A 72089-nucleotide genomic window follows, 5' to 3' on the forward strand; every position below is an offset into this window, starting at 1 on the left:
GTATTCGAACATTACGGGTTCGTTTCTCCTACTCATCTGTATTAACTTCTATTTCTTTACATGTAGAGCTAGCTGCCATCATCACACATAACGGAAATTCTGTCTGTCATCTTGCGTCGACTCACAGTCACTCAACCACGACACGTACCTGTACACCACATTGTCATGAGCAAACAGCTACAGATTGCTGCCCATCCGGTCCGCCAGATCGTTTAAGTAGACAGAAAGTGACGGCGGTCCTACCACACTCCGGATGATATCCCCGTCTCTGATGAACGCCCGCGGTCAGAGAACTACGTAATGGATTCTGTCACTATAAGGCTTCGAGCCACTCACGTCTCTGGGAACGTATTCCGTATGCCCGTACCTTCGTTAACAGTCTGCAGCGGGGCAGCGTGTCGAACGCTTTTCGGAAAGCTAGGAACATCGAATCCGCCTCTTGCCCTTCGTCCATTGTTCGCAGGATGTCACGTGAGAAGATGGCACGCTGAGTTTCGCAGGAGCGAAGCACTTTAAAATCGTACTGATTCGTGGACACATGCTTTTCCATCTCAAGCAAATTTATTATATTCGAACTTGGAATATGTCAAGAATTGTGCAGAAAACCGATGCTAGAATATTGATATGTAATTTTGCAGGACCGTTCTTTTACCCTTGTCATGTACGGGAAACACATGCTCTGTTTTCCTTCGCTGGGCGAGAGATTCGCGATAAATGCAGGCTAAGTAAGGAATCATTACCGTAGGGTACTCTGTGCAACCGGACTGGCAATCCGTCCGGACTTGGCAACTTATTTGCTTTCAACTCTTCCAGACACTTTGCCACGCCGCGGATGCGCATTAGTACGTACTCCAAGACGGTCAAACAGCGGTATGTTTGTACGATTCTCCTGCCTGAACGATATCCTAGATGCGAATTTTAAAACTCGGGTTTTCCTTATGCTATCTTCTATAGCCCCACCAAACTGGTCAACGAGTGACTGGATAGAAGCGTTAGACCCGCTTAGCGAGTTTACTTATGAACAGGTTTTTCTCGGTTTCTCGATAAGATCTTTTGCTAAGGTATGACGGTGGTAGTTGGCGTATGCTTCGGGAATCGATCTTTTTACAGCCGCAAGAATTTCTACTAACTATTGTCCCTCTGTTCTATGAGAGGGTAAATGTTGTCGGTATTTAAGTATTTGAAATACACGGTTAGTTAATTTCTTTGCTCACTTGTAACTAGTTTTAATGCAGAAACACGTTCCCTTTAATGATGCAGATCGGTCTATAGCGTGTAATTTAAGGACCGATGTCATCAGCACCTCGTGCATAATTAAGTCTGGTTTCTTATGTGTTATACATTTCTAAACAGGCGTGAATACAAAACTCCTGCATCACGTCAGCAGTAATAAAAGCTTCCGGGTGAGGTTTGTGTAACTCAGGATATTTTTCTGCAGTGACGATCCCTGGGAACGTTCGCAACAATGCACAGTCGGTGTAAGCGGAGTGTGTCGTTGATTAGCAATACTACGATTTCAGCAGAGGCTGTAACAGCGGCGTTGCGAAATCGTGCGCTTACTGAAACCAAGAAGAAGCTGTCGATGTTGCTCACTGAAGTGATACAACTTATCTCACAGCATAAGAGCCGCTCTTAAAAACTCGTTTCCGGCTTGGGAGTTTTTCAGGAAGTCTTAGCTCCACCTTTTGGGGCGCGGGACACATCAGTGCTGATAGGTACGACCCAAGAGGCTTGCTGTCAGCCTGTTATTCTTCTTACAACAGGAGTTATAAACAGGGTGGTCCATTGATAGTGACCGTGCCAAATATCTCACGAAATGAGCGACAAACGACAAAACTACAAAGAACGAAACTTTTCTAGCTTGAAGGCGGAAACCAGATGGCGCTATGGTTGGCCCGCTAGATGGCGCTGCCATAGGTCAAACGGATATCAACTTCGTTTATTTAAAATAGGAACCCCCACTTTTTATTACATATTCGTGTAGTACGTAAATAAATATGAATGTTTTAGTTGGACAACTTTTTTCGCTGTGTGATAGATGGCGCTGTAATAGTCACAAACATATAGCTCACAATTGTAGATAAACAGTTGGTAACAGGTAGGTTGTTTAAATTAAAATACAGAACGTAGGTACGTTTGAACATTTTATTTCTGTTGATCAAATGTGATACACGTACCTTTGTGAACCTATCAATTCTGAGAACGCATGTTATTACAGTGTGATTACCTGTAAACACCAAATTAATGCAATAAGTGCTCAAAATTATGTCCGTCAACCTCAATGCATTTGGCAATACGTGTAACGACATTCCTCTCAACAGCGAGTAGTTCGCCTTCCGTAATGTTCGCACATGCATTGACAATGCGCTAACGCATGTTGTCAGGCGTTGTCGGTGGATCACGATAGCAAACATCCTTCAACTTTCCCCACAGAAAGAAATTCCGTTGCCCAATAGTGCATATTATGCCGGTTTACGTTACCGCTGTTGGTGAATGACGCTTCGTCGCTAAATAGAACGCGTGCAAAAAATCTGTCACGTCCCGTAATTCGTAATTTCTCTTGTGCTTAGTGGCAGAGCTGCGCACGACGTTCAAAGTCGTCGCCATGCAATTCCTGGTGCACAGAAATATGGTACGGGTGCAATCGATGTTGATGTAGCATTCTCAACAGCGACGTTTTTGAGATTCCCGATTCTTGAGCAATTTGTCTGCTACTGATGTGCAGATTAGCCGCGACAGCAGCTAAAACACCTACTTGGATATCGTCATTTATTGCAGGTCGTGGTTGACGTGTCACATGTGGCTGAACACTTACCGTTTCCCTAAATAACCTAACTATCCGGCGAACGGTCCGGACACTTGGATGATGTCCAGGATACCGAGCAGTAAACGTAGCACACGCCCGTTGGGCATTTTGATCACAATAGCCATACATCAACCCGATATAGGCCATTTCCGCAATTGGTAAACGGTCAATTTTAACATGGGTAATGTATCACGAAGCAAATACCGTCCGCACTGGCGGAATGTTACGTGATATCACGTACGTATACCTTTGTGGCTATTACAGCACCATCTATCACAAAGCGAAAAAAGTGGTCCAACTGAAGCATTGTAAGTAGGCTGTTTAGATTTTTATATTGGTAATGCCACGTAGCGCTCTGTATGAAAATCACTGGCTGTGCTGTGTGCAGTCTGTGGCTAGTTTGCATTGTTGTCTGCCATTGTAGAGGGGCAGCTGGATGTTAACAGCGCGTAGCGTTGCGCAGTTGGAGGTGAGCCGCCAGCAGTGGTGGATGTGGGGAGAGAGATGGCGGAGTTTTGAAATTGAACTGCTATATATATGATTATTAAGATAAATACATTGTTTGCTCTCTATTAAAATCTTTCATTTGCTAACTACCCCTATCAGTAGTTAGTGACTTCCGTAGTTTGAATCTTTTATTAAGCTGGCAGTAGTGGCGCTCGCTGTATTGCAGTAGGCTCGCTGTATTGCAGTAGTTCGAGTAACGAAGATTTTTGTGAGGTAAGTGATTTGTGAAAGGTATAGGTTGATGTTAGTCAGGGCCATTCTTTTGTAGGGATTTTTCAAAGTCAGATTGCGTTGCGCTAAAAAATATTGTGTGTTAGTTTAAGCACAGTCGTGTATAAATGTTCTAAGGGGACGTTTCAGCATTCATATTTCTTTACGTACTACACGAATATGTAATAAAAGTTGAGGGTTCCTATTTTAAAAAACGCAGTTGATATCCGTTTGACCTATGGCAGTGCCATCTAGCGGGCCAACGATAGCGCCACCCGGTTTCCCTCTTCAAGCTAGCAAAGTTTCGTTCTTTGTAGTTTTGTCGTTTGACGCTTATCACGTGAGATATTTGGCCCGGTCACGATCAATGGACCACTCTGTATTTGCAGTCGTCACAACGTAGATGCTTCTCTTTGACTATGTGTATAGAAAGTTACTATTGGTAAACTAAAGGTTTGTTTTCGGATGCAGATGAAAGTTCCAGACACCTATTGGTAACTGGATTTCGTATGATAAACTTTTAAGTCAGTTTTGTACATTGCAGCACTTGTTGGTAACTCGTGACTCAGTTGGAAAACTTCGTTGTTTGAATTTGTGTGACCTGCTTACTAAATTTGTGACTGTATATATGTAATGTATTCGATTATCATCGAATTGTGTCAGACGTTTAATGGCATAAAGTGGGAATTGAGACACTGTATGTCTACTCGTATATGGTCAGCGATGTAATCAGCAAGGTGACTGTGCATCAGACTATGTATTCAACGCGATAACAAATTTCTGGCAATCTTTTGGACTGTTAATGAAAGGTTGAGTTTTCATTACAGGAATTATATCAAGACGTGAATGAGAATATTAGATACAAATACGGTATTCAGTCTTAGATTAATAGTACGAGACAGAGAAGACGAACCGAGTACAGCGAAGAAAGCTGCACAGCGGTGCAAATTTTTATTTTTACCACAGAACACTATCGTTCCTAACACATTGCCAATACAAAACAATTTATCTCGTCATCAGCAAAAATGTGGAGTCGAACAACGCCATAGAGCATTTCAGTTCTAAGTGTACTACGCGAGGTGACGTCACAAGAAGTCAATAATATTCTGTCACAGGTCAAAACTGTGTATTTAGTAGTATCGCAAATTGCTCTTTAATCTTTTCAAGTTGTCACACTGCCATTAGCCGTTTCCCCTGGTCGATGACATACGGATAATCCATGTGACCATTCTTGCACCGCGATACTGCCGTTTTCTTACATCTGTCAAGTGGTAGCCATTACAGCTGGATAGCGCCATGTCGAGTTGAACCGAAGTGTTTTCAGCTCCAGTCAAATAGGTGGGGAGAACATTTGCCGCACAGTTATCGGGGCTGCAATAGCAGTGGTGAGCACTGTGCCAGGTAAATGTTCTTTATTGCCACTTTACTGGGCGTTTTCTCACTGCAAAACTCAAGTATTATGTCGCGTGTGTAGATGTTGTGCCTGCACGGTGGCGAACGTTTCACTCGGACATAGGGTCGACACTGTGTTCTTTGGGAGTACTCTGGGAGACAGAGCAGGGTGGGGTGTAGGGGCCGGCCATCGGCAGTGCCGCGAGTGCCCAGCCAGGCCCTCCAGACGCCGCGGAGACGTCCGTGGCTCGACTCGCTGACCTGCGAGCCCACGTCCCCTGGAACACGCTGCCAGCGGTTCTGTCAAGTCGCGGCACCGCTCTGACTCGGCGGCGCTGTGATGAGTGGTGCCACGTTAACACACGTCTCTAGGGCAGTTGGACGACTGTGGCGTTATGCTAAGGCTTCGCTTTTGGAAACAGATGCAGCTCCAGTTGTAGACGTCTTTGCGTACCAGCTATAACTACTCGGGGACCTCCAAATAATATGGAGTCTATAGGTGCGTAATAAATTTTAAAGTGTGCTGACGAGAAATATGTGCAGTTTCTTCGTGCCACATAAATTAAACGGGGTTGGTGGTAAGGGGTATCGTCATCTAAATCTCTGTTTTATTTCAGTTTCCATCAACGCCGAATAATTTTGACACAATCGCTTCTGTCGTTCATTGGCTAACTCTTATGAATCTGTGTGAAAGATCTTTACCCATAACACATGGGGTGATTTCTTTCTGGTTTCCTTGGAACAAGCTGTTCCATAGCCAGTTAAGGCAATTTTTATGTTATTCTTTAGCTTATTACGCATACATTTTTATATACCACCTTATCCTGACGCTTTTTTTTTTCTTAATGTTGATCAGTTCATGTGTTCAGAATGAGATTTTCACTCTGCAGCGGAGTGTGCGCTGATATGAGACTTTCTGGCAGATTGAGATGTGTGCTGGACCAAGACTCGAACTCAGGACCTGTGCCTTTCGTGGGCATGTGCTCTACCAACTGAGCTACTCAAGCACGACTCACGCCTCAGCCTCACAGCTTTACTTCTGCCAGTACCTCGTCTCCTACCTTCCAAACTTTACAGAAGCTCTCCTGTGAACCTTGCAGAACTAGCACTCCTGAAAGAAAGGATATAACCTCTAGTGGCAGTACTGTGTGCTAGGCCAGTTGGACTCCAGACGTCATGACGAACACACTGGATAGAGCTGCAGCCTATGAAAACTCAAATTGTTTAAATGTATACTTCATGCAAAGTGAACACTTACAGCCATCCTATCCAGCAGTCCAGCACAGGCTGAGTCCTTTCAATGCCAATTTCAAGGAAGAGGTGGTGGGTGGATGACTTAGGTTAGTGGAGGTAGCCCAACTGACCTCTTTTTGCCGTCAAAATTTGAACTTCCCGCCATTTTGTTTGGGAACAGAGTGGTGGGACGGGAGGAGTTGGATAGGTTAGTGGAGGTAGCCCAGTTGCCCTGTTTCCGCCCAAAAATTTGAACTTATACCATGACATCATTGCGAATTTGCCACGTCCGTCGCCGCCATCTTGGAACCGCGATCTTGAATAAATTTGACAACAGTGAAGAGTGGGGTGATGCCCCTCTTGTCCCACTAATTAGGTATCTGAGAAGTGGCAGGTAGGAGCTTATTTTCTCAAAATTATATACACCAGAAGGCAGCCCATTGGACAACTTGTAAAACACTTGCAAAATGGTGTGTTGGACTAGCTGGCCAATATTTAGTAGAGCCTTCTCATTGGTGTACTATACTTTTGCACTGGTTTTGTGCAGAACCTAGAGGAAACAAAGAATTTTTTTTGGATGGATGGAGACAGGGAAGTAGATGTTCGATGCTTCGAGATGGGCAAAAGCAGACGTTCTGACGCTGCTGGCACTGCAGAGGCCGGACTCGCTTTTCTGGGGGTCAGCCGATCACACGGCGGGCGGCGACCAGCGGCTAGCAGCAGGCTCCGCTGTGTGACGAGCTCGACGCTCCGACACGTCGTCTGCAGTGCGAATATCTCGCAGCGGAGCCTGACTGGGAAGGAAAGCAGCATCGCGCTTTTCGGTCTTGCTTCTGAACCTGATTAGGTTCCGTCATTCAACGCTCGATCAAGAATTCGAGTGCTCCTACGTGATTGACCAGCTTTTGTCAGTTGCATGCACGGAACATCTTCCTTGCACGATCAGCGCGCGGTGTAGCTGCGCGGTTTGCTGCGCCATGTCACGGATTGCGCGGTCTCCCCCGCCGGAGGTTCGAGTTCTCCCTCTGGAATGGGCGTATGTGTTGTTCTTAGCGTAAGTTACTTTAAGTTACTTTAAGCAGTGTTTAAGTCTAGGGACCGATGACCATAGCAGTTTGGTCCCTTAGAAATTCACACATATTTGAACATTTTTCTTTTCTTGCACGATGGAGCCAGTCATTGCACAGACATATGTTTTATATTTTAGAGAATGATCTATTTCGACGATGGTCACTCCCAAACAACTTGTTTCTTACGGACGTTGCCAAAGCAATCCACCTCTGGTTCAAGTGCGCCTCGTTGTTCGTAATTCGCAGTCCCTCTAACCTCGTAATTCATTGCTCACATCAATATATAATTATTGCTTTTTTGTTTGTCTGTGTACTTACATGGAATGATTGTAACATATTGGGGTTAATTCGGTAGTTCGATAAATCCCCTTCTAATTAATTACACGCTTACTTATCTGTGGAAGAAATAACATCCAAAAGTCATTTACGAGGGCCATTCCAGTCGCATAATTCAGGCCGTTGACAGTCATTCCCATTTCCGAGTTCGTGGGGAGTGATCTGTCTCTCGGTCGTCACAGCAGCCAATAGGGTTTGGTAGTTCGGTTGGCGTCTTAAATCTGCGAAAGCTTCATCTTGACACAATTTTTGAGACCGCTCACCTATTCATTACATTAAACTGGTACAGAGCGTAAGTGGCTAGAAAACATGATTCTACCAACATACTGTCAATCACATGTGAACCTAGTGCATCTTACACAAAACGGAAAGAGAGAGGGACACAATTATCTATGAGCATTACAGCTAGTAGTAACAACTCTCTTAGCGGAGCGCACTTTTTTCTGTTGTGTGAAAAGAACCTCCCTGAGGGATTTTAAAATTGTTTTACAATTAATTCCCCTGCCCCGTTCTAAGCTCGTCATGGCTGATATGTTCTTTTCTCCAAACACAGCAATTACCGTTACGTTTGTGACACATTTGAATGGAGGTGTTTATATCACTTGGATTTCCGTGAATTTGATTGCGGGAAGCAGAGTACCTATCGCATCTAGTGTTTAAGGCAACAGTTGAAGTAGTAAGCATGGAGCACGGAACCTCACGCATACTTAGCAAGAACAAATCCGCCTGAGCATTCGCAGCCCGACATACAATGGGGAGAACGCAGTCCTCGCGACGATCGTCATGTACTCACATCACGCATTGTGGTGTCACCGCCAGACACCACACTTGCTAGGTGGTAGCCTTTAAATCGGCCGCGGTCCGCTAGTATACGTCGGACCCGCGTGTCGCCACTGTCAGTAATTGCAGACCGAGCGCCACCACACGGCAGGTCTAGAGAGATGTCCTGGCACTCGCCCCGGTTGTACAGCCGACTTTGCTAGGAATGGTTCACTGAGAATTACGCTCTCGATTGCCGAGACGATAGTCAATTGCTACGACCTAGCAAGGCGCCATTTATCCTTTGCTATGTATCTAATGAAGCCTGTACAGTAACAAGACAAATATTCTACAATTATGGATTAAAGTTAAGTATTCCAGAAGCTACGTACTTTTCTTTATAGCATTCATTACGTATCCTGTTTCAGACCTCACGCCAGCCTGCGTGAGTTTAAGCGCGTGCCTTTCGGCTTCCTCTCATTGTGTCTAGGCTGTCTTGTCAAGACACAACACGCATCTTTTCCAAAAAGCAGGCACTGATTTGATAAGTGTGAATAGCAAAACCAAGGATGCTGCGTAACATGTAAGAAGTAACATTTCGTGCCCACTATTCGAATCCTCGACTTTCTTAATTTCGTCGCAATCGTAGCGTGTGAAAAAAAAAAGAGGTGAATGATTCGCACGCTGATCTCTTACATTCGGAATGTGAGACTTAGTCCACTGCACACGCTTATATACGAGGGGTCTCAGCAAGTACGTAGAAACCAAAACCAAGATTTCTTGTCAGCGGTCAAAGGTTATCTCGTTTCGAATGGCGTACATCACTTCTGGATGAATAGTATCTTCCTCCATTCGCTCACCCATTCGATTCACTTTTAAACATACGTCAAGTTCATGGCCTACACTTAAAAATAGGTAGAAACATTAAACACAATTTTGTATCAATCTCGAGAAAATCTCATTAAAAATTATTGGTGCTGTTCGTAACAGAGAATACTTTCAGATTATGTTTGGAGATTTGGTATCACGGATTTGAATGTATTGATGTGTAAAGCAAGGTCCTGGGATCGAGCCCGACAACCGGTAGGATTTTCTTAAAATGTGGACACATTTATTCGAGTAAAAAATTTTCATTCCATATGTTTGATATTTAAAATACATAACTATATGTCCGATAACCACTTTTTAAGTTCACACAATGGATCACGTAATCAAATGTTGGACTAATAACCAAAATACGTTTTTCAATTGGTAGATGAAAATAGTGTTGTTACTTCACTTTCCACTGCGTAGGCAAAATCTGTTTGTGGACGGATGTTCTGAGCTGATCATCACCACAGAGGAAATGGAACAGAGATACTATGATTCATAGTATGAATAAATAGATAAATAATATACGAGTATCACTTTCCAAGAAATATTTATAAATCATATACGCAAACCTAACTCCTGAACTAATCTATTAACGAAAGCCATACCAAAATCCTTACAATGGTCCCTGAGAATTGCCTGAACATAGACAAACTGCAGTGGTTGACTTTTTATTATTAATAGAAAAATCGTATCAGTACGGAACTAACATTTGGCATGTGTTTATTCCATGTCTTTATGTATAAAAAAAAGGGAGTTAGATCGTCACAAAGTGGACCATTCGATTGCATGCAAAGTTACAGATTGTAAGTTGTTGTTATACCTAATAACGTGGTTACATGTTTGAGGGTCCTTGTTGCTGTTGGCAGTTTCCGCACTAACACTGCAGTCGTGCAGTTGAGCGACGGAGAATCGACCAAGTGTGTCTCCCTGTGACAGTGCATTCGCAGCAGATAGTGTTGACTGAATCCTCCACTGCATGTAATAAGTGCCTGATTTGGCTGAGGCAGCAAGGGTGCTGTGACAGCACTACAGGAATAACGGTTTCCGTTCGAATGGCTGTAGCCATGGTTACGAAAGTTAAAAAGTCAGTCAAGAAGGCTAGGAGAGTATTCTTACTAGAAAAAGTAGATAAGCAGTTGTTAGCATCGCACTTAGTAAATGAATCGACTTCATTTACTTCCGGTACGAAGGACGTGGAAGAATTATGGGCAAATTTTAAACACATTGTAAATCACGCATTGGGCAAGTATGTGCCGAAAAAGTGGGTTACGGACAGAAAAGACCCACCGTGGTTTAACAGCGCAATTCGGAGAATGCTCATGAAGCAAAGGCAGTTGCACTCGCGGTACAAGAAAGATCGGTAGAATGAGGACTGGCAAAAGTTAGTAGAGATTCGTGCTGCCGTAAAAAGAGCGATGCGCGAAGCAGTCAACCACTACCACTGAAGCATTCAACCACTACCACCGTCATACCTTAGCAAGCGATCTTGCTGAAAACCCAAGGAAATTCTGGGCTTACGTAAAATCGGTAACCGGGTGGAAGGCTTCCATCCAGTCACTCACTGATCAGTCTGGCCTGGCAAAGGAAGACAGCAAAACGAAAGCTGAAATTTTAAATTTAGCATTTGAGAAATCTTTCACGCAGGAGGATCGTACAAACATACCGCCGTTTGAGTCTCGTACAGATTCCCCTAAGGAGCACATAGTGATAGACATCACTGCGGTTGTGAAGCAGCTGAATGGGTTGAAAATAAATAAATATCCAGGTCCTGATGGGATTCCAATTCGGTTTTACAGAGAGTACTCTATTGCATTTGCTCCTTACTTAGCTTACATTTATCGCGAATCTATTGCCCAGCGTAAAGTCCCGAGCGACTGGAAGAAAGCGCAGGTGACGCCTGTAAATAAGAAGGGTAGGACGGATCCTCAAAATTACAGACCAATGTCCTTAACATCGGTTTGTTGCAAGATTCTCGAACATATTCGCAGTTGGAATATAATGAATTTCCTTGAGACGGAAGTTGCTGTCCATGCATCAGCACGGCTTTAGAAAGCATCGCTCCTGCGAAACGCAACTCGCCCTTTTTCCACATGATATCTTGCGAACCATGGATGAAGCGTATCAGATGGATGCCATATTCCTTGACTTCCGGAAGGGGTTTGACGCGGTGCCCCACTGCAACTCCTAACTAAGGTACGAGCATATGGGATTGCTTCCCAAGTATGTGAGCGGCTCGAGGACTTCTTAAGTAATAGAACCCAGTACGTTGTCCTCGATGGTGACTGTTCATCGGAGGTGAGGGTATCATCTGGAGTGCCCCAGGGAACTGTGGTAGGTCCGCTGTTTTCTATCTACATAAATTACATAAATGATCTTTTAGATAGGGTGGATAGCAATGTGCGGCTGTTTGCTGATGATGCTGTGGTGTACAGGAAGGTGTCGTTGTTGAGTGATTGTAGGAGGATACAAGATGACTTGGACAGAATTTGTGACTTGTGTAAAGAATGGCAGCTAACTCTGAATATAAATAAATGTAAATTAATGCAGACGAATAGGAAAAAGAATCCCGTAATGTTTGAATACCCCATTAGTACTGTAGCGCTTGACAGTCACTTCGATTAAATATTTGGGCGTAACATTGCAGAGCGATATGAAATGGGACAAGCATGTAATGGGAGTTGTGGCGAAGGCGGATAGTCGTCTTCGGTTCATTGATAGAATTTTGGGAATATGTGGTTCGTCTGTAAAGGATACCGCTTATAAAACACTAATACGACCTATTCTTGAGTACTGCTCGAGCGTTTGGGATTCCAATCAGGTAGAATTGAGGGAGGACATAGAAGCAATTCAGAGGCGGGCTTCTAGATTTGTTACTGGTAGGTTTGATCATCACGCAAGTGTTACGGAAATGCTTCAGGAACTCGGGTGGGAGTCTCTAGAGGAAAGGAGGCGTTCTTTTCATGAATCGCTACTGAGGAAATTTAGAGAACTAGCATTGGAGACTGACTGCAGTACAATTTTAATACGGCCAACTTATATTTCGCGGAAAGACCATAAAGATAAGAGATTAGGGCTCGTACAGAGGCATATAGGCAGTCATTTTTCCCTCGTTCTGTTTGAGAGTATGGTGCATTGCGGAGTATGTTTGTAGATGTAGATGAGTGACTATGGACAAGTCTGTACTTAGGATTCATGAGACGCCTTGAGCAAAAATATCTCTGCTGCCACCACCACCAACCCACCGAAATGAAACACAGATAATTATTTAAGGTTGACTTTCAAACTTAAAAAGAGTGGTTTTTATAAAAATACAAACACAAAAAAATTAATAAATTTTCACACTATAAATGTAAATGTAAACTTTGAAATTGTGCTTTTACTCAAATTAAACTGAAAAAATACAAAGAATTTGCATTAAATTTAGGAAGGTATCAGGACGCAATACACGGATTACTGAAATAAGGAGCTTTGTCCTTGCTCTGTCATTTGAAAACAAATTTACGATTTTTGCGTACTTGAGTTTGACTGTCAAGCCTGACTCGACAGCAAAGCCACCGACGTAATCAAGACGATCCTGTTTTGTGATTTTCTTAAATACTTATCTGTGTATTTTACAGTGGAAAAAGACCTTACTGTGGAGTGTGCTCGAGTGTATTTGAAGAGCAATGTTCAGTTTTGGCTAAAGATTCTCCACGTTGCTACCTTCTTGAATCTTGCACGGTTCTGGAAGACAGTACGATTCACTTTCATTGTTTACTTGAGAGGTGTCGCGTATGAAGTGCAGTAACTCGAGTACAAAAGCTTGTGGGAACGACGACGACGTCGCTGACCAGCGAGGGCAGCTGTGTGGACTCGCTCTGACTGTTTGGTGCGCGCAACCCTCAGTCGTGTCAACATGTTCCGTGCACACTTGCAGACAACATCGTTATAACTACATGTACGGGGCAGGTAGGTAGGTTTGCGGGATTTAAGGGACCAGACTGTGAGGGTCTTCGGTCCTTTACGGGGTGTGTACCGCGTGTATTGTGTATTAAACTGCGGTCCTAGAAACGACAGAGAGGCTTCTTCCCGCCGTAACCGTCAGTGGTCCACAACCCCACAGCAGTCCACCCCTCCCCCGCCCCACACTTAACCCAGGGTTATTGTGTGATTCGGCCCCCAGTGGACCCTGCCCCTTCTCCCCCCCCCCCCTCCCAGGAACGTCTCGTACCACAAAAGTGGAGCCCGAAATGTCTGCGTGGTAGTGTAATGTCGGTGTACACGTACGTGGAGACAGTGCTGGCGCAGCAGTCGCCGACACAGTGTAAGTGAGGGGGAATAAGGGCAACCAGCCCGCAATCGCCGAGGTAGATGGAGAACCGCCTTAAAAACCGTCCACAGGCTGGCCAGCAAACCGGACGTGACACGAATCGGCCGGGCTGATTCGTGCCGGGGACCGGCACGCCTTCCCGCTCGGGAAGCACGGCGTCAGACCGCGTGGCTAGCCGGGCAGGCGAGTACCTCCTACTCTACACCCGTCCTCCGCTGGTGGCCCGCAACGCAACACTCGAGCCGCCACGGCAGCCACTGTGACCCTCCCACACCTCCGACGTCACGGACCAGAGGAGCGCCCCCTTGACACGCCTGCAGGACCTGCAGCGCCACTTGTTCCTCTTCCTCCTCCCCGTCCTCTGCTGGTCGCCTCACCGCACAGTGCTCCGGACTCCGGGCAGGCGGCTCTGTGCAGACACCCGTCCCAGAGCGACCCGACATCTTTGTACGAGGGCCGGTGTGGAAGGTCGACGCGACAGCGCGACGCGACAGCGCGACGCGACAGGGCTGCGAGCTGGACAGTGCGGTGGACCGGACGCTGTGTACCAGTGCTCGGTTTTTGTTTTCCTTCCAGTAACTCGTACTGGTTCCATGTGGGTAATGAGACCGACTTATGTTGTTGGTGGCTCAGGCCGAAAGTGGTTCATTTGCTAAACAGAAGGTGTATATACGTTTCTTTCCCATAATTCTGTGAACATGTTTAGGTGGTTGTGTATATTTTTTTTTTAAGTCAATTGAATTGTTGTTCAGAGGTTACTATGTCTGGCCATTAACTTATGCAGACATTTAATAGCAAGGAAGTGCATTCATTTCTGGTTTCAAGTTGTGGATTATGTGGGAAAATTGCTTTGAACAGATATTAATTAGTAAACAACTGAATGCTATTTGTGAGTAAAGTTTATTGTGTTTCAAAACATATTAACGATTATTTTTAATAGTTCACTTATGCAGTTGGCCGATTTACAAGGCGCTACGGTCGCAGGTTCGAATCCTGCCTCGGGCATGGATGTGTGTGATGTCCTTAGGTTAGTTAGGTTTAAGTAGTTCTACGTTCTAGGGGACTGGTGACCTCAGAAGTTAAGTCCCATAGTGCTCATAGCCATTTTAATTTACAAGGCCTGTTGTGTTGTTTCCTTTTAAAAGTATTATCAATGTTATTAATAAAGAAGTGTGTTGTAAAAAAAAAATAAACAGTGAAGGAAGTACCTCAAAAGACTTTGGTCCACACCTTCCGTCATTCACCCTTGGGTGGTATTAACAAACCATGGAAGCCCATTTCAGTTCGCTAATATTGTTTCTTCTCCGTGGCTTTAAATTCCTACTGCAAATTTTTCTTTTGTTTCCTTTACCGCTTATTCAATATACATATTGAATAACATCGGTGATAGGTACAACCCTGTCTCACTCCCTTCTCAACCACTGCTTCCCTTTCATACCCCTCGGTTCTTTTTACTGCCATCTGGTTTCTGTGCAAATTGGAAATAGCCCTTCGCTCCCTGTCTTTTACCCCTCCCACCTTCAGAATTTAAAGGACAGTATTCCAGTCAATACTGATCCGGTCGTGTCTTCTCTATCGGCGGTTTACTACAGCCATGGTATCCTACGAGACACGTGTTAAATCCTCGAGATCTGAACTGTAGACTTGTTGAATCCTGGACTACCCTTCCTGAATTTCGAGTGGACTTGGCTTCTTCAGTTCTGACACAAATACGAATAGCTCACTGAAATCCTTATAAGACTAAAAATCCTTGTTCTGTTCTTCAGCCAGTTTATCCAAAATCAAAAGGATATCCGCACCTCATCTAATCCATTAGCTTCTTTGATATCCGAATCATATTCGTCGAACAATTTCTTCGTTTTTCTTATCGTGTTTCTTGTCCTAACTTCACTTTCTCGAACTTCGAGCAATTTTAAGAAGAGATTCAAATTTCTTCTGACATTGATTCTTGAAAAATTGGTATCCCATTTTAATTTCTTCCGAGAGACTAACTACGGAACTGTGCAACCGCGGAACACTGGCTGCGTCCGTGTCTGCTGCTTTAATTGCTGACTTACAACACTGAACCTTTCGAGAATTGTACCCCAACTCGCAATCGCAAAGGATGTTTCAAAACTACACAATTTCTCCGTTATGCCTTTAGCTTCAGAGTTCAACAAAGGCTACACATTTTAATTCCCAATAATTGACTGTGATGCTCTGACCACTGCCTCGCTATCTATGTTCGAAGTTTTGCAAACTTTTTCTCTTGCCGCCAGCCTGTCCAGTTGTAGAGAGGGATTTAACAGTCAAAATGTATTTGACGAAAAATGTGCTTAAGTATTCCATCGCTGACTACAACCACTGAAAGAATTAAATACAGCGTGTCCATAAGTTTTTACCCCACTTTGTATATTAAATATCTATGATGGTATTTCTTTGTTACAGGTCTGCTAGGGAACCCATTAGATTTCTATAGCACTGGGTCTCATTCGACACTTTTGCGAAAAGGAGCGCCTTGTGAGCTACAAAGTAAAAACGGTTTCCCCGCCACCAGAGAAAACAGTGTCTTGTGTGGCTAGAAGAAACTAAATCATCAAACACAGTGAAGCGAAACTGTGTCCAATTTCAAAAAAAAAAAAAAAAATACCTCAAGCTGCGGCAGACCACTGGTTTCGGGTGATTCTGGGCAGGTAGCTGAAACTGCTTTCACGAGGTCGCCACCGAAACCGATTAGACAAGCTTCGATCGCCGAAGAATACAGTTCATAAAGCTGTTCGCAAACGTCTTAATCTTTATGTATACGAGGTCCCAATTTTTCACGCAATATAAGCAGATGATGGCCCAAAACATGAACGATTTGCAGTGTAGATGCTGAACGGTTTGGATGAGGACAATGATTTCTTGAAGCGTGTGTGTTTTTCCGATGAAACTACATTTCACGTTTGTGACAGAGGTAACAAATGTAATGCCCGGATCTGGGGATCAGAAGATCCTCATATTGTACGAAAACAGATTTGGGACAGTGGAAACGTTATTTTGTGGTGTAGGTTGTGTGTGATCGAGTGACTGGCCCAATTTTCTTCCTCGAAATCGATATAAGTGAATATGTGAACCCCTAGACATGTTGGTGAATTATGCCGTACCCCATCCATGGGATATACAAGACACTGTCATCTATCAAGGAGACGTCGCTCCCCATCACTGGGCTCCAGGGATTCCTTAATGAAAGCCTCCCCAACAGGTGGACAGGTAGAGGGGGCCCAGTTCCGTGGCCGCCGCCGTCACCTCATCACATCACCATCCCCTTAGATTTCTTTCTTTGGGGATGTGTGTACAAAACAGCAGTTCGTGATATTGTGACAATGCAACACCGCATCAGAGAAGCCATTAGTACAATCACACCACACGTGGTGTAGAATGTGTGGCAAAAGATTGAATACTGTCTCGATATTTTGCGTGTTACCAGTGGTGCACACGGTGAAGTTATTTCAGTGTTGAAGTGAATACCTATATTAAATGTTTATGTAATGTTCGAACCTTGATGAGTAGACACCTATGTGGATACCAAATCTTTCATTTGTCGTATTCAGTGAAGAGTTACACTGTTTGTTATCAGGGTAAACGATGGATTTATCACAAAGTGTCAAAAAAAGAAGTGGAATGATAGCAATATTTTACTGTACTTCAGCCCACTAAATAGAATGTGTGTGCTGAATAAGGAATATAGTGAGTGTACAGAGAGACAGTTTTAATTGTCGCTTCCAAGACAGGGTAAATACAGGGTGGTTTTAATTAAAGTGCAATTACTGCTGGAGGTCCAGTGCGGGCTGTAATTATCGCATGACAACGAAACTTGTACATATGCTAATGCGTTAATGCGAAACTGATTTACACGGGAAAAAATATTTGTTTTTTCCTCCAGGTGCAAATCTGGTGCTGCAAACTGTTTGTATGACAGTATGACAACCACGCTCTCATCTGGCTAGCCATAACGTGAGTGAACAGTGTGGCTATGGAGACGAGAAACAGTGCGCTGTTAGTGAAAGTGGAATTTGCTGCCGCTCGCATAAAACAGTCTTGCATTGAGAGAGTATCGCTGACGGAAAGGTCTGGGGACAGGCCTGATGTCATTACATGGTACAATGAAGGTGGTAATAAAATTCGGAAACACGGCTGAGCTTGATGTGGCATCTGGAAGGAGAAGGCCTCCTATCACAGTGGAAGTTACTGATGAGGTTGCTGCTGCTGCTGCTGCTTAACTGACCACGCAGTGTGTCTGGGAAGTGCTAGTGCATGTGTAGTGTCACGAGAATCATCCATATCATGGTCAACAGTACGGAAAGTTTTGCGATACGTTTTCCCTCTAATTCTCTCCCACGACCCCAGAGACCTTGCACTTGGTGCGGAGGCTTACGTGCGTCAGGGATAAAGATAGCCGTACCGTATTTGCAGCCACAACGAAAGGGTATCTGTTGAGAGGCCAGACAAACTTGTGGTTCTTGAAGAGGGGCAGCAGCCTTTTCAGTAGTTGCAGGGGCAACAGTCACGATGATTGACTGATCTGGCCTTGTAACATCAAGCAAAACGGCCTTTCTGTGCTGGTGCTGAGAACGGCTGAAAGCAAGGGACTACAGCCATGATTTGTCCCGAGGGCATGCAGTTTTACTGCATGGTTAAATGATTGCGTCCTCTTGGGTAAAGTACTCCAGAAGTCAAACAGTCCCCCGTTCGGATCTCTGGGCGGGGACTGCTCAACAGGACGTCGTTATCAGGAGAAAGGAAACTGGCGTTCTACGAATTGGAGCGTGGAATGTCAGATCCTTTAATCAGGCATGCAAGTTAAAAAATTTAGAAGGGGAAATGGATAAGTTAGAGGCAGATGTGTTACAGTGAAAACCCGTTGTTAGTTAGAACGCGTTCTTACTAGTTGAAACTAGTGCATACTGAGCCACTTCATCAAAACGCCTTTTGCCTAGTTAAAACTAGGCTTAACTGACTTTCACTTTTTACCAGCAGTAAGTTCTAGAGGTAACCAAAGCTATCAGTATCAACTAGTTTCACCTAGTAAGAACGCTTCCTAACTTAACTAGACAGAACTAGTTTTCACTAAATTTATTCAGGGGCAAATATTAAAAGTAAGAGTAACTACTTGTTCGTCGAAATAAAAAAATAAAAACATTTTTTTATTGTGCAATGCAATATTTATTGAGAATATTGATAATATATCTAAGTCGTTAATATTAACTACAGAAATACAAAAATAACCACACACAGAAGAAACATTTTAAGGAAAATTACAGCCATTTTAACAATATTAGTTACGAAAGTGGAAACAAAATAATCATACAGTGAAAGTATATAAATTACTGATACATTTGACAAAAGTTGCCACAGTCTTAATAAAGGAGAAACGTGCCAAAAAATTTTACAATTAAATTTTGATTATTTGTTATTGCAAGGCAAACTGTCTTGACATTTTGAGTTACAAAGTTTTCCTTTTTCCCAACAAAAGCACCTTTTTTAAATACATGCCTTCTTACACACACACAGCGAACAAATTCTTGTCCTGATCCTAAGGCTGCCATCTTGGCAGCAGTTCTTAATGATACCTTTGTCTGTGGCACGTCTTCCAGCAGCAAGAATTTCTCTTTGGACACGTCGAATTCGGATCTGGAAGAGAACTTTTAATTAGTTTGTTCGAAAGGCGATTAGGTACTTAATACATATAGAATATATTACAATGTAAGTATTCAATCTTAAAATATGAATGAATTACTTGAATAGTTAGCGACGTTTTCGGAGCATTAAATCAATTAAGTAATGAATGTCTAACATTTGTCCTTAATTATTGAAATCAATTCAGAAATACATACCTGCAATACAATTTGTGGAGTACCCCATATTTCTTTCTAATCTTGTGCAAGCCCTGTTCATCTTTCTGAAGAACAACTTCAATAAGATTGGGGAGATCTGCTTTTGCGCTGTCGATAACAGGAATCGGTATAATTATATTGTCACAGATTTCTACAGTGGCGTGTATTCATTGTGAAGCCATCTTCATCCTTTTGGCCTGTTTCGTCAGGTTTTCATGAGCGTTTTCTCTAGCTGTTCGTATTTGAGATTGTCGTTTCGTAATAGCTTCAGCTTCTGGATCTTTGTGACAAGCTGGAGTTATCTGAGGCTCTGCACTCTTACTAGCTACGGCTTCTGGATGCTCTTGCTTGGCTACTGCTGTTGTTGGAGACTGTATACGTGTACTGGGCAAAGCTCCTGCATCATCTTGTCTGGCTGCAGCTGTAATCCGTCCATTGCCACTACCCATAACCGCTATCTCCTCTGAGTCGTGTGAGGGTTCCAGTTCATCAGGTGTCTCATTTACTGCGTCTACCACATTAATCTTATTTAAAGCCTCTTTAAGATCATCATCTTGTATCTCCTTAATAACATCTAGAGGCAAACTCGAAGTCATAAACCCTACTCGTGGTTCTGTGCCAAACAACTTTGTAAGGTGTGTGTTTGATACCAGAATGATATGCCCGATTTTTCATAAACTGTACAAAGCGAAGACCGTTTGACCAGTTGGTGGTAATGTTGTCTTTCATATACGAAGAAAATATTTTTTTCAACGTCTTGGTTGGCGCGTTCAACAATACCTTGCCTTTGGCTGTGCGTCTGTGGTCCGTGAACCAGTTTACACTCAGGCCAAAATACAGCCAGCTCGTTTATGACAGAATTAACATATTCTCTGCCGTTGTCAGAGTGGAAAATACAAGGAGCACCAAATGTCAAAAATATATCTGCTAAATGATGTGCTATTTCCTCTGCCCTCTTGCTTTGCAGTGCACGTAATGAAACAAATTTTGTCAAGTGGTACTGATACATCATTATATACTTAAATCCGCGACCTTCTTGAGTCTGCATGTCTTTTTTTTGTGGTTTTAGGGCGCACAACGTCAATGGTCATTAGCGCCCAGACTACGTTAGGAATGCACCGCGAGGCACAAGTTTAAAACAGCAACTAAAAGGGAAAACACGATAAAAGACAGACAGGCATAGGATTAAAAAAAAACAGCATAATCAAATGTCCTTAGAGAGGTTGGTCAAGTTGATAAAACGAAGAACGCGAGCAGCTGCTCGTGGGTCATCCGCTAAAATGGCATCTAGACTACATGGCAGGCCAAGATCAAGACGCAGTGTGTTAAGATCTGGACAGGACATTAAAATGTGTCTAACCGTCAGCAAGTGCCCACATGGGCAGAACGGCGCCGGCGCAGCCGTCAGCAGATGGCGATGGCTGAACCGGCTGTGTCCAATTCGTAACCGGGCCAAAACGACTTCCTCCCGCCAAGAAGGGCGGGAGGAGGACGTCCAAGCCACGGGAAGAGGCTTCAAGGCCTGAAGCTTGTTGGCTGTAAGTGCAGCCCAATCGGCATGCCACAGCGATTAAATGCGCCGACAAATGACCCTGCTACAATCTGACGAAGGGACACAACAAGAAGCTGTCCGAGGCTGGAGGACCGCAGCCTTGGCCGCGGCATCTGCAGCTTCGTTCCCAGGGATACCGACATGGCCAGGAACCCACATAAAGCTAACCGGAGAACCGACGTCCACCAGCTGCTGAAGAGAGCGTTGGATCCGATGCACGAAAGGGTGAACCGGATACGGATCACTGAGGGTCTGGAATGCGCTCAGGGAATCGGAGCAGATGACATAAGCAGAATGTCGGTGGCGGCAGATGTAAAGAACAGCCTTGTAGAGGGTAAACAGCTCACCTGTGAAGACCGAACAATGGCCATGGAGCCGGTATTTGAAACTTTGTGCCCCGACAATAAAAGAACACCCGACCCCGTCATTGGTCTTAGAGCCATCTGTATAAATGAATGTCATATTAATGAACTTCGAACGAAGTTCGACAAAACGGGAGTGGTAGACCGAACCAGGGGTAACCTCCTTTGGGAGCGAGCTGAGGTCAAGGTGAACGCGAACCTGAGCCTGGAGCCAAGATGGCGTGGGGCTCTCGCCCACTCGAAAGGTTGCAGGGAGTGAAATATTAAGGTGTTGAAGGAGGCGACGAAAGCGAACCCCAGGGGGTAGCAGGGCAGAGACATACAACCCGTATTGACGGTCGAGAGAGTCGTCAAAAAAGGAACGATAAGACGGGTGGTCGGGCATTGACAGTAGCCGACAGGCATACCGACAAAGCAGTATATCGCGCCGGTAGGTGAGTGGCAATTCACCAGCGTCAGCATGAAGACTCTCGACGGGACTAGTGTAAAACGCTCCGATCGCAAGACGTAAACCCCGATGTTGTATGGAGTTGAGGCGGCGTAAGATGGATGGCCGTGCAGAGGAGTATACGAAGCTCCCATAATCCAGCTTGGAGCGGACGATCGACCGATATAGACGAAGTAGGACGGTTCGATCCGCTCCCCACGACATACCACTGAGAACACGGAGGACATTTAGAGAACGGGTACAACGGGCAGCCAAATACGACACATGTGGAGACCAGCTAAGTTTCCTGACAAATGTAAGACCTAAAAATTTTGTTATCTCCACGAATGGGAGAGCAAAGGGACCGAGTCGTAAGGACGGTGGGAGAAACTCTTTGTAGCGCCAGAAGTTAATACAGACCGTCTTCTCGGCAGAAAAACGGAAGCCATTGGCGACACTCCAGGAGTAAAGACGGTCAAGAGAACGCTGAAGACAGCGCTCCAGGACACGTGTACACCGCGCGCTGCAATAGATGGTAAAATCGTCCACGAAAAGGGAGCCTGATACATCAGCTGGGAGGCAATCCATTATTGGATTGAGCGCTATGGCGAAGAGAGCGACGCTCAAAACTGAGCGCTGTGGCACCCCATTCTCCTGGCGAAAGGTGTGACAGGACAGAACCCACATGTACCCTGAACTGTCGATCCATTAAAAAGGAACGAATAAAAAGAGGGAGGCGACCGCGAAGGCCCCATGTATGCATGGAGCGGAGAATGTCCGCCCTCCAACAGGTGTCGTAGGCCTTCTCCAAATCAAAGAACACAGCCGCGGTCGGGCGCTTCCGCAAGAAGTTATTCATAATGAAGGTCGACAAGGTAACCAGATGGTCAACAGCAGAGCGGCGCCTACGAAATCCACATTGTACATTGGTGAAGTAGGCGTCGAGACTCGAGCAGCCAAACCAAACGAGAGTTAACCATTCGCTCCATCACTTTACAGACACAGCCGGTAAGCGAGATGGGTCAATAACTGGAAGGCAAGTGCTTGTCCTTCCCCGGCTTAGGAATCGGGACAATAGACTCGTGCCAGCATGCGGGAACATGTCCCTCAATCCAGATGCGATTGTAAGTACGAAGAAGGAAACCTTTACTCGCAGGAGAAAGGTTCTTCAGCACCTGAATATGAATAGAATCAGGCCCTGGAGCGGAGGACCGTGACCGGGCAAGTGCGTTTTCGAGTTCCCGCATGGTGAATGGGGCATTATAACTTTCACGATTCGAGGAGCGGAAGTTAGGTGGCCTAGCCTCCTCTGCCTGTTTGCGGGGGAGGAAGGCAGGGTGGTAATGAGCGGAGCTCGAAACCTCTGCGAAAAAGCGGCCGAAGGCATTGGAGACATCCTGAGGGGCCACAAGGACGTCATTCGCGACCATCAAGCCAGAAACTGGTGAGTGGACCTTAGTGCCAGATAGCCGGCGCAGGCTACCCCAGACAACAGAAGGAGTAAAACCGTGAAGGTGCTTGTGAAAGCAGCCCAGCTGGCTTTCTTGCTTTCTTTAATAATACGACGACGCTGTGCACGTAATCTTCTATAATTGATACAATTCGCCACTGTAGGGTGGCGTTTAAAGGTGCGTAAAGCACGTCGACGAGCACGTAAAGCGTCTCTACATGCTGCGGTCCACCAGGGGACCGGTACGCGACGTGGAGAAGAAGTAGGGTGAGGGATGGAATATTCAGCAGCAGCGAGAATGACTTCCGTGAGGTGTGCGACCTGACGATCGCAGCTTGTGAAGGTTTGATCATGAAAGGTCGCCCTGGAAGAGAAGAGCCCCCAGTCTGCTTTTGAGATGTTCCAACTAGATGAGCACGGAGAGGGGGTATGCTGCAGGAGATGGATAACACACGGGAAGTGGTCGCTCGAATATGTATCAGGAAGTGCATGCCACTCAAACCAGCGTGCAAGGTGGGTAGTACATATAGAGAGGTCTAAATGGGAATAGGTGTGAGATGTGTCTGAAAGAAAAGTAGGGGCGCCAGTATTGAGGCAGACAAGATTGAGCAGGTTGAAAAATGTCTGCTAACAAGGAGCCCCTCAGGCAGGATGCTGGAGAGCCCCAAAGGGGATGGTGGGCATTGAAGTCTCCAGTTAACAAAAATGGTGCAGGTAGCTGAGCAATAAGTTGCATCATGTCTGCCCTGGTAACGGCAGACGACGATGGAGTGTAAACGGTACAAATGGAAAATGTAAAAGTGGGGAGAGTAATTCGGATGGCAACTGCCTGCAGGCCGGTGTGCAATGTGATGGGATCGTAGTAAATATCATCCCGGACCAGCAACATAACCCCTCCATGAGCCGGAATACCTACCACAGGGGGTAGGTCAAAACGCACAGAGGTGTAGTGTGCCAAGGCAATTTGATCGCATGGGCGTAGCTTCGTTTCCTGGAGGGCTACGACGAGCGGACGGTGCAAGCGGAGCAGCAACTTTAAGTCCTCTCTGTTGGAGCGAATGCTGCGAATATTCCAGTGAATAAGTGCCATCGTAAGAAGAAAAGGAAGATGAAAGAAGGGGTCACCTCGAAGGCTGCTGAGGGCATGGCTTCGAGCGAGCACTGCCGCCGCTATCAGTAGGCGGACAGTCATCGTCCATTGGTTCTATAGGTTCATCGGCCATCTTGTTAAGATGACCGGGAGGGGGAGCTTCCTCCGCTGGTGAACGGCCACATGTTCGGCTACCAGCGGTGCGGCCAGGCGAAACGGATGACGGTCTGGGGCAGCAACCGCTGGGTGGCGCAGGAGAAGAAATGCGCCGTGGCGGAGAAGAACTGTGCTTCCTATGAGCCTTCTTGGTAGGTCGTTTGGTGGAAGTACTGGTCGATGGCTGGGAGGTCGAAGTACGTAGGAAGTCTGCACGTGACGGTTCCTTCTTGAAGGCCCGTGCATCTGACTTCTGGGTCTTCATCTTAGCAGAAGCTGATGAAGGGGCTTGTGTCTGTGGGGTGATGGGAGGAAGAGGAGACGTCGACCGCGCGATCTTAGCACTGGCCGAACGGACGACCGTGGTGCTGAAGGTCAGATCGCATGTCTGGGTTGCCACCTCCCTGGTAGTCCGAGGAGAGGCGAGGACAGTACTGTATTTACCCGCTGGGAGCAGCGTGGGCTTCCTACTGCTTGCGAGCAGACGCGGTGGACACTTTCTCTTTGACCCGAATTTCTTGGATACATTGTTCTTCCTTATACACTCCTGGAAATTGAAATAAGAACACCGTGAATTCATTGTCCCAGGAAGGGGAAACTTAGACACATTCCTGGGGTCAGATACATCACATGATCACACTGACAGAACCACAGGCACATAGACACAGGCAACAGAACATGCACAATGTCGGCACTAGTACAGTGTATATCCACCTTTCGCAGCAATGCAGGCTGCTATTCTCCCATGGAAACGATCGTAGAGATGCTGGATGTAGTCCTGTGGAACGGCTTGCCATGTCATTTCCACCTGGCGCCTCAGTTGGACCAGCGTTCGTGCTGGACGTGCAGACCGCGTGAGACGACGCTTCATCCAGTCCCAAACATGCTCAATGGGGGACAGATCCGGAGATCTTGCTGGCCAGGGTAGTTGACTTACACCTTCTAGAGCACGTTGGGTGGCACGGGATACATGCGGACGTGCATTGTCCTGTTTGAACAGCAAGTTCCCTTGCCGGTCTAGGAATGGTAGAACGATGGGTTCGATGACGGTTTTGATGTACCGCGCACTATTCAGTGTCCCCTCGACGATCACCAGTGGTGTACGGCCAGTGTAGGAGATCGCTCCCCACACCATGATGCCGGGTGTTGGCCCTGTGTGCCTCGGTCGTATGCAGTCCTGATTGTGGCGCTCACCTGCACGGCGCCAAACACGCATACGACCATCATTGGCACCAAGGCAGAAGCGACTCTCATCGCTGAAGACGACACGTCTCCATTCGTCCCTCCATTCACGCCTGTCGCGACACCACTGGAGGCGGGCTGCACGATGTTGGGGCGTGAGCGGAAGACGGCCTAACGGTGTGCGGGACCGTAGCCCAGCTTCATGGAGACGGTTGCGAATGGTCCTCGCCGATAACCCAGGAGCAAGAGTGTCCCTAATTTGCTGGGAAGTGGCGGTGCGGTCCCCTACGGCACTGCGTAGGACCCTACGGTCTTGGCGTGCATCCGTGCGTCGCTGCGGTCCGGTCCCAGGTCGACGGTCACGTGCACCTGCCGCCGACCACTGGCGACAACATCGATGTACCTCACGCCCCACGTGTTGAGCAATTCGGCGGTACGTCCACCCGGCCTCCTGCATGCCCACTATACTCCCTCGCTCAAAGTCCGTCAACTGCACATACGGTTCACGTCCGCGCTGTCGCGGCATGCTACCAGTGTTAAAGACTGCGATGGAGCTCCGTATGCCACGGCAAACTGGCTGACACTGACGGCGGCGGTGCACGAATGCTGCGCAGCTAGCGCCATTCGACGGCCAACACCGCGGTTCCTGGTGTGTCCGCTGTGCCGTGCGTGTGATCATTGCTTGTACAGCCCTCTCGCAGTGTCCGGAGCAAGTATGGTGGGTCTGACACACCTGTGTCAATGTGTTCTTTTTTCCATTTCCAGGAGTGTAGATGGGACAGTCACTGGAGGACGCTGCATGGTCACCCTGACAGTTCACACAACGAGGAGACGGAGGTGGACAGTCACCCTCATGGGCATCCCTGCCACAAGTGACATTTAGCCGCATTGGAACAAGACTGGCGAGTGTGATTAAAACGCTGACACTGGTAGCAGCGCGTAGGTGTCGGGACATAGGGGCGAACAGAAATAACCTCGTAGCCCACTTTGATGCGCGATGGCAGCTGAACACTATCAAAGGTCAAGAAACGTGTCCAGGTCGGTACAAGGTCATTGTTGACCCTTTTCATGACCCTATGGACAGCCGCACGCCCTGCTCAGCAAGGAAAGACTGAATCTCCTCGTCAGTCAATCCCTCAAGAGATCTAGTATAGACCGAACCACGAAACGAATTCAAAGTTCGGTGAGCGTCCACCCGGACAGGGAACGTGTACAGGAGTGTGGCTCGAAGCAGTTTCTGTGCCTGAAAGGCGCTCTCAGTTTCTAGTAGCAAGGTACCATTACGCAACCTTGTAGAAGACTTAACAGTAACGGCTACGGCATCTACGCCCTTCTGGATAACGAAAGGGTTGTCAGAGGAAAAATCCTTTCCGTCCTCAGATCGAAAAACGACGAGGAACTGTGGGGCAGGCGGTAGCACTTTTGTCACTGGTGGCTTGTCATGTTTCCGTTTGTGGGCAGAAGTCGAGAGAGAAAAAGAGAAATCCATTGCGGAGGAATCCCCCATGATTGCCAGCGTCTCCGATGGTGCGCACCTTCCTTATGGGGACCCTCTCAGAGGGCACTCCCGCCTTAGGTGAATGTTTACACCTCAGGTCACACCTCCCGAGAAACAGACGGAGGGACCAATCGGCATGGTCAGAAGGTATCAGCTCAGGCAATCACCCCTCCCTTGGCCTGGCCTTTACCAGGGGGTACGTGCGTGCCTTACTTGTCTACCCAGGGTGGGGAATTACGCGTTACCCCGTCACCGGCTACGCGTGCGAACGCGTGAGACGGCCTTCAGGCGCGCACAGGGAGGAAGGAAGAAGAGGAAAGGGAAGAGAGAGAGAGAGAGAGAGAGAGAGAGAGAGAGAGAGAGAGAGAGAGAGACTGTCTCGAACGCCGAGGCGGAGACCAGAGGAGGCAAGGAGGAGGAGGCAAGGAGAAGAATCCAAGGAGAAGAATCCAAGGAGAAGAATCCAAGGAGAAGAATCCAAGGAGAAGAATCCAAGGAGAAGAATCCAAGGAGAAGAATCCAAGGAGAAGAATCCAAGGAGAAGAATCCAAGGAGAAGAATCCAAGGAGAAGAAGGCAAGGAGAAGAAGGCAAGGAGAAGAAGGCAAGGAGAAGAAGGCAAGGAGAAGAAGGCAAGGAGAAGAAGGCAAGGAGAAGAAGGCAAGGAGAAGAAGGCAAGGAGAAGAAGGCAAGGAGAAGAAGGCAAGGAGAAGAAGGCAAGGAGAAGAAGGCAAGGAGAAGAAGGCAAGGAGAAGAAGGCAAGGAGAAGAAGGCAAGGAGAAGAAGGCAAGGAGAAGAAGGCAAGGAGAAGAAGGCAAGGAGAAGAAGGCAAGGAGAAGAAGGCAAGGAGAAGAAGGCAAGGAGAAGAAGGCAAGGAGAAGAAGGCAAGGAGAAGAAGGCAAGGAGAAGAAGGCAAGGAGAAGAAGGCAAGGAGAAGAAGGCAAGGAGAAGAAGGCAAGGAGAAGAAGGCAAGGAGAAGAAGGCAAGGAGAAGAAGGCAAGGAGAAGAAGGCAAGGAGAAGAAGGCAAGGAGAAGAAGGCAAGGAGAAGAAGGCAAGGAGAAGAAGGCAAGGAGAAGAAGGCAAGGAGAAGAAGGCAAGGAGAAGAAGGCAAGGAGAAGAAGGCAAGGAGAAGAAGGCAAGGAGAAGAAGGCAAGGAGAAGAAGGCAAGGAGAAGAAGGCAAGGAGAAGAAGGCAAGGAGAAGAAGGCAAGGAGAAGAAGGCAAGGAGAAGAAGGCAAGGAGAAGAAGGCAAGGAGAAGAAGGCAAGGAGAAGAAGGCAAGGAGAAGAAGGCAAGGAGAAGAAGGCAAGGAGAAGAAGGCAAGGAGAAGAAGGCAAGGAGAAGAAGGCAAGGAGAAGAAGGCAAGGAGAAGAAGGCAAGGAGAAGAAGGCAAGGAGAAGAAGGCAAGGAGAAGAAGGCAAGGAGAAGAAGGCAAGGAGAAGAAGGCAAGGAGAAGAAGGCAAGGAGAAGAAGGCAAGGAGAAGAAGGCAAGGAGAAGAAGGCAAGGAGAAGAAGGCAAGGAGAAGAAGGCAAGGAGAAGAAGGCAAGGAGAAGAAGGCAAGGAGAAGAAGGCAAGGAGAAGAAGGCAAGGAGAAGAAGGCAAGGAGAAGAAGGCAAGGAGAAGAAGGCAAGGAGAAGAAGGCAAGGAGAAGAAGGCAAGGAGAAGAAGGCAAGGAGAAGAAGGCAAGGAGAAGAAGGCAAGGAGAAGAAGGCAAGGAGAAGAAGGCAAGGAGAAGAAGGCAAGGAGAAGAAGGCAAGGAGAAGAAGGCAAGGAGAAGAAGGCAAGGAGAAGAAGGCAAGGAGAAGAAGGCAAGGAGAAGAAGGCAAGGAGAAGAAGGCAAGGAGAAGAAGGCAAGGAGAAGAAGGCAAGGAGAAGAAGGCAAGGAGAAGAAGGCAAGGAGAAGAAGGCAAGGAGAAGAAGGCAAGGAGAAGAAGGCAAGGAGAAGAAGGCAAGGAGAAGAAGGCAAGGAGAAGAAGGCAAGGAGAAGAAGGCAAGGAGAAGAAGGCAAGGAGAAGAAGGCAAGGAGAAGAAGGCAAGGAGAAGAAGGCAAGGAGAAGAAGGCAAGGAGAAGAAGGCAAGGAGAAGAAGGCAAGGAGAAGAAGGCAAGGAGAAGAAGGCAAGGAGAAGAAGGCAAGGAGAAGAAGGCAAGGAGAAGAAGGCAAGGAGAAGAAGGCAAGGAGAAGAAGGCAAGGAGAAGAAGGCAAGGAGAAGAAGGCAAGGAGAAGAAGGCAAGGAGAAGAAGGCAAGGAGAAGAAGGCAAGGAGAAGAAGGCAAGGAGAAGAAGGCAAGGAGAAGAAGGCAAGGAGAAGAAGGCAAGGAGAAGAAGGCAAGGAGAAGAAGGCAAGGAGAAGAAGGCAAGGAGAAGAAGGCAAGGAGAAGAAGGCAAGGAGAAGAAGGCAAGGAGAAGAAGGCAAGGAGAAGAAGGCAAGGAGAAGAAGGCAAGGAGAAGAAGGCAAGGAGAAGAAGGCAAGGAGAAGAAGGCAAGGAGAAGAAGGCAAGGAGAAGAAGGCAAGGAGAAGAAGGCAAGGAGAAGAAGGCAAGGAGAAGAAGGCAAGGAGAAGAAGGCAAGGAGAAGAAGGCAAGGAGAAGAAGGCAAGGAGAAGAAGGCAAGGGAAAGAGTAAGGAAGACAGTGAGATGGAGAAGAACAAAGAAAGGAAGCAACCAAAGGAAGGAAGAAACGAGAAGTGAAATACCGAAAATACCACAATTATAGGTCGTGGAACCGTCCGTCTCTGGACGCAGGCGCTAACTACCCCCTTGAGGGGGATGGACTCCTTTTAGTCGCATCTTACGACAGGCAGGAATACCGCGGGCCTATTCTAACCCCCGAACCCGCAAGGGGGAGTCTGCATGTCGATCAGATCAACTTGGTAACGACTGTTCATTTCTGAATGAAGTATGGGTTTCGACATGTGCCCCCTTTCCTTAATGCTCCTTTTGCGCTGACAAGTTTCACACATAGACAGATAAATGTGTATCGTGTCCACTGTTACGCTTGCGTATTTTCTTGGAGTTTCAACGTTTAATCTGTCTCTACCTCCATGACCGACGGCCTGATGTGCTGCTTCAGTAATGTCGAAAATTTCTTCGACACGTAAGTAGTACTCCACAGGCTCTCTTCTTGTCACTGACTTGCTGGTCCCACAAATATTAATAACCTTGAATCGATTTAATCTCATGTACTGCTTCTGTGTCTTTTTCTTATCTTATTGTGGTTCTTCAGTTCCGTCCACTAATTTATCGTAAGATCCTTTTGTCGTAACATTGTAGTGGTTTCCTCTTTTGTCGTGTTGTTCAGTCTGTAACATCCTTCTCACAAATTATTCTTTCCATCGCCTTTCTTGATATAGATCTGACATGATAAATACGTACAAACTGATCTGCACGTGCTTAGCCCATCTACCGTGTTGTTTGTTGTGGCGAAAAGCGCCCACTGGCGGGCTGGGCTACTGTCGGCCGCTGCAGCGCTGGCCAGGCGGGGGGTTTTGGCGCCTGGAACTGTCCGTGTCGGCGCCTTCTTGTTTTCACCATCTGGAAGTGTTTGGATGTATGATCAATATTCCAATAAATATTACGTTGCACAATACAAAAAAGGTGTTTTTATTTCAATCAGTTGCTCTTTATTTTAATATTTAACCCTAAATAAATTTAGTGAAAACTAGTTCTGTATACCAGTAGCTTAGTTAGAACGCGTTCTTACTAGTTTAAACTAGTTGATACTGATACTCTTAGTTACAACTAGAATTTACTGCTGGTCAAAAGCGAAAGCCAGTTAAAACTAGTTTTTACTAGGCAAAACGCGTTTTGACCAAGTGGCACAGTAAAAACTAGTTTTAACTAATAAGAACGCATTCTAATTAAAAACGGGTTTTGACTGGAACAGATATATTGTGGATTAGTGAAGTTCAGTGGCAGGAGGAACAAGACTTCTGGTCTCGTGAATACGGGTTATAAATACAAAATCAAATCGTGGTAATGCAGGAGTAGGTTTAATAATGAATAAAAAAGTAGGAACGCGGATAAGCTACTACGAAGAGCATAGTGAACCTATTGTTGTAGCAGAGATGGACATGAAGCCCACACCTACCACAGTACAAGTTTATATGCCAACTACCACAGCAGATGATTAAGAGCATGAAGAAATGTATAATGCGATAAAAGCAATTATTCAGCTAGTCAAGGGAGACGAAAATTTAATAGTCGTTGGGGAAAGGAATTCGTTGGTAAGAAAAGGAAGAGAAGGAGAAGCAGTCGGTGAATGTGGATTGGGGGTCAGGAATGAAAGGGGAAGCCACCTGGCAGAATTTTGCACAAAGCATAACTTTATCGTAGCTAACATTTGATTTAAGTATCATGAAAGAAGGTGCTATACATGGAAGAGGCCTGGAGACACTGGAAGGTTTCAGATAGATTATATAATGGTACGACAGTGATTCAGCAACCAGATTTTAAATTTTAAGACAATTCCAGGGACAGATGTGGTCTCTGACCACAATATATTGGTTATGAACTGTAGATTAAAATTGAAGAAACTGCAAAAAGGTGGGAATTTAAGGAGATGGGACCTGGATAAACTGAAAGAACCAGAGGTTGTACAGAGTTTCACAGAGAGTATTAGTGAGCGATTGACAAGAACAGGGAAAAGAAATACAGTGGAAGAAGAATGAGTAGCTTTGAAAGAAGGAATAGTGAAGGCACCAGGTGATTAAGTAGGGAGAAAGACGAGGGCTAGTAGAAATTCTTGGATAATAAAAGATATTGAATTTAATTGATGATAGGAGAAAATACAAAAATGCAGTAAATGAAGCAGGCAAAAAGGAATATAAACGTCTCAAAAGTGAGATGGACAGGAAGTGCAAAATGGCTAAGCAGGGATGGCTAGACGACAAATGTAAGAAGCATGTAGAAGCATGCATCACTACGAGTAAGATAGATACTGCCAACAGGAAAATTAAAGAGACCTTTTTAGGAAAGAGAACCACCTGTATGATTATCATGATTGCTGAGATGGAAAACCCATCCTAAGCGAAGAAGGGAAAACATTAACGAGGAAGGAGTATATAGAGGGTCTTTAAAGGGGCGGTGTACTTGAGGACATTATTGTGGAAACAAAAGAGGACGTAGATGAAGATGAAATGGGAGATATGATACTGCGTGAAGAATTTGACAGAGCACTAGAAGACCTAAATCGAAACGAGGCCCCTACTGATAGCCTTGGGGGAACCAGCCATGATAAATCTCATCTACAAGGGTTGGAACTTTAATAGTGGTAACTATTTATTTACAGCTCCTGCAAAATAGATACGTGTTTCAAAGTTTGACTGACCTTCAAAGTAGTCACCAGCATTGTGTATAACCCGTTGCCAGCGATGTGGAAATCGATTGAATACTCTTAGCAGTGCCAGTTGTGTTGACAGTTCGAGCGGCGCGGTCTATTGCTGGACGAATTTGTAGCAGTTCTGAAGCGAATGCCGTCAAGTGTTTCCTTCAGTTTAGAAATCGAGTTGAACTCAGAAGGGCTTAAATTAGGGGAGTGCAGTAGGTGACATAGCAGTTAGCAGCGCCATCAGTCAAACAAATCAGTAACATCTTGCACTGTACATGCTTCAGCATTGTCCTGCAAAATGGTCAGGTCCTGCAGAAAGTGTCATCGCTTCTGTCTCTAAGCTGGTTGTAGGTTGTGTTCCAAATTGAACAGCATAGAGACAGAAGTGATGACACTTTGTGCAGGACGTTACCATCATTTTGCAGGACAATGCTCAAGCATGTACAGTGCAAGATGTTACTGATTTGTTTGACTGATGGGGCTGCTAAGTGCTATGTCACCTACTGCACTCCCCTAATTTAAGCCCTTGTGAGTTCAAGGCGATTTCTAAATTGAAGGAAACACTTCACGGCATTCGCTTCAGAACTGCTACAAATTCGTCCAGAAATAGACCGCGCCGCTCGAACTGTCAACACAACTGGCACTGCTAAGAGTATCCTACGACTTCCACATTGCTGGCAACGGGCTATACACAATGCTGGTGACTACTTTGAAGGTCAGTGAAACTTTGAAACACGTATTTATTTTGTACGAACTATAAATAAATAGTGGCCACTATTAAAGTTCCAACCCTCGTATTTGGTAAGCAAGATGTACGAGACAGGCGAAATACCCTCAGACTCCAAGAAGAATGTAATATTTTCAATCGCAAAGAAAGCAGGTGTTGACATGTGTGAAAATTACCAATCTATCAGTTTAATAAGTCACGGTTGCAAAATACTAACACGAATTCTTCACAGACGAATAGAAAAACTGGTAGAGGCCGACCTCGGGGTGGATCAGTTTTGATTCTGTAGAAATGTTAGAACACGTGGGGCAATATTGACCCTATGACTTACCTTAGAAGATAGATTAAGGAAAGGCAAACCTACGGTTCTAGTATTCGTAGACTTAGAGAAAGCTTTTGACAATGTTGATTGGAACACTCTCTTTCAAATTCTGAAGGTGGCAGGGGTCAAACACAGGGAGCGAAAGGCTATTTACAGTTTGTACAGAAACCAGATGGCAGTCATAAGAATCGATGGGCATGAAAGGGAAGCAGTGGTTGGGAAGGGAGTGAGAAAGTTATACCTATCACCGATGTTATTGAATCTGTAAATTCAGCAAGCGTAAAGGAAACAAAAGAAAAATTTGGAGTAAGAATTAAAACCCATGGAGAAGAAACAAAAACTTTGAGATTTGCCAACGACATTGTAATTCTGTCAGGGACAGAAAAGGACCTGGAAGAGCAGTTGAACGGAATGGACAGAGTCTTGAAAGGAGGATATGAGATGAACATCAACAAAAGCAAAACGAGGATAATGGAATGTAGTCGAATTAAGTCGGATGATGCTGAGGGAATTAGATTAGGAAATGAGACACTTAAAGTAGTAAAGGAGTTTTACTATTTGGGGAGCAAAATAACTGATGATGGTCGAAGTAGAGAGGATGTAAAATTTAGACTGGCAATGGCAAGGAAAGCATTTCTGAACAAGAGAAATTTGTTAACATCGAGTATAGATTTAAGTGTCAGGAAGTCGTTTCTGAAAGTATTTGTATGGAGTATAGCCACGTATGGAAGTGAAATTTTGACGATAAATAGTTTAGACAAGAAGAGAATAGAAGCTTTCGAAATGTGGTGCTACAGAAGAATGTTGAAGATTAGGTGGGTAGATCACGTAACTAATGAGGAGGTATTGAATAGGATTGCGGAGAAGAGGAGTTTGTGGCACAACTTGACAAGAAGAAGGGACTGGTTGGTAGGACATGTTGTGAGGCATCAAGGGATCACAAATTTAGCATTGGGGGGCAGCGTGGAGGGTAAAAATCGTAGAGGGAGACCAAGAGATGAATACGCTAAGAAGATTCAGAAGGATGTAGGTTGCAGTAGGTACTGGGAGATGAAGGAGCTTGCACAGGATAGATTAGCATGGAGAGCTGCATCAAACCAGTCTCGGGACTGAAGACCACAACAACAACAACAACAACAACAACAACAACAACAACAACAACAACGAGTACAGCTGAACAGCATGAGCCCAGTCTGTTGCACTCTGTAGTGAAAGGATTTCTAATTTATAAAATTCTTCGGCAGTTTTCCTTAATTTCCCATATTTTTGGTATCTTCCCAATCTTACGCATTTTTCGCCCATTTTCGTAATTTTTTCGTGCTTCCCTAAATTATAATTATTGCGTCGAATCACACAAGATCCACCCCACTGTTTCGACGTCTGGTCAATTTCTTGATGCCCTCAGGCAATTACAACGAAGCATAGGTCTTATTTATTTATCATTGCTAAGTCACCACTCCATCACTAGTGTGTGTGTGTGTGTGTGTGTGTGTGTGTGTGTGTGTGTGTGTGTGTGTGTGTGTGTGTGCGCGCGCGCGCGCGCGCTTTTGGGACGTCATCGTGTACGTGTTAGAAACTAATGTATTGGTAGAAATTATGTCATAGCAATTTCTATAAGCGCTACAGATGTCTAACCAAGTATGTAACATAAGAAATACCACACTCCAATAGACAAATCCCTTCCAAACCACCACTACATTACTATATTGTGTGACGACATAATAAAACACCGATGCCTCCAACGGAAGATACTGTTTCAGATGCTGTACAGCGCTATAAAATACGCACTTAGAGATACAACCGTCCAATAACTGAAACCACCTCAGCGAACATCAGTTCGCTGACGGTAGCTTACCCCTTTGACTGCAAACTGTGGATGGATAGCCGCGGAAACTGCTGCTTGGAATATGGCCGCGAACATGCGGAGCAACTGCTGAGAACGTTGGGGTGTAGTCATCCCCAGCCTGGTGGCTGACACTGCTGCCATATCAGTTTAGGCCGAAAATAATATAAAAGCAAACAGATCCCAACATGTCGGTGTAAATTCAAAGAACGCTACAAATACACACCTGGATGACGAGGATCTGTTCCCCTGTGTTCACTGGATAATGCCAGCAGGGTACCGAACTCCCTGTGCAGTCGCGGCCACAGAGTCGCGAATGGGAGAGCACTGCATGTCTGCTTAACACTACATGAGACCGTCTCCCCAGGTGTGGTGCAGAAATTTGCGTTATTTAAACAGTACGTATGTGTGCACACGCAAGAGACCTAGTGCCTGCCACAAATAGCAGTCAGTCATTGGGGGAGAGGACAGTCCGCCACAGCAAACTTGTCGTATTGCACCGACGCCCTACCAGATAATGTTGCTAACAAATTTAGCGCCGAATACTCCCTTTCCCAAACCCTTTTCTCTAGACCAATCAGAAACATGCTTGCTCTGCTGCCGCCTACCATCTTTCTTTTAAAACCTCTGTGGGCTACTGCCATTGTTGTACCCATTTTCCATTTTATATGGCTTTATGACAGATGGATTACATATACAGGTTCTTTTACACAATCTGGTGATGCTACAAAAGGGTGAAATGCATCGTCGATGTTAAATAATTTCGCAATCCAGTTTGTTGTTATGCTGAAATTGCATGGGTGACTCCATTTTCAGCCAGATGGACTCCCGTGTTGAGTGAAGACAAGTGATTACGGTGTCTAAACAAAGTAAACCCTGCAATATAGTTTGTATATGCGAGATCACTGTAAGTCTCGTATATTTACCAGCGGAAAACCAGAGTTTGATCATTGCTACTAACATTATTTGACTGATCCATAGAAATACAAAGACACAAGCTGGACTACTAGTACATTGTTGTATTTAAACATTTCTACAAAAATTTATCTGTGCATGAATACAATGAGTTTTATTCTCCAACAGTTTATTGAACGTAACTGCTTCTACAATACAATAGCTGGCTGTACAATAGATGTACATCGATCTAGTGAGATGTGGTTCCTGTCAGTCAGCGGCTTCGGTGATATCTTCTCGGAGACTCTGCTACGGCGGTTGCCATTAGCAGCGGACGAACACTGGTCTTCCTTTGACCGGTCGGGCCTATATAGTGAGCTGGAGCCAATATAAACGCTGCGTAGGAATCCGTGGCCGGATATGTCGCGGTGACCTCTGCAAGGAAAGGTTCCTATTAATCAACTGGAATCTTCGGCGTGTTTACCTGATGTCTTCGCCTGTTTGGCTGTTGGTTTGCTTCCCTCATAGCGTGGTTGTTATGCGGTGCTGCCTGCCATTTAGGGGAACCCAATGGTAGACAGTACATGAGTGTCCTTCAGATGTGAGCAGGACCAGTGCAGCTGACGTATTACCCCACTACACGCCGACCATACCGGGTATATCGGGAGAAAATTTAGCGACAAAGTATAGTCCTGGAATCACGTTGACAGTGGGCTGTATCTTCCCGTGTTCCCAGACAGAACGTAGGAACATGTAACTCACACAATATTACATCGCTATGTCGCAGTAAGACTCATGAACAGATGGGGAACTACTCCGAAGTAAACACGTCCTCACCACACACAAACGAAACCGAGTAAAGACCACAGTGTAGGAAAAAGAAACTATTTCCGTACGCAAAGTCATATACTCACAGAGTCACGGTACAATAAATCGCGAGTTTAGAGGGTTGCAGAGATTGAGGACCGTTTGTCGATAACACTATTCTCCAAAGACCGTGTGGATTCAAACAGCGCACAACACGCACAATGAGCTCTGTAGAAACAGGCTGCACATACCCGATAACACTGCAATCAGCACCATATTTGTGATGAAATACTGTTCCTCTCTGGAGGCGCTACTGCTGCAGCGGTGAACCACGAGGTTTCACGTCGCCATTGCGAGCCTGTGGTCAGCCATGGGAGTACTGACCAGACGGCAGTTATTCGTCACATCTCCGTATATGTTGCCGCTAGCTCTGAGCCGGCTGAGAGAAAGTGCTGCAAGCGGCCTACGCAAAGCTGGAAAATTGGGGGGAATCAGCGACCTGTGTGCGTCACTAGGAGTAACGGACAAGAAATTCCTTTCATCTCCACCTGTGTGTCAGATGACTATGGCTGCAAGGCGGCCGTTAAGAAGCCATATCTGAACACCACCCACACACTAGCGACGCGTCTCCAATCGCAAGAAGCTGTTTTGATAAGGCTACCAGCGTGGCACCTGCCGAAAGTACAGAGAATTCTTTATCAATAAAAACGCACTGAAATTAATGATGCATTAAAACTACACCCTTTCACAACATCTACACATCCATCTCTAAGTATCAGATGTATTCCAGTGTTACGAATCATAACAATAAAAAGACGTCAGTCAACGACATCTAATATAGTATCACTGCCCCAGTAGACAAAGTGCAGGACAATCTTAGGGCTACATGTCTGCATATGAAAGCTTTAATGGGTAAGGTCCTAAGCCTGCTCGACAAACAATTCCAACGTAACCTATCAGTAAGGTATAATTTGGTCTATATAGTTACCAGTAATGCAGCCACGAATTATCGTTGCGTTATCAGAATTATTTTCTAGACTTTTTTGCCATATTCATTTACATCTACGGGATTACTCTGCTATTCACAAAAAAGTGCCTGGCAGAGGGTTCAATGAACGACCTTAAAGCTGTCTCTTTACCGGTCCACTCTCGAACGGCGCGCGGGAAAAACGAGCACAATTTTTTCTGTGTGAGCCCTGATTTCTCTTATTTTATGGTGGTGATCATGTCTCCCTATGTAGGTGGGTGCCAACAGAATCTTTTCGCAATTGGAGGAGAAAACTTATGATTGAAATTTCATGAGAAGATCCCGTGCAACGAAAAACGCATATGTTTTAATGATTGCCACTCAAATTCACGTATAATGTCTGTGGCATATCTCCTCTATTTCGCGACAACACAAAATGAGCTGCCCTTCTTTGAACTTTTTCGATGTCATCCGTCGGTCCCACCTGATGCGGATACCACACCGCATAGCAGTACTCCAGGATAGGGCGGAGAAGTGGGGTGTAAGCATTCGCTTTAGTAGACTTGCTACACCTTCTAAGTGTTCTGCCAATAAATCGCAGCCGGCCGGAGTGGCCGAGCGGTTCTTGGCGCTACAGTCGCTGGTTCGAATCCTGCCTCGGGCATGGATTTGTGTGATGTCCTTCGGTTAGTTAGGTTTAATTAGTTCTAAGTACTAGGGGACTGATGACCCCCATAGTGCTCAGAACCATTTGAGCCAATAAATCGCGGGAACTTCTTATGAAATTTCGCAATCTTTGATTTCCTCTATCCACAACATTTTCTATGTGATCGTTCCAATGTAGGTTATTTGAAATTGCAATCTAAGTATTTAGTTGAAGTTACAGCCTTCAGATTTGTGCGACTTTTGGCGCAATCGAAATTCAGCGGATTTTGAGAGCTCGTTTCTCTGGATGGGGCAGGATAAGGTTGCGATTGTGGATGGGGCCGTAATCAGTTACTCTCGGTTGCACAACAAATACGTAAACTTTATTTAAAGAAATTGAAATTTTAAAACGATCTCTTGAAAAGACAATTGACTGTGTGATAGCACAGAAAAAAATATCCACAATTTTAGGGCCGAAGGACACCAACAATAACCTCAAACAAAACACGGCTGAAGGCCTGAATTAAAAGTCTGAAGAACAATTCTAATTAGCACTTTTAAAATAAATAGCTTGCTTTTAAAACAAATTTGCTTAAAAAAAACTTACTGTAACACGGCTGAAGTCCTTATCACCAAAGAAGTGAAATTATTGCTCGGCTAAAGGTCATAACAGTAATTAGAGAATTACAAATATCTTTAAAACAAACATCACAATCTAAGGAATCAAGACAAGCGGTTCTCAGCAAGTGTTCCAAGGGTCGGCCTGGGAAGGTAAATCAAACATAAGGCAGGGTGAGACAGGCAGCCAAGAGTTGTACTCACGTAACAGGATGACAACTAAAACTACTGAAACTAGGGGCAGTTTACGCGCCGACCGACCGACTAACCAGTCCGCCTAACGTCCAATCACCGGTACAACGATGGAATATTTTTAGGCAAGGGCGAAGAGACAGACAGCACTACGTCTTCAGAAAACACCCGAGGCCGAAGGAAACACTAGGACCGACGTAGCCCCCCCCCCCCACACACACACACACACAAATACGCACAGTACAATACAAGAGGTTGTCAAACTACACGCCGTGGCGGACAGCATCAACACGACGAGGAAAGGCACGCCACCTGCAGGGCAGGTAACTGGGGCGTTAGCGGCCACAAGGCAGAGAATACCACTGGTTGTACTTCACTAACAAGAATAATACTAAATTCAGTGATGAATAACAAATAGAGAAAGACGGGTGCAATATTTCACCGCCTCTAAACACTTCTCTCGTTGCCGCCAGGCTCAGCGGCCCTGGGAGCAACAATCCACCTGCCGAAGTCGAGATCTCAGAATAGTGAAGATTGCATTAGCAGTAAACTGTTCACTCAAAGGTCCAGGGTTCGGTGTGCAACGAAGTCGTCGCTCTCGCAGCCACCCCTCCTCGATCCGGCAGTGGCAGCACGCCGCCAGCAACCCCGGCTTGCCCCTCGCACTGCACGGACCTGCTCGCTGCTGCGCCCCCAAACGACCTCATGTCCGTTCACCCTCCCACTCACACCAAATCCAGTACGCAGAAAGCATTAAAATAACTGCTCATTCAAATCCACGAGATACACACGGAGCCCGGGAAACAATTACAACAACTCACAATACTAAAACCAGTCACTATGAAACAACACGGACGAATTACAAGTCGGCACAAACACAGAGAAGTCAGAAGCGGTCGGAAGACCAAATGTACGTCGTCCGCTGCGACGACCGACCGAACGACCAACCAACGGTCGTCTCCACTCGAGTCAGGCACAGGAAAGATCCCAGTATAAATCATCGACTCACAATTCATTTCCATGAGATCACTTCGACGGAGACACACACACACACACACACACACACACACACACACACACACACACACACACGTGAAAGTTGCACTACTCTACTATCACTGTCCATTCAACTAAACCTCGCTGGATCCGGTCCTTGACGTGGTCGTGCACTCTCGCGACCACACCCTTCCGCCGGACAGTGGATGTGTGTCGCGAGCGGTCGGGCGAGTACTGGCTGTCCAGACCTCACTGCTGCTCTGTCCAACTCCTCTTGTTCGACACACGACGACCCGGAAATACTAAAGGCTGCTCCAAAGATGGTACCACAGTAAGCGCTATCGATAAGCGCTGCTGCTGCTGCTGCTGCTGCTGCTGCTGCCACTCACGGACAGACAACGCGAGCAAACGTAGTGGCGCCAGTGAACACACTAAGAAAACGAGGCGCCACTATCGCTATTACAAGATGCCAAACCTATGATCCTGATCAGTTACCGCTTAGCAGCCAGCTATTGTTGCTCGAACATCAGATTAGCGAAGCTGTTACTTCACGTCATCAAGAGAAACAAGGATATTCCTATCTTCAGTATCATTGTCGTCCAATTGTTTTTATTGTGATTATTGCGTCTGCTGAATCATCAAGTGAATATAATAGTCGTAGTGATGGGAGTGCAATAAAAATTAAGGTAATTGCGGGTAATGCTGATCAGATAGTTTCAATTATATGTCCAAGCTGTATATTTCGGTTTGTATAGCTCTCTATGGATCGGAGTGTGGAAACAGATCCCTTAATCTGGGAGGTAGGTTAGAAAATTTAAAAAAGGAAATGGACAGGTTGAGGATAGATATATTAGAAATTAGTGAGGTTTGGTGGCAGGAGGAAGAGGACTTCTGGTCCGGTGAATAAAGGGTTATAAATACAAAGGCAAATATGGGTAAAGCAGGAATGGTTTAATAATGAATAAGAAAATAGGAATGCGGGTACACTACTGTGAACAGCATAGTAATGCATTGTCGCTGATAAGATACATTGAGGTAAAAAAAGTCATGGATTGCAATGTCAACATATAGAGATGGATGTAGTATCGCGTACATGAAGTATAAAAGGACAGTGCATGGATGGAGCAGTCACTTGTAGCCAGGTGATTCATGTGAGAAGGTTACAGATTTCATAATGGTCACACGACGGGAATTAACCGACACTGAAGCGTAATTTGAGCTAGACGCTTGGGAAATCCATTCCGAAAAGCGTTAGGAAATTCAATATTCCGCGATCCACGGTGTCAAGAGTGTGCCGAGAACACCACATCTCAGGCATTACCTCTCATCATCACGCACAATGCAATGGCGACAGCCTTCACTTAACGACAGAGAGCAGAACTATTTGCGTACAGTTGTCAGTGCCAACAGACAACCAACATTCCGTGAAATAAGCGCTGAAATCAATGTGGGACGCACGACGAATGTATCCGCTAGACACAGTGCGGAGAAATTTGGAGTTAATGGTTTACAGCAGCAGACGACCGATGCGAGTGCCTTTTCTGACAGCACAACATCGCCTGCAGCGTCTCTCCTGGACTCTTGACCATTTTGGTTGGATTCTAAAGGACTGGAAAACTGTGTCGTGGTCGGATGAGTCCCAATTTCAGTTGGTAAGAGCTGATGGTAGGATTCGACTATGGAACAGGCCCCACGGACCCAAGTTGTCAACAAGGCGTTGTGCAAGCTGGTGTAACGGTGTAGGCTGTGTTTACATGGACGGACTGGGTCCTCAGGACCAACTGAACCTATCAGTGACTGGAAATGGAGATGTTTGGCTACTTGCAGATCATCAGCAGCCACTCAGTGACTTCATGTTCCCAAATAACGGTAAAATTTCTATGGATGACAATGCGCCACGTTATTGGGCCACAACTATTCGTGACTCGTTTGAAGAACATTCTGGACAATTCGATCGAATGATTCGATTTCCCAGATCGCCTGACACGAATCCCATTTAGGGGACATATAGACAGATCAGTTCATGCACGAAATCCTGCACTGCCTACACTCCCGCAATTATGGGCGTCTATAGAGGCAGCATGGCTAATTATTTCTGCAGGGGACTTCGAACATCGTGTTGAGTCCATGTCACATCCAATAGCTGCATTACGTCAGGCGGAAGGAGATCCGACACAATTTTAGGAGTTACCCCATGACATTTGCGACCTCCGAGTAGTGACGAAGCCCACACCTCTCTCTCTGAATTTATAGTGAATGAGAATATTCTGGGAGAAAACTGGTAAGCATAGTTTTCCCAGTATGTCACGGTAAGAAAATTATTGGCTGTTTTACCCGTCTGCGACGGGCGGGAGGAAACCATAGACGACAAACGTAAGCAAAAAGTATGAGAAAATTAAAGTAATTACACTACTGGCCATTAAAATTGCTACACCACGAAAATGACGTGCTACAGACGCGAAATATAACCGACAGGAAAAAGATGCTGTGATATGCAAATGATTAGCTTTTCAGAGCATTCACACAAAGTTGGCGCCGGTGGCGACACCTACAACGGGCTGACATGAGGAAAGTTTCCAACCCATTTCTCATACACAAACAACGGTTAACCGGCGTTGCCTAGTGAAACGTTGTTGTGATGCCTCGTGTCAGGAGGAGAAATGTGTACCATCACGTTTCAGACTTTGATAATGGTCAGACTGTAGCCTATAGCGATTGCGGTTTCTCGTATCGCGACATTGCTGCTCGCGTTGGTCGAGATCCAATGGCTGTTAGCAGAATATGGAATCGGTGGGTTCAGGAGGGTAATACGGAACGCCGTGCTGGATCCCAACCGCCTCGTATCACTAGCAGTCGACATGACAGGCATCTTACCCGCATGACTAACAGATGGTGCATCCATATCTCGATCCCTGAGTCAACAGATGGGGACGTTTGCAAGACAACAACCTTCTGCACGAACAGTTCGACGACGTTTGAAGCAGCATGGACTATCAGTTCGGAGACTATGGCTACGGTTACCCCTGACGCTGCATCACAGACAGGAGCGCCTGCGATGGTGTATCAACGACGAACCTGGGTGCACGAATGGCAAAACGTCACTTTTTCGGGTGAATCCAGGTTCTGTTTACAGCATCATTATGGCCGCATCCCTGTTTGGCGACATCGTAGTGAACGCACATTGGAAGCTTGTATTCGTCATCGCCATACTGGCGTATCACCCGGCGTGATGGTATGGGGTGCCATTGGTTACACGTCTCTGTCACCTCTAGTTCGCATTGACGGCACTTTGGACAGTAGACGTTACATTTCAGATGTGTTACGACCCGTAGCTGTACCCTTCATTCGATCCCTACGAAACCCTACATTTCAGCATTATAATGCACGACAGCTTGTTGCAGGTCCTGTATGGGCGTCTCTGGGTACAGGAAATGTTCGACTGCTGCCCGGCCAGCACATTCTCCAGATCTCTCACCAATTGAAAACGTCTGGTCAATGGTCGCCGAGCAACTGGCTCGCCGCAATACGCCAGTCACTGCTCTTTATGAACTGTGGTATCGTGTTGAAGCTGCATGGGCAGCTGTACCTGTACATGCCATCCAAGCTCTGTTTGACTCAATGCCCAGGCGTATCAAGGCCGTTGTTACGGCCAGAGGTGGTTGTGTTCTCACTTTGAAATGAACGAACAGTAGAAACTGCGTATAAACCACATTAAACAACTGACCAGACAAATATGCTAAGCAAAACTCTATTCAGCGCCGTGTAGTGGATAACAAATGTTTTGTCTCTGTGATACTGCACTTAATTTGTTTTGTATAAACGATGCTATGTTGCACATAGTTCAGCTCTTAGCGGATCATATTACAAAACTGTCTACGACAAACGGTAGTTTAGCGTTCTCGTAGGGCACAGGTTATTTATTCAGTCTTTAAAGTTTTTGTACTTCAAACAAGTACAACCATACGTGACAATAGTGGACTTGTTAAGCACTGTGTCTATCCAAACGATTTTAATTACAAAACATTTCTTTGTATAAAAAAAACAGAAAACATTTTTCGGTACTATAAATTACAGTATTAATAGACTTCTATAAATACATTTTCGTAATCACTTTGGGGGCATGGCATAAACGTCTTTCACAGATAATGAGGGTATATAATGTGTTGTAAGCCGAATGAATGAATGAATGAATGAATGAATGAATGATGTTATATGATGAACAGAACATACTTCATGCATTCAATCAGTTACCAGCTAGTATTTAATTGTTCTCTAAATATTTTTCAAAAGAATTTTACTCTTTTTTTTAATGTATTGGTTACGACTTTCTGATGGCAAATTATTTTCAGAAATATTCTCATTTGCTATAGTTATATAATAACCAAATAAAGTTTACTTGCGCACTGATCAATAAACTGTCATTATTATAAGGCTTAGTTTTCAGGATTGCATGAGAACGTTTTTTCAATATTTACATTTGACTGAGGCAAAAGTGAATAGTTGTGTTTACGTGGCATTATACTTTGTTTCCAATCCTCCCAACTTCGGCGTAGCCGACGGGAAAACATGCCTCCGCAAGAAAACGCAGCGAGGGATAAAATTTCCATCCAGTTTTGTTACACAAAGTTCGCTTCATGTTTACAACCGCTACGTAACAGAATTACACACAAAATTGTTTTGTTTTAATTATGTTATCAAAATTATTGTACTGATTGTTTTTAAGTCCGAGCTATTTTTGGCTCAACAGTTTACAAATTGTAAAGTTCTTAAACAGTGTGACACACGTCAGCGTTAAAGTCTTCATTGTAAATTTCATTTGATACGACTCTATGTAACTGATACGGAGCTCACATCACACGGTCGGCGGCTCCTATCACCTTTTCTGTTGCGGTTCTGCCGCTACACCAACTGCTTCATAGGAACAAATGCCTGCTGCTGGTACCAAGGTTAGCACGATGTGTCGCGGGCTGCGCTTCTGCTTTTCACTTCAGCATCGTTTATACAAAACAAATTAAGTGCAGCATCACAGAGACAAAACATTTGTTATCCACTACACGGCGCTGAATAGAGTTTTGCTTAGCATATTTGTCTGGTCAGTTGTTTAATGTAGTTTATACGCAGTTTCTACTGTTCGTTCATTTCAAAGTGAGAACACGTTTCCTTGTTTTACGTTGGCAACACTGTCACCGGTCAGAGCGCGGCATGACATCCACTGTAGAATTACTGTTAGCCTGTTGCACATAGTTCATCTCTTAGCTAATCATATCACAAAACTGTCTACGACAAACGGTAGTTTAGCGTTCTCGTAGGGCACAGGTTATTTATTCAGTCTTTAAAGTTTTTGTACTTTAAACAAGCACAACCATACGTGACAATAGTGGACTTGTTAAGCACTGTTACTGAATACCACAATGGCAGACATCAGTTCGCTTTGTTAGTACCATGTTTACCAGACGCGTTTATTTGTGGTTCCGTGCGAGAACACTTTTGAAGATACACTTGGTTAAAAGCGTTCGTGCATACTTCATCCGATTACCTCCATAATCCGACGCAGCAGAGGTGAGTACAGATTCACGTACTACTATGGGCTTTCACATGTTTTATTTGCTTTTGCTTGCATAGCCTTTCAGTATCACTAAGTGTGCTGAGTTCCACAGTGGGTTTTAAACTGCAATAAATACAGAGTCTTTGTGTCTTTTCTCAGGAGCTTCTGTGTACATTGACAATCAAATAGTTGTGCAAGTATTTTGTTCTCACGCAAGGTGAAGCTTAATACAACACTAGAATTATTTGTATATTAATATCTCTTGTGATTTTAGCAGTGGAGCTATGTAACAAGATTTATATATTCTCATAGTATTCGGTCATGTACTTAGTTACTTGGTTGATGTTTACATGTGAAATATCTTGCATAAAAGAAAAACTTGTTTCCTTTCGTACAGGCACCGCTATACGACCTTTACTTGCATAGAAATTACGGTGTCTACGAAATAAGCGAAAATTACCAGAGCAAAAAGTGGGTAAATAAACCGTCCGCCGCGTGCGCGAATCGAACATGGGCATCCAGACACACACAAAGAGAAATTTTGTGTAACTACGAGATTGACAAGATTCAATAAGGAACTCATTTCCTAGATTTTTCTATTAGTACTATGGGCTTACTTTATTCATATAGAAAAATTCACAAGAAAAATAATTACTGGTTCCTGCCAAAACTTAGCAACTAAGCTTGTAAAAATAAGCTAAACATAAGCCACACGCATTTACAGGTTTGTGCCTTGCTTGCATAGCTAAAGATTTTTATTTCTCTTGCTTGCTGGTATATCTTACCCATACTGGCTGTGCTTACAGTAAAAGTGTGATTTTATGGTGTACATTTTAATATTCATTCCCATACCGTGTATCTCTGTCATACATTAATACTTTGCCAAATTATTTTGAATTAACTATTGTACTGTTCAGGACATATTTAAAATTCCTTGCTTTACACGCCACTGTGGTTAGTCCATGAAACAAAGCATACTTCTACTGCTTCAAAGCCTGTGTCCAAATCTTGATCAGTTGTTATACAAATATATTTGCATATATACATTAGTCCACGAGATTAGTACAGCCGATCATCTGTCAGACTGTCATGAATTAAACAGAAATATTTACTATCTATAATTACAAGAAGTTCACTTAACTTTGAAGAATCATGCTTTAAAATTAGAAAAGTTTTTTTTTTCATTTTTAGAAGAGAAATTTGCCGGACTGACTACAAAATGCCATCATAACTATTAATACTATATATGAAGCTAAATTAAGTAGAAATTGCACCGCCTCTCCTTAGGCCCAGGGAAAGCAATACGTCACATGACAGTACTGTATGTGCAGACGAAGTTGGTAGTCGGCGCAGTGACTGGTGTGAGTGACCTAAAGGCATTTCCCATTTACAGTTGTCACTGCGCGCTGTGTCAACATAGTTTGCGCCTAGGATACATCTGATAAGGGACTACCTGCGCATGATATTCGTACCCCTTGATGATGCCAGGCTTATGTGGTAAGACATTTGAATATTTATTTAGCAAATCAGCTAGTTCAGCCTTTTGTTGTTATGTTAAATGCTCTGATTCGCCTATTTTCGTTTGAATGTGGGATAAAATATCCATGGCATCTCCTGTATTCTGACATTCTAGTGCATTATGAACACAGTACTGCCCACCACTAGTGGACAGAGCCTTAGTTTTTATCAATTTGAGACTTTGACCTTCACTTTTTCGCAATACCTACCATGACATGATGTTTTTCTTAAGAAACTTACAACTTGTCCCGTTCAGAAGGTCGATCTTTGCGTCCCCTCTTCGCAGAAATCCCATGCCTACCAGACAGGAAACAGACAAATTCTTGACAGTGAGAAACGTTGAGCCCGGGCCGAATAACGCTGCGCGAACGGCTGGGCACGTTTGGGGAGAGTGGTGGTGGTGGTGGGGGTTACGGGCGCGCCCTGTAGAGGAACTTTAGAGCGCTCGAGGTATAGTGCGTTCTAAACTGAAGCGTACGCTCAAAATTTTCGTTTAGTATTAAGTGGAGCCCTCACTTTTATGGTGACCATTCGAAAAGTTCTGCCACCTCTGCTTTCGTTAATATCAAAAAAGAATTCCGCTGAATTGATTTTCGTCTGGTTTATTAACCATTTGTAATTTTCAGAGAAGCATCATGAGTGCCGAATTTTAATAAAACCTGTACTTTTAACTTGTAGCCCTGTTAAAACTTGCTTCTTTGGCCAGAGCACAGCAGAGTTTACAGTTTCACCTCACAAACATGTTGTGCAGAGACAATTCCGAAACTGTGGCTTATGAAGTTTAAGTAAGGAACTGAGGAAAAGTAAGATCGGTAGCTTATGGAAAAGCACATCCGCGGTACAAAAATAAACGTGTAATATCTTCACTTATGTTGTTCTGAAACCTATAGCATGTGCTTTCTTCGAAAAATTCTGTAGTTCGTGGAATAACACCGTAAATGAAGACGTTCTGCATAATAAACATAAGGAAAAATAGTCTCTTTGCGGTTTATCATTTGCCAAAATCTCATTTCGATATCTCAAACAGTTGAGGAAATATAAGAGATGATGTAGATATTACACTGTGGCTTCATTGATTCGTCAGAGCAGTTTTTTCGAGATCGATGACAGACACCAAGTCCCAAGTCTAAAGAAAAATTCAGTATGTTAGCTAAATTTAATACACCGCTATAATATAATGTAGTATGCACCGACTCGTGTTTTTCAACAAAGAAGTGTATAATACGCGTAAGCTGTGTGGGTGCATCGTAATAATTCCCGATTATCGGCCAGGAAATCAATTCATTAACTAATACATAATTTAACATACATGATCTTTTACATTTTTCCGAAAAACTAAAAAAGGCGCGAAAACTGCCACTTACATAAAAATGTGAAATGCAAACTTTTTTGAAACTCGTGCAGCGCCTTACTTCCATGCAAATATGCAACTATGACTATTAAGGAAATTATGTGCACACATTATCATGTAGATGATACTACTGTTCGGACCTCTCATTCCACACTCACCTAACTAATTGTCCCTTGACGCCAGTAGCACCAGAGACTACACAGTTTTGGAATGGCATTATCGATTCAAGTAAATATGTCAGTGTGAAATTAATAGCATCTATGTAAAACAGTTATGCTTATCAAGATATTTGTACAACTTCCGCCACTGTCTATAATAATAATAATAATAATAATAATAATAATAATAATAATTTTCAACTTGTCTGAAAAAAGTTGTGTATGTGGTATTTTGTTATTCTGTATATTATTTAGTGCAGTTGATGGCAAGAATGAAACAATGTTTAGGCATTCACTACTCTCCATTTCACATTTTTATGTAAGTGGCAGTTTTCGCGCCTTTTTTTAGTTTTTCGGAAAAATGTACAAGATCATGTATGTACAATTCATGTATTAGTTAATGAATTGATTTCCTGGCCGATAATCGGGCATTATTACGATGCACCCACACAGATTACGCGTATTATACACTTCTTTGTTGAATGTTCGCTTCTAGTCACCCTTATTTGATTTCCTCACTTTCCCAGACAACGAATGTCGTCTGAGAGGCCCTGCTTCCTTTTCCTGGTGATTCTGTTTTCTGTTAGCGTTTAATACAGGTTCAAGAGGCCCAAGTTGGATTCCCAGCTCGAGCAGAAAATTTTTTTCCGTTAGGGACTGGGTATTGTGTTTTCATTTCATCCCCATCTCCGACGCGCAAGTCGGCCATTGTGGGCGTCGAATGCAGTAAGTACTTGCCCTCGGCTGACGAACTTCCCCAAATGGGGGACTCGCGGCTCACAATGCTGTACGCTCATTAAGACAGGTTCAACAGAGCTGATGTTGACACTGCACAAGAAAGCCGATTCCTGCGCAGTGAACAGCTAACTCCAAACACACACTGCCTTTCATGGAAATTATTAAATTCAAATAGTGCTATCTACCAACGAGGTCACTTGACCAGAATACAAATGAGGCGCTGAGAGCCACGAGGGCCAAAAGCACACTGTCCTTGACCCCCAAATTTAAGTGAATATCAGAGACACCAGTGAGACAGCTTTTCTTGGATGTTCAGATACAGATGTAATGTGGGCCCACAGTGCAGATATACCTGACCCACCGTAAGCTCAACAGACTTCAGAAGCATTGAATAAATGCTCCACTCTCACAATTGACAATCATGTGCTTTATGGTTCTGAGTGCCTCAAACGGATTACTGTTGGATAAAATCCAAAACTTATTGTACTATATCTCATTCAGAATCTCACAAAATAGGTGTTTTTGTCAGTATAAAATATACTAATGTACGATCTAATGTTACCATATAGCGAGTGAATTGGTGTATCTGCGCAGTGTGCTAACTGCCTCGTGGGATTTATGCCACGCAAACGACTGCTGCAGTGCGCTGTCACCTGGTGGTATTGATGTAAACTTTTAGTTGAGTGCTGTAAACCGTTTACATTGCTCATCAAATCCGTACGTATTTGGCCCGTGAATGTGCGCCCGTGATCGTGATCCCAAGTTTCAGTTTCACTGAGTCGGGGAACAATGTAGCGCAGCGCGGTAGGTGCCATTTATTTAGGGTTACCCCATCTACACTCCTGGAAATTGAAATAAGAACACCGTGAATTCATTGTCCCAGGAAGGGGAAACTTTATTGACACATTCCTGGGGTCAGATACATCACATGATCACACTGACAGAACCACAGGCACATAGACACAGGCAACAGAGCATGCACAATGTCGGCACTAGTACAGTGTATATCCACCTTTCGCAGCAATGCAGGCTGCTATTCTCCCATGGAGACGATCGTAGAGATGCTGGATGTAGTCCTGTGGAACGGCTTGCCATGCCATTTCCACCTGGCGCTTCAGTTGGACCAGCGTTCGTGCTGGACGTGCAGACCGCGTGAGACGACGCTTCATCCAGTCCCAAACATGCTCAATGGGGGACAGATCCGGAGATCTTGCTGGCCAGGGTAGTTGACTTACACCTTCTAGAGCACGTTGGGTGGCACGGGATACATGCGGACGTGCATTGTCCTGTTTGAACAGCAAGTTCCCTTGCCGGTCTAGGAATGGTAGAACGATGGGTTCGATGACGGTTTTGATGTACCGCGCACTATTCAGTGTCCCCTCAACGATCACCAGTGGTGTACGGCCAGTGTAGGAGATCGCTCCCCACACCATGATGCCGGGTGTTGGCCCTGTGTGCCTCGGTCGTATGCAGTCCTGATTGTGGCGCTCACCTGCACGGCGCCAAACACGCATACGACCATCATTGGCACCAAGGCAGAAGCGACTCTCATCGCTGAAGACGACACGTCTCCATTCGTCCCTCCATTCACGCCTGTCGCGACACCACTGGAGGCGGGCTGCACGATGTTGGGGCGTGAGCGGAAGACGGCCTAACGGTGTGCGGGACCGTAGCCCAGCTTCATGGAGACGGTTGCGAATGGTCCTCGCCGATACCCCAGGAGCAACAGTGTCCCTAATTTGGTGGGAAGTGGCGGTGCGGTCCTCTACGGCACTGCGTAGGATCCTACGGTCTTGGCGTGCATCCGTGCGTCGCTGCGGTCCGGTCTCAGGTCGACGGGCACGTGCACCTTCCGCCGACCACTGGCGACAACATCGATGTACTGTGGAGACCTCACGCCCCACGTGTTGAGCAATTCGGCGGTACGTCCACCCGGCCTCCCGCATGCCCACTATACGCCCTCGCTCAAAGTCCGTCAACTGCACATACGGTTCACGTCCACGCTGTCGCGGCATGCTACCAGTGTTAAAGACTGCGATGGAGCTCCGTATGCCACGGCAAACTGGCTGACACTGACGGCGGCGGTGCACAAATGCTGCGCAGCTAGCGCCATTCGACGGCCAACACCGCGGTTCCTGGTGTGTCCGCTGTGCCGTGCGTGTGATCATTGCTTGTACAGCCCTCTCGCAGTGTCCGGAGCAAGTATGGTGGGTCTGACACACCGGTGTCAATGTGTTCTTTTTTCCATTTCCAGGAGAGTACATTATGTTTAAAGCGTTCAAAGAAAAATAACGAATAAATCAGCAAGGTGTCAAAAGTTACGGTGTTCACGTGCTCTTGTGCTCTTACCCAACAGCTGCCACTGCTCTTCATGCCGTCTGTTCCTTCCACTCGCCCCCCTTTCAGACCGTCGCAGTGAGTACGATGGGGGCGGTTTTAGTATGACCCGCCTGCGTTGCTAGAGGACCATTCCTGGGACACCTCTAAAGTGCTCACGGTAGGATTTTGCGGGGGTGGAGTCCAGTTAGGCGCAGGCCCCGTGTTTTGTCCCGATATACTGCGTCCATTATTTCCGTCATTGTTATTCAGCGACAGTTTCCTAGAATGTGATTGCAACCTATGAATTCTGTTCCGAGAGCAGCCATACCCTGGAGTAAATCAATGTCCAATACTTTGGTTACGATGTCGGCAATCTGCATGCGACGGTTAGTGCATATTTTGTTATCTGTTGTGGCGTTCATTCGCGTGATAGGGTGAGTGTGGCAACGGCGCAGTGCCCTAACAAACAGTATTTACAATTAGTCCAGTAGAATTAGCATTCAAATCGGAAATAATTGCTACAAAAATTTTATTGTTTTAATGGCTTCGTTTGTGTCCCAGTATGACTATCCTACGTTTTCCCCCACGGCGTAGTTGTGGAAAAGTGCTGGGGGGCAAAAATGTTCCCGAAAGAGGGGTATTTTTCGGTTTCGAGATTATATCTCTTAAATGACTCACAAATCGAAAACATAGCGGAATTTAAAAATTGTAGGGCATGAAATTCTGCATTGAACGAGACCATCCGTATATTTCTTGGACCACCCGTTTCCATACTAGTGTTCTTCAAAATTACACCAATTTCACATGTTCATAAAAAAATATTCGTTTTAACCTCTTTTTTGTAATATCGTAGAAATTACCCCACCTATCAACAATGTCGTTCATAAAAGAGATATGGTGAGAGAAATTTGGCATTCGATGAAACCAGAAGTGTATTTTTTGAACCACCCATTTGTGTACTGATCCTCATTAAAGTTGGACCATTTCTCATCATACATTTCAAATGTAGTTCTTCAGTAATTCTTATGTACACTCTTTTAAACACAAAATTATAGCAACCAATTGTCTTGCACTTATTTAATATAGTAATAGAAAAATTCTAAAATTTTTTAAAATTTGAAACATATTAAAAAAGTTTTTCATATGTCGAGGGTTAAGAACTGAGACCTCATATCTGACAGATGTCAGAAAGTTCTGACTCAAAAAAACTTGTAAGTGTAAAAATACATGTTATAACAAAATGATGCAAAAAAGAATGCACAACCTGTGAGTAATAAGTGATTATCTCAAAATAAAAAATCAAAACAATCAAAATTTTTATTAAAGGTTATTTTTTCAGCTCCCTTGTGAAATTTGTCTTGTCAGGTACGTGGTCTCCGTTCATAACCCTCAATATAATATAGTGATACCCATTCAACTGATATGAAGGACGCAGGAAGAGACACTCCTTGAAATTAAGTAGTGATTATTATATTTCGTAATTACAGAATTTTACATAAATGTATGAGATGAAGGTAAAAGTAGGTACGTACACAAATTTCACATACGTCAACGTTTGACTGTCATTGCACCACTCAGCTTCTCAAAGTCTGAAATTTCCGAGTCCGACACCCCGTCACTCGGCTCCTCAAAGTCAGTAATTTTCGTCACCTCATATATAGAATCCAGGTCTTCGTTAACATCTTGTTCGTCGGTTTCATCTGGTTGGAGGGAGCTAGTTCAAGAGATCCCCCTGCAGTTTACACAAATTAATGAGCACTTAATACCAGCCTTCCGGCACGCACAACTACCTACACAGCACTTGTTGCATTTGCAGGAAATTGTTGCGAGAAGAGACTGTGGAGCTGGTCCTTTGGAGGTAGGAATGAGGCAAAGACAAAACTCTGAAGCCTGCCATCCCCAGAGGAGCGGATCCATCTGGTGTCCTATCCACATTTGTACTTTTAAGTAGGTCCACAAGCAATGCTGGCGAACTGCTTCCGACGTTGGTGGTAGGGATGCTAGGGTGAATCTGAATTTCACAATCGCTTTGGAAAACAGGTCGAATCGCAAGTTGTCTGAAGTCTCTCCTGCCATACCTACGTAAATCGGAGGTCAGCTTCGACAATAGCTTCAGCTTGAGTGTCATGCTCTAAGAAAGGTTTGATATCTTCCAGAAGACATTTATTTTTGACCAGTAGATTGACCACCTTCTTCCTGTCCTGACCGAAGAGTGCTGAAGTTGTGTCACATCCACATATGGTGTAAAGAAATGAGTGACCTGATCTTTGCCAGTTTGCAACTGTTAGAATCATATACTTTTGATGAGGTCTTTCCTCTTCCAGATTTCAAGAAATATATATTTGCTGATGGTGTGGCTAGGGCATTGAGCATGATGAGAAGGTCCGTATCCTCACCAACAACCACAACCTTCTCATGCTCCTGGGAAACCTCAAGCACTGTGGCAACAATTAGGTGGTCTACGTCTTCAGTAGCTTGCCTTACTGAGAAGCCTTCATCTTCGAGCCTCGAAATAAGCAAGCTAATGATGTGCTTTATTTCTGGAAAGGAATTGCTCCTGAGACAGTCACCATCATTAGCTCGGTAAATATGACCTCAGGAGTAGTGTGTCTTTTGCTTCGGCAGAGGTGCTCAGCATATTTGATGCTCTTGGTGGGCAGGTCTTCTGGGTAGCCATCGACCACCACACTTGTCGCACTTCCGCTGTAGTGTCTTCTTAAGTATTCAACGTATTTGGTTAGCATTAACTTAAGTGTTTCACCATTCTTCCATACAACGCACTGGAGAAGAAATCCACCATCGATGACAAGTGCTTCTTCCAGGTTTACATCATTCTTTGGTGTGAACATGTCGTAACACTGACTTGGGAGTCTCCCTCATTCCAGACGCATTGAAGAGAGAGAGAGAGAGAGAGAGAGAGAGAGAGAGAGAGAGAGAGAGAGAGAGAGAGAGAGAGAGAGAGGATAGGGTGCCATCTCATATTGGAAGAATTCTTTAATAAAATGAAGAACAAACCGCCTACAGTCACAAGTTGCGTTTATTTACTGCACTATGCATTTCGAGCACTGGAGGCTCATCTTCAGGTGCTTGTTAGTGATTTGCATCAGGTTTTTTAGTTGTTTGCCTGTTGATATTACATTTTTCTGTTACAACATGGTATATTCTAGATGTAAGTTTAACAGCGTTAATAGTATGAAAATAAGTTATAGTTTAACATTGTATGATGTCTGCTTCTGTTGTGCAGTTGGTATACACAATATACATCTTTAATTTTGCAATACACACTGGGATACACACATAGTCACTTTTTCGCACATTGTAGTAGCAGAACGTAAACATGCCACAGATTCTCGTTCATACAGATGTTCTACTTCTAAATATAATCGATTTTCTTGTTTCACAGAAGATAATATGATAGTATTATTAGTACGCAGGTATTATTAAAATAATTATTTGGCACCATGTTGTAGGTTGTCGACTGTTCGTACTCTCATGGATTTGATTTCTTAGGAAAAAATAAACTTTTGAAGCGTAAAAAAAATAGTGGCTGTTAAACTCTGTTCATTCAACAAGTTTTCGGAATATTTTTCTTTGTGTAGCATTATTTCTAACTGTTCTAGTAGATTAAATTTTTTACTGTTGGGTCCTGTGTGAAGTACAGTTAGGCTGTTGTGGATGCCGTCAAGTGTGTTTATTAATATAGATGTGGTTAGTTATTGTAGATTTTTCAAAATGGTTTAGTCGAAAGGCGTCGGTGTGTTCTTTATACCGTGTGTGGAAGGTTCTTCCAATTTTTCCTATGTAAAATGCAGGGCAACTGTTACATTGTAATTTACATATTCCACTGTGTTATGTTATTGGCTTGTTTGTGTTCCCTGCGTGAGGTAAGTGGTATCCAAGTTTGCTGTTAGTGGAGAAAGATATTTTAATATTTTTTTAATAAGTTAGCTACTTTTTGTGATACTGTGCCTAAGTATGGGATGCTTGTGAAGATTTGTTTGTGTTGGTAGTTTATCTGCGCCTAAACTTACTTGGATCTGTGAAGGATGACAGAAAGTGGATGGAGTGATCGGTTGAGATGAGGTTGTAACGAAATATGATCTAATGGTAGATGATTTAATGGTAGATGCATTCTAGAGGGAGGAAGATGTTGCGTCAGATCATTTAACAATTTTTTCCGTTCTGTTGGGGTGCATCAGTTGTGTGGCATAACCTGTGTTCGACTCTTGTACAACTGTATGTTATGTCTGTGGCTTAGAGCACTGTCTACTCGCGATCGTTAACAGCAGATCTGTCATCAGAGGAGTTCCATCTCATGTGCGTGATTATGAGGACGACGACGACGAAACATGCCCATCTTGTGTCGGCACTTTCCTCTGTATGAACGTAGATATTTGCAAGGTACTCAATTAACCTGCTGCATCTTTGGCATAAAATCGAGTCTTCAGTTTCATAATTACATTACTCAGGGTGTATACGACCCGGGTCATCCGGGAGATCCGGGAAAAACCCGGGAATTTTTTCGTCCGGGAGAAAACCGGGACAAACCCGGGAATTTTTTTAGAATTCCGGGAAATTTTTGTTGTTTCAGTTACCAGTTAAATTTTTGTGATTTTGACTGGTAAGAACCAATACTCTAACGAAGGATATTACTGTATCCCGCTTCTGCAGAATAATGCTGCAGCAAAAAAAAAAAACATGGACGACAGAAAAAAAACGAAAATAAAACTTACGTCGCAAAGGAAATGCACCATATACAACAACAAAACAGTGCTCATACAAGCGTCTGCCAACCAAAGTGTGTCAAAGGCTTTAGGAAGAATACGCAGTGCTTCCTAACAACAAATTGCTTCCGATGAGCGTGACATGACAGCTGTTTACATTTGATTCATTTGAGCAGTTGCGGGCGGGCTCTTGCGCATGCGCAGTTGAGTCGCCAATGGGTAGTATCTTCTCCCGCTTCTGGCTACAGATGTGTGGCTGGGTGCCACTATCCAAATTGCTCCGGTTCGGAAATATCGTAGATCCAGGGCTGATGCACAGAGCAGTCTGAGTTGTAGTGGGGAGGTGGGTAGTCTTCACGTGACCTGTGTTTACGTTCAGTGATATTGCTGGTTCCTCTTCGTTTATTGCTCTCACATTAAATGAAAACAAAACGGATTTCTGTGGCCGGGAGCTACCAAATGAATTAATATGTTGTTGTTGTTGTGGTCTTCAGTCCTGAGACTGGTTTGATTCAGCTCTCCATGCTACTCTATTCTGTGCAAGCTTCTTCATCTCCCAGTACCTACTGCAACCTACATCCTTCTGTATCTGCTTTGTGTATTCATCTCTTGGTCTCCCTCTACGATTTTTACCCTCCACGCTGCCCTCCAATGCTAAATTTGTGATCCCTTGATGCCTCAGAACATGTCCTACCAACAGATCCCTTCTTCTAGTCAAGTTGTGCCACAAACTTCTCCCCAATCCTATTCAATACCTCCTCATTAGTTACGTGATCTACTCACCTACTCTTCACCATTCTTCTGTAGCACCACGTTTCGAAAGCTTCCATTCTCTTCTTGTCCAAACTATTTATCGTCCCTTACGTTCGCATAATTACGGATGGCTAAAATATGTTGTTGGTTTCAGGTTTTATTTCCACCTTTCTGACAGTCAAGCATTAATCGCCTTGCAGAACAATGAAGCTATTTTTGTCTGTTTGCTAAAGAGATTTGGCTTTTACTAATATTTTGCGCTGAGGCAGTCAATTTATTTGAAACGAAGTGTTCAAGTTCTCACTGTTGGCTAGTCTCAACTGTTCGCTGCATTTCAAGTGCACGTTTTCCATCTTCTGGCTCGTATGGCATTATGCCATAATAAAGAACCAAACATGAGATAATACAGTACTGGTACTCAAGAAAATTTACATCCGAATCTGGACATACGATTGGGCATTTTAAGCCGAATTATGCATTTTAGTATATATTTCACGAAATTCCGACGCTCCTGAAGTATCCTTTGATGTATTGTTTCTTTTATGACATAATGCAAGATCTTTTAATGTTTTACACGTACGAACATGCGGGCTTCCTGCGTCATCGTAGCTGCGCAGGCGCAGTGACGCCTGTTATCTGGCGCTCTCTGGCAACTGCTGAAACGAACCAATTTCTTACAGATCACGGGAAAACTTTGCGAATGGTTGTTTGAAAAGTGTTACTTTCAAAGTAAATTTCCTTTTACGTAAGATCAACTATGGTTGAGAATGTACGATGAATTTCTTAAATCACGGAGCGTTTGACTCATTTAAAAATCAACTCTTTGAGGACGATTATATAGAAGAATTTCGAGCCCAGATCAGACATTTACGTCGTTATTAAAATTTTTACTGGCACATTTGTGTGATGTATCTTAAAGTGTAACAAGCGCAAAATGATCAGCATTATATGTGGAAGCTTAGTTTCTCTTGCAGCTTAATAATCTTAGAGACCAATATTATTTGTGAAAGCTTTGTTTTTCTTCTAGCAAAACTATGTATATTAATTTAAACCATTAACTTTTCTTTTTGTGTGTTCCGCTACTTAAGGGTGATCTTGCTATTGGTTGACTACACTACGTGTCCTGTGCTGTCAATCAGCTGCCGATATCACGTGACATGAGCTATGATTGGCTTACAAAAGCGCGTCGCAATCTCGATTTCATTGCTTCGAGAAGTAACATGCAGTGTTTGGTGGAATTCGAATTTATACCTCCGTAGAACGAAGAAATGCAGCGTACATGTTGCTGCACATCAAAGATATTTCCAAAACGTGTTTCTCCCCCCCCTGAGTTTCGTTTTCTAAAGTGCCGGCAAATTCTACGTCTGTGTAGAAAACCATAAACATTCTAAGGACTGATAAGTTTTACAAAAAATGGTTCAAATGGCTCTGAGCACTATGGGACTTAACTTCTGTGGTAATCAGTCCCCTAGCACTTAGAACTACTTAAACCTAACTAACCTAAGGACATCACACACATCCATGCCCGAAGCAGGATTCGAACCTGCGACCGTAGTGGTCACGCGGTTCCAGACTGAAGCGCCTTTAACCGCACGGCCACACCGGCCGGCTCGATAAGTTTTACAGTGCCGAGGAAATGTATACTGTCATTTAACACGGAAAAAGTGTATTTTAATCCGGGAGAAAGTGTATTTTCAACCGGGAAATCCGGGAAAAATCCGGGAATTTTTTTTCCTTCTCCACGTATACACCCTGATTACTTCTATGTTACTGACAGTTTGTGAGATACTGAATTCCCATGCATACATCTGCTTGACAGATGTCCTGTTTACGGATTTAGTGCTGGCATGTCTTGTAATTTCACATGTGGAACATCGTTGCTATGCGTTGGTCCGTTTCCTTGTGAGAGGTATTCTCCGTTACTAACGATCATTTTGTATAGGACTGATGCAGGCATAGTATAATTTCTAAACCGTGATCGGATATGAACAGTGGATGCCATACACCTCTGCCAAGCTATATTGTGCATGTATCACAGGGAATCCATGTTTTAAGGAAGTAGTTTTTTCATTTTACAGTTTATCTTGTTACAGTTTTAGGGCGCAAAATTGCTACGATCATTAGCGCCCATTCTGGGACTTAGGGAAGCTTACAAAAACCACATGGGAAATCTGCAGAAATGGGAGCTAAACTCAAAAAGAGGGGAAACTAAAAAACCAAAGGAAAACTTAGAAAACCACTGTAGGAGAGGGGATTGTTTTTCCCAAAAAGAGCTTCAAATGGCCGACGTGATCACACTGACACTGATAAACTCGAGGGCGCGATCAGCTGAGCGCGTGTCATCATCTAAAATGGAAGGCGTATCAGGCGACAGCTGTAGATGGGCTCGTAGCGGAGTAAAATAGGGGCACTCAAGAAAAATGTGTCTCACCATCCACAGTTGAGAGCAGTGGGGATAAAGTGGGAGAGCATCGCCACTTAAAAGATGTCAATGGCTAAAAAGAAAGTGCCCTATCCAGCGTCTAGTTAAAATTACCCCCTGCCGATGACAAGTTCGGGAGGAAGAGGTCTGAGCACTGAGCAGAGGTTTCACATCCCGCAATTTATTGGCGGGACGTTTAGACCAATGTGCTTGCCATAAAAGAGCAACACGACGACATAAGACACTCTGCAGATCGGTGAAGGGAACCTTGCGAACAGCGGGCCGAGGAACGGAGACTGTAGCATTGGCTGCTATATCGGCTGCCTCGTTTACATGGATACCAACAGTAGGGGGACAAGGTATGTTCTATCCCGCATTCCATTGTTGCCAAATTTATTCAAAATGACGGAAGATGGCGCAATTTGGTGGGAAGTTTGAATTTTGGCTGGAAGATAGGTCAATTGGGCTACCTCCACGAACCTAACCCTCCAGAAAAACATTGGGTGGGAAATTCAAATTCCAGCAGGATAATGCATCACACCACGAAAATGGCGGGAAAATAGACCAATTGGGCTACGTCCACTAACCTATCCCCCCAAGCCCCTAGAAAATGGCGGCAAGCTTAAATTCCAGCACAATAATGGCAGTAAAACCTGACTTGTCTTTATTATTACTTCAACAATATCTTGCAGGTGTGTTCGCCACGAGATCCATAGTCCAACTGGCTAAGTTACATTGCCACCAGCAGAGGATGTCATTCAAGACGTCGGATTTTGGCGGGAAGAAGGCCAACTGGGCCACATCCACTCAACTACCGTTATCCAGGACGGCGACTTATTTTGTTTCGCCACTCAGATGACCTGATTGGCGGTGCACATTTAGTCTTTGCTCTGTTGTCATCGTCAAAGTATCGTCGCATGTTCGATCATCGAGATGAATGCAGATGATGTAGACATTCAAAGGAGGACTAGCCACATTTCACTACATCATTTATAGAAGAGTGTGATAATGCAGATGGCAGTTATAAGAGTCGAGGGGCATGAAAGGGAAGCAGTGGTTGGGAAGGGAGTGAGACAGGGTTGTATCCTATCCCCGATGTTATTCAATCTGTATATTGAGCAAGCAGTGAAGGAAACAGAAGAAAAATTAGGAGTAGGTATTAAAATCCATGGAGAAATAAAAACTGAGGTTTGCCGCGATGACATTGTAATTCTGTCAGAGACAGCAAACGATTTGGAAGAGCAGTTGAACGGAATGGACAGTGTCATGAAAGGAGGGTATAAGATGAACAACAACAAAAGCAAAACGAGGATAATGGAATGTAGTCGAATTAAGTCGGGTGATGCTGAGGGAATTAGATTAGGAAAAGAGACACTTAAAGTAGTAAAGGCGTTTTGCTATCTGGGGAGCAAAATAACTGATGATGGTCGAAGTAGAGAGTATATCAAATGTGCTGGGGGTCATAGTATTTTCATGCAGCACTCGACTGTTGATAACTTATTCAATCTACACATGGCAGTAACTAGTACTAAATAGATGGCGCCAGTGTGTTCAAGGTGTATATAGTAACATCATTAACTGGCTTCAGACATGTAGCATTCACATATAAGACATAGACCATTGTCTTAGCACCTGTATAACTGCAGTGCCGAAGTCTTGTGCTATTCCTCAAATAAGTGTTGAGAATGTTGAACTCAAATTTACTGATGGGATACCCAACTATTTCAATCGGTCTATAACATTATGAGATACACGTACTGAATTTGAGGGACATAAGAAACAGCTATTTTCGAAATACTGTACTTCTGCTGCACCATTTGAAAAAGAATGAACTTTTTGTTTTCTATGCTGATCATAATTTTATGTCTCGAGTAAATAAATGTATTTATAATATTAAATTTCTCTGTCTTTTTCATTTCTCTAGACAAAAATGTCACATGTTAATGCACGTTAGTACACCTTTATGTACGTTAATCTATGTGACACACTTCCCTTTAAATATACCACGTTGAATTCATTCTGTCGTGTAGCTGTTGTAGCTCAGCTGGTAAGGTGATTGCACTATAGTGGCTACACACACACACACACACACACACACACACACACACACACACACACACACACACTATCATATAAAAGCCTATTGCACGCCAGTACATAGCACAATAGGTATCATGGCAGGCTGGGTGATGCACACTTGCTGCAAGGACTTTGTTGTTGGTGACTGGTCCTGTGATGATCAAGACCAGAAGACCAAGAAGAAGAAGAAGAAGAAGAAGAATGGAGCACTCCTTCCCAACCGCATACAAGCTATAATTGTAGGTCCTCCCAACTGTGGTTAGACAAATGTCTTGATGGCTGTGTCAACACACACAGACTGAGTCCGCTTCAAGCACCTTTTCATCTACTCTGAAGCACTGCTTCAGCCCAAATACCAGTTACTGCATAAAATATTAGATGGGGTAGATGGTGTAATGTACAGAGCATTTAGTGAAAGCGACGTCATCCCCCCCCCCCCCTCCTGAAAAGGAAAAGCCTAACACTGTCTTCATATTTGACTATGTGGCTGTTGAAAAGCAGGATCAAATTCGTAGATATTTCTGCTTTGGTCGTCATATGGGTGTTGACGTATTTTGTCTGAGACATATTCCAGCATCCCAAAACAGTTGGTGAGGGATAACGCCAACCTCATTATAGCCTTCAAACAAGACAATCTCAATTTAAAATACATTTACCACGCTCATGTAGGGACTGACATGTCATACAATGAATTTGTAAACATATGTGCTGATTGTTGGAATCACTCACAATCCCGTTTCCTCGTTATTGATAAAAGGCGGAAACTGAATGATGGTAGTTATAGCCGGAACTTCCAGGAATTTCTGTTGTGTCTAGACAAGACAGTCTAGACACAGGGTAAGGTTACCGAAAGGGCACGCATCAACTCACGCCGACTGGCGTGAAGTCTGGAACAGGATAAGTTGTGAATGCTAATAAGAAAAGTATGCAGCTAAGTTAATACTCATCTTTAATCCATCATTGTGGTACATCGCTCTGTTTTTTTGTGGTTTTAGGGCGCACAACTTCAATGGTCATTAGCGCCCTGACGACGTTAAGAATGCACCGCGAGGCACAAGTTTAAAACAACAACTAAAAGGGAAAACACGATAAAAGACAGACTGACAGGCATAGGATTAAAAACAGCATCATCAAATGTCCTTAGTGAGGTTCGTCAAATTGATAAAACGAAGAACACGAGCAGCTGCTCGTGGGTCATCCGCTAAAACGGCATCTAAAGTACATGGCAGGTTAAGATCGAGACGCAGTGCGTTAAAATCCAGACACGACATTAAAATGTGGCGGACCGTCAGCAATTGCCCACAGGGGCAAAACGGCGCCGGCGCAGCCGTCAGCAGATGGCGATGGCTGAACCGGCAGTGTCCAATTCTTAACCGGGCCAAAACTACCTCCTCCCGCCGAGAAGGGCGTGAGGAGGACGACGAAGCCACGGGAAGAGGCTTCAAGGCCCGAAGCTTGTTGGCTGTAAGGGCAGCCCAATCGGCATGCCACAGCGATTAAATGCGCCGACAAATAACCCTGCTAAAATCTGACGAAGGGACACAACAAGAAGCTGTCCGAGGCTGGAGGACCGCAGCCTTGGCCGCGGCATCTGCAGCTTCGTTCCCAGGGATACCGACATGGCCAGGGACCCACATAAAGCTAACCAGAGAACCGACGTCCGCCAGCTGCCGAAGAGAGCGTTGGATCCGGTGCACGAAAGGGTGAACCGGATACGGATCACTGAGGCTCTGGATGGCGCTCAGGGAATCGGAGCAGATGACATAAGCAGAATGTCGGTGGCGGCAGATATAAAGAACAGCCTTGTAGAGGGCAAAGAGCTCAGCTGTGAAGACCGAACAATGGCCATGGAGCCGGTATTTGAAACTTTGTGCCCCGACAATAAAAGAACACCCGACCCCGTCATTGGTCTTAGAGCCATCTGTATAAATGAAAGTCATTGATGAACTTCGAACGAAGTTCCAAAAAACGGGAGTGGTAGACCGAACCGGGGGTAACCTCTTTTGGGAGCGAGCTGAGGTCAAGGTGAACGCGGACCTGAGCCTGGAGCCAAGGTGGCGTGTGGCTCTCGCCCACTCGAAAGGTTGCAGGGAGTGAAAAATTAAGGTGTTGAAGGAGGCGACGAAAGCGAACTCCAGGGGGTAGCAGGGCAGAGACATACAACCCGTATTGACGGTCGAGAGAGTCGTCAAAAAAGGAACGATAAGACGGATGGTCGGGCATTCACAGTAGCCGACAGGCATACCGACAAAGCAGTATATCGCGCCGGTAGGTGAGTGGCAATTCGCCAGCGTCAGCATGAAGACGCTCTACGGGACTAGTATAAAATGCTCCGATCGCAAGTCGTAAACCCCGATGTTGTATGGAGTTGAGGCGGCGTAAGACGGATGGCCGTGCAGAGGAGTATAAGAAGCTCCCATAATCCAGCTTAGAGCGGACGATCGACCGATATAGACGAAGTAGGACGGTTCGATCCGCTCCCCACGACATACCACTGAGAACACTGAGGACATTTAAAGAACGGGTACAACGGGCGGCCAAATATGACATGTGGAGACCAGCTAAGTTTCCTGTCAAATGTAAGGCCTAAAAATTTGGTCGTCTCCACGATTGGGAGAGCAACGGGACCGAGTCGTAAGGACGGTGGGAGAAACTCTTTGTAGCGCCAGAAGTTAATACAGACCGTCTTCTCGGCAGAAAAACGGAAGCCATTGGCGACACTCCAGGAGTAAAGACGGTCAAGAGAACGCTGAAGACAGCGCTCCAGGACACGTGTACACTGCGCGCTGCAATAGATGGTAAAATCGTCCACGAAAAGGGAGCCTGATACATCAGCTGGGAGGCAATCCATTATTGGATTGATCGAGATGGCGAAGAGAGCGACGCTCAAAATTGAGCCCTGTGGCACCCCATTCTCCTGGCGAAAGGTGTCTGACAGGACAGAACCCACACGTACCCTGAACTGTCGATCCATTAAAAAGGAACGAATAAAAAGAGGGAGACGACCGCGAAGGCCCCATGTATGCATGGTGCAGAGAATGCCCGCCCTCCAACAGGTGTCGTAAGCCTTCTCCAAATCAAAGAACACAGCCGCGGTCGGGCGCTTCCGCAAGAAGTTATTCATAATGTAGGTCGACAAGGTAACCAGATGATCAACAGCAGAGCGGCGCCTACGAAATCCACATTGTACATTGGTAAGTAGGCGTCGAGACTCGAGTAGCCAAACCAATCGAGAGTTAACCATTCGCTCCATCACTTTACAGACACAGCTGGTAAGCGAGATAGGTCGATAACTGGAAGGCAAGTGCTTGTCCTTCCCCGGCTTAGGAATCGGAACAACAATAGACTCGCGCCAGCATGCGGGAACATGTCCCTCAATCCAGATGCGATTGTATGTACGAAGAAGAAAACCTTTACCCGCAGGAGAAAGGTTCAGCATCTGCATATGAATAGAATCAGGCCCTGGAGCGGAGGACCGTGATCGGTGAAGTGCGTTTTCGAGTTCCCGCATGGTGAATGGGGCATTATAACTTTCACAATTCGAGGAGCGGAAGTTAGGTGGCCTAGCCTCCTCTGCCTGTTTGCGGGGGAGGAAGGCAGGGTGGTAATGAGCGGAGCTCGAAACCTCTGCGAAAAAGCGGCCGAAGGCATTGGAGACAGCCTCAGGGGCCACAAGGACGTCATTCGCGACCTTCAAGCCAGAAACTGGGGAGTGGACCTTAGTGCCAGATAGCCGGCGCAGGCTACCCCAGACAACAGAAGAAGGAGCAAAACTGTTGAAGGTGCTTGTGAAAGCAGCCCAGCTGGATTTCTTGCTTTCTTTAATAATACGACGACACTGAGCACGTAATCGTTTATATTTGATACAATTCGCCACTGTAGGGTGGCGTTTGAAGGTACGTAAAGCACGTCGACGAGCACGTAAAGCGTCTCTACATGCTGTGGACCACCAGGGGACCGGTACGCGACATGGAGAAGAAGTAGGGTGAGGGATGGAATATTCAGCAGCAGCGAGAATGACTTCCGTGAGGTGTGCGACCTGACGATCGCAGCTTGGGAAGGTTTGATTCTGAAAGGTCGCCCTGGAAGAGAAGAGCCTCCAGTCTGCCTTGGAGATGGTCCAACTAGAGGAGCACAGAGAGGGGGTATGCTGCAGGAGATGGATAACACACAGGAAGTGGTCGCTCGAATATGTATCAGAAAGTGCATACCACTCAAACCAGCGTGCAAGTTGGGGAGTACATACAGAGAGGTCTAAATGGGAATAGATGTGAGATGTGTCCGAAAGAAAAGTAGGGGCGCCATTATTGAGGCAGACAAGATTGAGCTGGTTGAAAAGGTCTGCTAACAAGGGGCCCCTCGGGCAGGATAATGGAGAGCCCCAAAGGGGATGGTGGGCATTGAAGTTTCCAGTTAACAAAAATGGGTCAGGTAGCTGAGAAATAAGTTGCATCATGTCTGCCCTGGTAACGGCAGATGACGATGGAGTGTAAACGGTACAAATGGAAAACGTAAAAGTGGGGAGAGTAATGTGGATGGCAACTGCCTGCAGGCCGGTGTGCAACGTGATGGGATCGTAGTAAATATCATCCCGGACCAGCAACATAACCCCTCCATGAGCCGGAATACCTACCACAGGGGGTAGGTCACAACGCACAGAGGTGTAGTGTGCCAAGGCAATTTGATCGCAGGGGCGTAGTTTCGTTTCCTGGAGGGCTACGACGAGCGGACGGTGCAAGCGGAGCAGCAACTTCAAGTCCTCTCTGTTGGAGCGAATGCTGCGAATATTCCAGTGAATAAGTGCCATCCTAAGAAAAGAAAGATGAAAGAAGGGGTCACCTCGAAGGCCGCTGAGGGCCTGGCTTCGAGCGAGCACTGCCGCCGCTATCAGTAGGCGGACACTCATCGTCCATTGGGTCTATAGGTTCATCGGCCATCTTGGGAGGATGGCCGGGAGGGGGAGCTTCCTCCGCCGGTGAACGGCCAGATATTCGGCTACCAGCGGTGCGGCCAGGCGAAACGGATGACGGCCTGGGGCGGCAACCGCTGGGTGGCGCAGGAGAAGAAATGCGCCGTGGTGGAGAAGGAGAACTGTGCTTCCTATGAGCCTTTTTGGAAGGACGTTTGGTGGAAGTACCGGTCGAAGGCTGGGTGGTCGAGGTACGTAGGATGTCTGCACGGGATGGTTCCTTCTTGAAGGCCCGTGCATCTGACTTCGGGGTCTTCGTCTTAGCAGAAGCTGATGAAGGGGCTTGTGTCTGTGGGGTGATGGGAGGAAGAGGAGACGTCGACCGCGCGATCTTAGCACTGGCCGAACGGACGACCGTGGTGCTGAAGGTCAGATCGCATGTCTGGGTTGCCATCTCCCTGGTAGTCCGAGGAGAGGCGAGGACAGTACTGTATTTCCCCGCTGGTAGCAGTGCGGGCTTCCTACTAGCCAATAGCTTGCGAGCAGCCGAGGTGGACACTTTCTCTTTGACCCGAATTTCTGGGATACAGCGTTCTTCCTTATAGACAGGACAGTCGCGGGAGGATGCGGCACGGTCACCCTGACAGTTCACACAACGAGGAGACGGAGGTGGACAGTCACCCTCATGGGCATCCCTGCCACAAGTGACACATTTAGCCGCATTGGAACAAGACTGTCGAGTGTGATTGAAGCGCTGACACTGGTAGTAGCGCGTAGGTGTCGGGACATAGGGGCGAACAGAAATAACCTCTTAGCCCGCCTTGATGCGTGATGGCAGCTTAACACTATCGAAGGTCAAGAAAAGTGTCCGGGTCGGTACAAGGTCATTGTTGACCTTTTTCATGACCCTATGGACAGCCGTCATGCCCTGCTCAGCGAGGAAAGATTGAATCTCCTCGTCAGTCAATCCGTCGAGGGAGCTAGTATAGACTACACCACGAGACGAATTCAAAGTTCGGTGGGCCTCCACCCGGACAGGGAACGTGTACAGGAGTGTGGCCCGAAGCAGTTTTTGTGCCTGAAAGGCACTCTCAGTTTCTAGTAATAAGGTACCGTTACGCAACCTGGTACAAGATTTGACAGATCCGGCGATGGCATCTACGCCCTTCTGGATAACGAAAGGGTTGACAGAGGAAAAATCCTTTCCGTCTTCAGATCGAAAAACGACGAGGAACTGTGGGGCAGGCGGTAGTACTTTTGTCACTGGTGGCTGGTCACGTTTCCGTTTTTGGGCAGAAGTCGAGAGAGATGGAGTAGAATCCATTGCGGAGGAATCCCCCATGATTGCCAGCGTCTCCGATGGCGCGCTCCTTCCTTGTGGGGACCCTCTCAGAGGGCACTCCTGCCTTAGGTGAATGTTTACACCTCAGGTCACACCTCCCGAGAAACAGACGGAGAGACCAATCGGCATGGTCAGAAGGTATCAGCTCAGGCAATCACCCCTCCCCGGGCCTGGCCTTTACCAGGGGGTACGCGCGTGCCTTACATGTCTACCCAGGGCGTGGAATTACGCGTTACCCCGTCACCAGCTACGCGTGCGAACGCGTGGGTCGGCCTTCAGGCACGCACAGGGAGGAAGGAAGAAGAGGAAAAAGAAGAGAGAGAGGGAGAAGGAGGACAGACTGTCTCAAACGCCGAGGCGGAGACCAGAAAAGGCAAGGAGAAGAAGGCAATGAGAAGGCAAGGAGAAGGAGGCAATGAGAAGGCAAGGAGAAGGAGGCAATGAGAAGGCAAGGAGAAGAAGGCAATGAGGATGCAAGGAGAAGAAGTCAAGCGAAAGAGTAAGGAAGACAGTGAGGTGGAGAAGAGCAAAGAAAGGAACCAACCAAAGGAAGGAAGAAACAAGAAGTGAAAAACCAAAAAGACCACAATTATAGGTCGTGGAACCGTCCGTCTCCGGACGCAGGCGCTAACTACCCCCTTGAGGGGATGGACTCCTTTTAGTCGCCTCTTACGACAGGCAGGAATACCTCGGGCCTATTCTAATCCCCGGACCCGCAGGGGGGACATCGCTCTTGACGATACAAGTGAGACTAATTACAATCACTGTAAGGCTAATGCCGCCTTGCTAGGTCGTAGTCATTGACTGAGCTGAAGGCTATTCTAACTGTCTCTCGGCAAATGAGAGAAAGGCTTCGCCAGTGTAGTCGCTAGCAAAGTCGTCGTACAACTGGGGCGAGTGCTAGTCCGTCTTTCTAGACCTGCCATGTGGTGGCGCTAGGTCTCCAAGTACTGACAGTGGCGACACGCGGGTCCGACATGTACTATTGGACCGCGGCCGCTTTAAAGCTACCACCTAGCAAGTGTGCTGTCTGGCGGTGACACCACAGTTTCTCCATACATAAATGTACAAAATAGCTGAGTGCGTCAGTAGACACTACACCATGGACAAATTCGCACGCTTGGCGGACGCTCAATCTGAGAGGTTAGGTGTGCATAGAATGCTCACATGTATACCGATATGAAATTTAAGAATCTTGAGGCAAGACTCGGTAAGCTTGTAAGGGAATTAAAGGACACTCCTAAACTTCTTGCACTTAACCAAAATTGGCTAGAGAATAGATTTAGCGCAATTGGAGTGAAGATAGAAGCTGAGGTGGTTGTTATTGAAGGAGGTGGTGTAGGGAAGAAGAAGGACAAAGCATATATAAAACCACGTGATATGCACAGCTCTGATTAGTATGCTCCGAGATGTCGACAAAGCATTAAGTCATTCAGGCACGCAAAGCAGTTCCAGAGAAATTGGGACATATGGGTTGCGAGCAAACATTAAGAGAAACTTTTAAACCTGTTACCGAATCTATCAGTAAGATGGCTTCGCGTGATAATGATTCAATCGCAGAATTCACCAACCAGTATTGGGCGGGTAAGACAGAACATTCGGTGTCAGCAGGAGAGACCATACATGCTAGGCTCTCAAACTAAGTTTATCCGATAGCACGACACGCCTCGGGATACAGAGTTTAGAAGAACACCTGGCTTAATGAATCTAATGTTCCTAAGGCCCTCAAAAACTTAAAATACTCTACCAATAATCGCAAAGTGTATGGTGAAATACTGCAATTGACTGAGCTGTATAAAATTCCGGACAGAACACTGAGAAACCTGCAAAACTAAATACAGAGCCATTATACAACCTTTACTGAATGAGCATCCTAAAAGCATTGGTGAGGGTGTAGACTTTCAGCATAAAGGCGTGAGCAATCCACTCCCACAGTATATATATTACGATGAGCCGGATGAACTAATAGGCTTCGACTGTTGATGGCTTCGGCTGCTGCAGGCAGTACAGCTCATTCGAATGAGGTTGTTTCGATAATCTCTGAGCTTTGAGAGAGAGGTATTATTTAATAAGTATGGAGACGGTAGTTCGAGAATTGCACAAGCCACCACGCAAAACGTATCCTTCGAGGCATGTCATGATTAAGCGGCTGGATGACTTGTGGCAGGCCAATCTTGTATATATGAGTCAATATTCACACGAGAATAATGGATTCAAATACATTTTAATGGTTATTGATACATACTCTAAATTCGCATGGGCATTACCTGTCAAAACTAAAACCGGTAGAGATGTTGCTGTAGTGTTTGAGCGTTTGGTGCAGACAGGATCGAATCGATGCCCAGACAATCTTCAAACCGATCATGGTGGTGAGTTTTACTATGAACATTTCAAGACTGTGATGGAGCGGTACGGGATACACGACTACTCGACGTTTACCCACCTGAAAGCTAGATTCGTGGACAGTTTGAACAGAATGGTCAAAGCTCAAATGTGAATACCTTTTAATCTTCGCGGTTCTTACAAGTGGCTAGATATCATCCCACAAATAATTGCGCGGTATAATCGAACCAAACATAGTACAATAAAAATGAGACCGACCGATGTTCGCTATAATTCACTCATGGACTCATGGACAAGCCGAAAGGCGAAGGTGGGATCTGGCCGCGTGGCAGCTGCCTTACCCCTTTCCAACAGGTACGGGGTGCTTCCTAGTGGTGATGACATCGTTTCCGAGCCACCACAGGATGCCTCGCCTGTTGGGCCAGTGGCCGATTCTCCGGCAAGGTCCCGACAGTCACAGAGGGCGGGCCTATTAGTTACAGGGAGCTCCAACGTTAGGCGGGTTATGGAGCCCCTCAGGAAAATAGCGGGTAGTTCGGGGAAGAATGCCAGTGTGCACTCTGTGTGCTTGCCGGGGGGTCTCGTCCGTAATGTGGAGGAGGCCCTTCCGGCAGCTATTGAACGCACTGGGTGTGACCGGCTGCAGATAGTAGCACATGTCGGAACGAATGACGCCTGCCGCTTGGGTTCTGAGGCCATCCTTGGTTCCTTCCGGCGGCTGGCTGATTTGGTGAAGACAACCAGCATCGCACGCGGAGTGCAAGCTGAGCTTAATATCTGCAGCATAGTGCCCAGAGTCGATCGCGGTCCTCTGGTTTGGAGCCGTGTGGAGGGTCTAAACCAGAGGCTCAGACGACTCTGCGACTATAATGGTTGCAAATTCATCGACCTCCGTTATTGGGTGGAGAACTGTAGGGCCCCCCTAGACAGGTCAGGCGTGCACTACACACCGGAAGCAGCTACTAGGGTAGCAGAGTACGTGTGGCGTGCACACGGGGGTTTTTTAGGTTAGAGGGACCCCCCCCTTGGGCGAAACGATAAAATACCTGACGGCTTATCAGAGAGGACATTATCATCGTTGATAAAGAACGTCCGTCCTCAGAGACCAAAAACAGGAAAAGTTAACGTAATATTGGTAAACTGCAGGAGTATCCAGGGCAAGGTTCCTGAATTAGTATCTCTTATTGAAGGAAATAGTGCGCATATAGTATTAGGAACGGAAAGTTGGTTAAAACCGGAAGTGAACAGTAACGAAATCCTAGACACAGATTGGAATATATACCGCAAGGATAGGATAAACGCCAATGGTGGAGGAGTATTTATAGCAGTAAAGAATTCAATAATATCCAGTGAAGTTATTAGCGAATGCGAATGTGAAATAATCTGGGTTAAGCTAAGTATCAAAGGTGGGTCAGATATGATAGTCGGATGCTTCTATAGACCACCTGCATCAGCAACCGTAGTAGTTGAGCGCCTCAGAGAGA

The 72089-nt window shown here is 45.3% G+C and overlaps 1 protein-coding gene across 1 annotated transcript; it reads left to right on the plus strand.

The window, feature by feature from the left end:
• The first annotated feature begins 26117 nt into the window (after nucleotides 1-26117).
• Nucleotides 26118-54753, plus strand: LOC126189026 (eukaryotic translation initiation factor 3 subunit A-like). The gene is made up of 3 exons (XM_049930855.1): nucleotides 26118-26127; nucleotides 27612-29546; nucleotides 54659-54753. The coding sequence occupies exons 1-3, from the start codon at nucleotides 26118-26120 to the stop codon at nucleotides 54751-54753; spliced, it is 2040 nt and encodes a 679-aa protein (XP_049786812.1).
• The last annotated feature ends 17336 nt before the right edge of the window (nucleotides 54754-72089 follow it).

Source organism: Schistocerca cancellata, chromosome 1 (genome assembly GCF_023864275.1).
Source record: "Schistocerca cancellata isolate TAMUIC-IGC-003103 chromosome 1, iqSchCanc2.1, whole genome shotgun sequence".
NCBI lineage: Eukaryota > Metazoa > Arthropoda > Insecta > Orthoptera > Acrididae > Schistocerca > Schistocerca cancellata.

What these genes read in the sequence shown, in the direction of transcription:
- LOC126189026 (XM_049930855.1), top strand. An exon ending in AAGAAGGCAAGGAGAAGAAG is followed by an intron (nt 29,547 to 54,658) that starts GCAAGGAGAAGA and finishes TTGCTTCGGCAG; the next exon opens with AGGTGCTCAGCATATTTGAT.